Below are 72,089 nucleotides of genomic sequence, written 5' to 3' on the forward strand. Positions count from 1 at the left end.
TGGGATCGATGGAGACTCACAGTGACCCTAGAGGACAGAATAGAAGTGCCCTGTAAGATTCCCAAGCAGTCATCATGTCACCCAAAGCGGGCTGCAATCTTTATCTTCCTCAGAGCAGCTGGTGAGTTATATCAGAATGTCTGGGGTAGGTGCCAAGCGTCAGTGTCCTTTTCAAGACGACTACACAATTTCAAGGTGCAGCAACGTTTGGGAAACACTGCTCTAAAATAGGATTTAAAGCAAGACTGACGGCACAGTACTTCCGTTGATTACATTGCAAATGTTAATCGTGGTTGCTTAGCTGGCGCCAGTTTCCCTTACCTCTGCTAAGGAGAAAACAGTGTTCACACCTCTGAATGCCTAGAACTGGGCACTGTGGCCCAGGCTCTTTATAGTGAAGTTGCTACAAGGCCTCCAAGCAGAGAAGCCCACACCCTGCCTGCTGCATTGTGCTTCTCCTGTCCCCATTCACCCAGCCTTGAACTACTTCCATGAACTGATTGTTCTAAAGGAGAATGTCCACCCCCTCCCCGCCCCCCCCTTGTTCCTGGCCCCGCTGTTGGGGTCGGTTCTCTCTCTCGCAGTCCCTGCAAAAGGCATTGAAGTCGAGGGTCATGCTGGCTTCTCCACTTGCTCTCAGTCCATTAGGAAAAGGTTACCGACACAACTGCTTCCAGTCCCTGCAATTGGCTCACTGTTTCCGCCTCATCAAAGTCTCGCTTACATAGAACGATTTTGTGTACTGACGTCAGGCACAGGTCAACATGGCTTTCTGCACACATTAAGTGTCCTGAATCGGCAAAACGAGCTTGTTTCCTGCTGCAGGAATCTTACAACGTCTTGGAGAAGCTGTATGAGGCGGAATTGATTCAGTGGCAATGAGTTTTGTGCCAACCTGGCCGATAAACACATGTGAAGGTGGAAAGCTCGGTGAGCCTCGCCTTCCTAGTTCTCGGGTCTCTTGTTTTCTGATGGTTGGACCAGGGTGCAGATGCCTTAGCAGTTTCCACCCTCAGCTGGCAAGGCTCACTTCCTGCAAGACAACCCTGAAGAGAAGCTGCATGGACCCACCCTGATGCAGCCCTGGGTGCTGGAGCAGCCATGTGGAGACCCCTGCCAGCGCTGAGATGCTTACATGTTCCCTGACTCGGCTTTTCTCCTGCTGTCGGCATCACTGTATCTGTTTTATGAGATGGAGGAGGAGTTCATGGATTGGTGTCAGACATATAGGTCAATGGGTTAATGTTGGACTTGTGGGCTTGAGCAGCACTGGGTTGGGATGTTTTCTTGATGCGCACTTAATCTTTATGTAAAACTCTCTCTTATGCATGAGTTTCTGTGGATTTGTTTCTCTAAAATACCCAGACTTACACAGTGCTGGACTATGTATTCGTTTCAATCCATATCAACCGTGCATGTAATATCAAACACTCACTGCCATCCAGTCAAATTTGACTCATGGAGACCTCTAGGACAGGGTAGAACTGTCTCTCTGTGTTTCTTAGAGTGTAACTCTTTACAAGAGTACAAAGGCTTATCCTTCTCTTGGGAGCAGCTGGTGGTTTTGAGCTGCTGACCTTGAGGTTGTAACCACTCTACCACCAGGGTTCCTCATCTATGTAAAAGAGAACAGTGGAACAGCAAAGCAGCAATATTCATCCTGATTTTCTTCTTTGTGGGCTTTTTCCTGAAAGTTGTGGCCAGTTCTTGGCTGTATTCTGTAACGACCTTGAACCATGGTAGAAAATGCACCAAATAGGATCATATGAATTGCTGTCTAGCCTTTGTCAATAAACCTGTAGGACTTTTAAACTAAAGTACACCCGAATCCAGCATCGTTGAGCTGTTACCATCATTCTTGTGTCTTGTTTTGCTATTGTGACATTAGATAAATCTGCTAGTGAAGGCAAAACATAAAATTACCGTTGTGTCAATCTATCTTGCTGTCACTGTGTCAATCTATCTTGCTGATGGTCTTCCTTCTTTCCAATGACCCTCTACTGTATCAAGCATGACATCCTTTTCTAGGGACTGATCTCTCCTGGTAACATGTCCACATGAAGCCTTGCAGTCTCCTTTCTAAGAAGCATTCTGTCTGTACTTCTAAGACAGATTTATTTGTTCTTCTGACAGTTCATGGTATATTTAATATTCTTCACCAGCATAAAATACATCCAGTTAAACAGTAGTTTGATATAGATTTAAGTGTTAGTGGCACATCTGAATCTTCTCTTTTCCAGGCAGACTACTTATTATTTGTTTATTTCTTAGGGTCTATTGACTTCATAGGAGTCCTGGTCGTAACTGCAATGCCAGCAATTGGAAACCACCACCTGATCTGAGGGAAAAAGACAAGGCTTTCTATTTCTGTAAAGAGTTAGAGTCTCAGAAACCAACAGAGGTAGTTCTTCCCTGTCTTATAGGGTTGCTATGAGTCAGGATCAAATCGATGACAGTGAATGTGGATGTGATTTATGGGCTTCATAAAGCGCTGTGGTGGTGAAGTGGTTTAAGTGCTTGGCTGCTAACAGAGTTGTTGACAGTTCAACTATACATGGTTCTTTCAAGAAGACAAAATGGGTGTAGAAACAAATGTAGTGAAGAAAGCTGATGGTGCCTGGCTATCAAAAGATATAGCATCTGGGGTCTTACAGGCTTGAAGATAAACAAGCAGCCTTCTAGCTCAGAAGCAACAAAGCCCACATGGAAAAAGCACACCAGCCTGTGTGATCACGTGGTCCCGAAGGGATCAGGTATCAGGCATCTAAGACCCAGAATAAAACCATAACCAATGTGAATGGGTGGGAGGGGCATGGAGTGGAGGCCCAATGCCCATCTGTAGACAATTGGATATCCCCTCACAGAGGGATCAAAGGGAAGAGAAGAGTCAATCAGGGTGCAGTATAACTCTTTGGTGCTTCCTTATCCCCACTATCATGACTGCAATTCTATCTCACAAATTGCGTTAGACCAGAGCATGCACACCGCTACAGATAAGAGCCCACAACCCAGGGAATCTAGGATAGATAAACCTTTCAGTGCCAACAAGGAGAGTGGAGATACCAGGAGGATTAGAGGAGGGTAGGGGTAGAAAGGGGGAATCAATCACAATGATCAACTAGAACCCCCTCCCAGGGGGGTGAATAACAGAAAAGTGGGTGAGGGGTGACAGGATGATGTAAGATATGGAAAAATAATCTATAACTTATCAAGGGTTTGTGAGGGAGGGGGAAGAAACAGGGGGAGCTGATATCAGGGGCTCATGAGGGAAGAGAATGCTTTGAAAATGATGATGATGGCATATGTGCAAATGTGCTTGACACACTGGAGGAATGTACGGATTGTGATGAGAGATGTAAGCACCCCCAATCAAAGTATTTAAGCAAACAAACAATAAAAGGGAATTCGCTCTGGAGAATGTGAGGAGAAGCAACGGCAATTTGCATGGAAAGCAGATGCAAGGTGACTTTTTGTTAAGTTGTTTGTTTTTTTAGGATGGAAGGTTTGTAACCGTTTCAGTTGGAGTTTCAGAATGAGGAATTGCTGGAAGTAGTAAGATGAATGGGATAATGGGTATCAGAGTGTGTTTAAACATTCATAATCAGAACCACACTGAACTAACATTTTAAAATGTGATTAAAAATAATTTACAGATATGCTGAGTTCATCCTTCTGTCATGAGCAGATCCGTTTCCAGGCTTCTCTTCTGTGGTTCAAGCATAGAGACAGTTCACGCTGAAGTAAGACAACTTAGAAAATGATTGGATTTAAACTTAGCCCCTCAGATCTAATCTGGGTCATCACTTCCCTTTGGGGGTTTGCTACCATTATTTCTGTTTATAAGCAAGACAATAGCTTCTAGTAATTTACCTGCTGCTTTTCTTTGTCCATCTTTTTAAAGTCCTTAAAGAGTTTGATGCAGAAGGGAAAACAAATATTCATCTTTTGGGAGAACTGTATGCTTTTTGTACCTGTATCTTTTGCGGGGGACTAAAATTTATTGAATTGCTAATTACACTTGTGTATATATTTGTTTAACCCCCTGGTGGTGTCGTGGTTACGCAATGGGCAGCTAACTGCCAAGGTCAGCAGTTCAAAACCCCCCCTAAGTAGTTGAAACCACCAGGGAGTTGACTCAATGGCAGCGAGTTTTTTATGTATATCTGTGGGTATAGTATCATTGTCCACACAACACCTGTTCAGCTTCCCTATTTGTCCATCCGCGTATAGAATGCTGTTATTGAAGGGTTGAAGAGTGTGTATATCGTAGTTGTCTGGATGTTCCTTAAGTGTAAGTATGTCCTAGTATTGCAGTTTGGGAAAGGAGGAGAAGGCCAAAGAGATAAACATGCAAATAAAGAAGAAGAAGGCATGCACAGTCCACTTGCACACGACTCTCCCTCCCCAGAATCACGGAGCAGGCATGGTGTACATCCGTAGGAATCCCATTTGATTCATCAGATGCCAAATAGAGTTTGTTAGAAAAGACCTTAATTGACTGGGACTTACACTTCTTTCTAAAGTTGCATAGAAGACACATTTATTCTCTTTTTCTAGATCTTGAAACTTGGATGTCACCAAGTATATATGTAGCTGTACAAGAAGGACTCTTGGTTCATAACTGAGTCATTCTTTGTGTGATCACCTGAGACCATTTCTTGCCTTAACCATTTTTGTTTAAGCACACAGATTTTAGCAGAGAGGTGAAGTGCTATATATTTATATATAAAGTTTATATGTGTATGTATACATGTATATGCACACACACACGTGTACATATATATCAAAACCAAACTGTCTGCCATCAAGTCAATGATGACTCATAGAGACCCCCTGTGGCCATTTAAGACAGTAACTGTTTACAGGAGTAGAAAGCCCCATCTTTCCCCCCTAGGAGGTGTTGTCAGTTTCAAACTGCAAACCATCTGGATCACAGCCCAATGAGTAACCACTATACCATCAGGCCCCTTTATAAGTGATATAGGAGAGGATATACTTTCTTGAGGGGAAGCCACAAACTATCATGGTCAATAATTAGATGAAATACTTGTTTTCAAAATGTATTTGTTTCTCTCATACTATGTATATTTATTTTTAATCTGATAGGTTGGGATACAATGTTTTTACTTAACTGTAAAATATATATGTATCCACATTATATTCATCTTAATCAATGAATTTTGTTCATGGCTCGTTTTCTCTCTACCTCCCTTCCTTTCTTTCTGTGTCCATTTTCTTCTCTTTTGTTGATTTATTTATAAAGTATCCTAATTTTATCATTTAACATATGAATTGTTTCAAGCAGCATTGCTAGGTCATTAGCTTCAATAAGTTACTGTGTCCTCACGGTAAATATTGACAAGAGTGACAAGGAAATGTTTGGGAAAGTTGTCAGGGAGCCACTAATCAGCAACTGTAGCTCATGGCCATCCCATAAGTGATGAACCCAGGTAGCTCCACTTTCACTTACTGTCTATTTCTCCAGTTTGTCCTTAAGCTGATCATGACAGATGTGCACAAATGAAATATTAATAACTACCTTCATTTTCTCTGCAACCCATTCTCAGGCAAAGTGTAGCCCGAATATCAGGGTCACACTGGCACCCTGAGTTCCAAGTATTCATGCTCAGATACCAGACAAATCAGAGGATGTGCAAACATGAATAACAGAAATGAATGAAAGAGATAACGCTTGTTGGTGCTGTTGGATCATTTCTTTGCGTAGCAACCTTATGTACACAGAAGGGACCCTTGCCCGGTCCCACACTACCTTCACAAGCCTGGCTGCGTTTGAGTTCATTGCTGCAAGTACTGCGTCAAGTCATTTAATGGGCTCTACTTGACTAAGCGTGATGTTCTTCTTCAGGGATTGGTCCCTCCGGATAAGAAGTTCAAAGTACATGAGATAACATGTTGCCATCCTCTACCTGTCAAGAACACATACATGAAGTCAATGGATGTTGTGACGCATCAAACCCACTCAATTGTGGGTTTATTAAAGGAGTTAGCATGCTAAGTCTACTATAATTAGCAATGGTAGCAACAAACCAAATGTTCTTGCTAGAAATATTGAATATAAATCACAAACACTTACAAAAGTAAATGGAAATTTAAAAGACAGGCAAAGGTAGGTGGGGGGATAAGCACAGCCCAGAAGCTTGATTCAAGTTCTGAAGAAAAGCTTCCTACAAGGGGTGATGACAGATACATTGATCTCAGGCCTGAGGATGCAGCCTCAGTGCTTCTGGACAAGGTGACTGCGAGACAAGACAGTACGAGGCAGACAGACACTTGGATGAGTTGCCATTGTAGGCTGTTCTTCTCCTTTAAAGGTCTAATTTGCTCCAGAAAAACCAGTAAGTAGACAGAGACTCAAAAGTAAGCCCTGATAAGTGGTAAATGCCAAGCACTCTTCTTGTCTCAATGCCTAAACTTGCTTGTTGCTACAAGTGGCTAGACTTGGGGCACATGGTTTTAGGCCAGGTGGACTAGAGAAATCCAGTGTCATTCATATGTGTGTGTGTGTGTGTGTGTGTGTGTGTGTGTGTGTGTGTGTCAGACAGGGTTCTCTAGAGAAACAAAACCAGAACGCTAATACTTTTATATATATTTATACAGATAGATACATAGCATAAGAAATAAATAGTTAATTAAATTATAAAGCAGTACAAATGGCTCAGTGCAACTCACTCCTGTAAGACCATTGTGAGACACTGGCAGTCCTTCAATTCAGGCTATCCGGGCACAGGCAGCAAACAGCAAGGCAGGTCACCAATAGTCAGCCAGATGACAGGTTCCGACAGTCCCCAGCTCAAGAGATGTAAATTCCAATAGTGTGGCAAAGCAGATCTCAAAGGAACCTCAAATTACAGTGACACCATCCATGGGTTAGGTGTCCCACAAGTAGTGTAGCTTGCAAATTGAGGCACAGAACAAGCAAGGCACACTGGTCCAATGATCAAAGAGCAAGAGAGAAGATAGGCAAGGCTTGTCAAGTCATTTATCTCTCTGCCCTTCATTTAATCCCATATGTGCTCATTGGCCATCTTGGCACAATAAACGTTAACTATCTCAATGTATAAGAAAGAACTTTATATCAAGAAGCAATTACATACCAGGAAAAAAATCGAACTCAAGTCCATCGACCAGTCTGATACTAGTCTATAAGTTTCTCTTCAGACTCACAAGACCTCATGCAATAATGCGGAATGCAGGAAGATCACAGGCTGGTGGGTCCAAAGGCCCATGGATCCAATGGAGATGGACACATCTCCAGGGTTCTGGCAGCAACCAGGGTCCACCAGCAGGAAGGTGAAAGCACAGAGAGAGTGGGAGGTTCCCAGGACCCTCTGCATGAGAAGGCCACGCCCACAAGGAGTCCCCATCAGGCGGTGACCTCATCGGCAGGCTGAACTGCACCCCTACACTTTCATCTATCTTCAAGTGACATGAAATGATGTCACTACCACACAAGTACTCACCAATGTCCAGCTTTCTCCACAGCAATCAGGAAATAAGCAGAGCTAGCTAGATGATTTGCTTCTAATGACACTTTTCTCATCTCAATGCCCAGTGTGCATCTTTCTATTGGTGGCCAGACCTCCCAAGCCACATGGTGTACAGACAAGTGCTTGCGAACTCTAGGTGTGGGCCTGAGCACGGATTGCTCTGTCCTCTGAGTTTACCTAATTGGGTCTTAATTGTATCAGTTCCACCAGACACTGTCAGTAACCATAAAAGGTGGTGTCCATCTGGAGACATCAAAAAAGGGCATTCCTATTATGCCCTCAAGTTGTAAACATCACATATTTGCATGTTTTTCTCTTTATATGAGTTTTGGGTTTTTGTTGCTGGTGGGTTTTTTGTTGTTGTTGTTTCTTTTCATAAATAGGGTAAGAGTCTTACTCTTCACACATTCTAAGGAGCATTTTGGTTGCACTTTTTCGAAAACAGACATTTGTTCTGGCAACTCATGGTGTGAGTATATTCAATATTCTTTACCATCGCCATAATTCAAAGGTACCAGTTCTTATTCGCTGCCCAGTTTTCACATGTAGATGAGGTAATTGAAAACAGTTTTGTTCCTGAAGGCATGTAGAAAATGATGGGGCTGTAAATATCAATAGGGACCATTTTGTTATTATTGTTATTACAGCCCATAAAGTCAGTTCTGAATAATAGCAAACTTGAGTACGACAGAATGAAACACTATCTACTCCTTTTCCACTCTCACAATACTATTCGAGCCTATTGTTTCAGCCATTTTTCACTCCATCTTGTTGAAGGCCTTCTTCCTTTTGATTGATCCTATTTTACAGAGAATGATGTTCTTCATGGACAAATCCCTCCTGATAATATATTCAAAGTACATGAGACCAAGTCTTGTTTCCAAGGAGTATTTCAGTTTTATTTCCAAGACAGATTAGTTCCTTTTCCAGGAATTCCATGGTGTATTCAATATTCTTTTCCAGAGTGATACTTCGAAAGTGTCAGTTCTTTTCTTGTCTATCTTGTTCATTGGTCAGCTTTGGAATGCTTGAGGCCATTGAAACTCCATGGCTTTGGGATAAGGGTACTGTGGTCCTCAAAGTGACATATTTGCTTTTTAACACTTTAAAATGAGAGATCTTCTCTGCAGCTGACGTTCTCTATGCAATACTTGGTTTCATTTTTTGGACTGGTGTTTCCGTGGGTGTCAATTGTGGATCGACGTAAAAGAAATCCTTGAAAACTTCAATCTTTTCTCCATCTACCATGACCTTGCTTACCATCCACATACGGGGATTTTTGTTTTCTTTATGTGGAGGTGCCATCTTTACTGAACACTGTAGCTACCATCGTTACTGCTCTTGTTGATGTTCAACCCACCCCACTCCACTGTCATTGGGTCTATTTTGACCCCGTAGGATAGAGCGGAACTGCCTCTGTGGGTTTCTGAGATTGTAACTGTCGGGGAGTAGAAAGCCTCATCTTGCTGTTCGTAGTCCAATGCATTCACACTGTACCACCAGGGCCCTTAGGTGTCTGCTGTTGTTGTTAGGTGCCATTGAGTTGGATCTGACCCATAGCGACTGCACAATAGAACAAAAGCATGCCCGGTTCTGCGCCATCCTCACAATTGTCCCTGTGCTGGAGCCCACTGTTGCAGCCATGGCGTCAATTCATCCCCTTGAGACGCTTTCTCTTTTCGGCTGCCCCTCTACTTGATCAAGAATGACGTCCTTCTCCAGAGACTGGTCTCTCCTGATAGGTACAAAGTACGTAAGTCAAAGTATTGCCATCCTTGTGTCTTGAGAGCATTCTAACAGTACTTCTTCCGAGACAGATTTGTACGGCCTTACAGCAGTCCATGGGCATTTCCACAATCTTTGCCAGCCCCAAGGAAGGAATCGGAGGAAGTAAGTAACCACGGAAAATCCTATGCATAGGCTCCTGTTAGGGGCTGGCAAATCAGTTCTGACCCATGGCAACCCTATGTACAGCCGAACAAAATGCTAGCCAGCCCTGAGCCATCCTCACAACTGTTGTCATGTGTGAGCCCACTGCTATAGTTACCATGCCAACCCATCTCCTGGAGGGTGTCCCTCTTTCTTTCCCCCCTAAACCAAATACCAAACTTCGTATCATGGGTTGGACTCTCACTCACAGTGGTGCTGTATATGGCTACTGAGGCTAAATCTTGTCAGGCGATATGTTTGTGCTGAGGAATGGCTGCGGGACTTGAATCACAGCTTTTCTGGTTAGCAGTCAACCTCTACCGCACCGCACCGCACCACCAGGGTCCCTCCGCCCTTTTCCAAGTTCCTAGATACTCATTGCCATCAAGGCACTTCTAACTCACTCATAGAAACCCCAGTATGGCTGCGCCCTGAATGTATGTCTCTACTGAACATATCGGTGAAGTCAGTGCTCAGTTATCCATGGCTGCTACAACACAAGCAGCACAAGTGTGTGGTATTCACGGAAATTTGTTTTCTCACAGCTTCAGAGGAGAGCAGCAGTGTGTATTTAGGGCACCTCTCTAGGGTAGGGTGGCACTGGAAGAAGATCCACATCTCTTTTCAGTTCTTTTTCAACCAAGATGTTCATGAGGTTTGGCATTTATCTTTCCCTAGCTCTGCCCATTTCTCTATAGCTCATGCCTTTCGCATCTCAACAGAAATTAAGACGCTATCAACTAGTAGTGGCTAATTGTCATAACAGAGAAAATCCATCCCAAATGGGAGTACAAGCACTGGCATAAAGAGGAAACAAACCGTTGCCGTGGAGTTAATTCAGACACATTAGCAATCCTATAGGACTGAAGTAGAACTGCCCATTGGGTGTACATGACTGGGATGTTTATAGAAAACCCACCATCATTCTGTCCATTTTGACCCGTAGCAACCCTAGAGGGCAGGGAAGCATTGCCCCTATGGGTTGCTGAGACTGTAACTTAACTCTTTATGGGAGTTGAAAGTTTCATCTTTCTCCCTCGGAAGGGCTGGTAGTTTTGAACTGCCAACTTTGTGGTTAGCAGCTGTGTTAGGCTGGGTTGACTAGCTAAACAATTCCAGGGACACTCATATATGTGGAAGACAGAGTTTTATAATAAGCAATAGTTATATATCAGACAAACATCCCAGCCAAGCCTATATCAAGTCCATAATTCTGATAGGAGTACATAAATCCAATACTGGTCCATAAGGCCCTCTCCAGAGTCACATAATCACAAGCAATGATGCAGAGTGAAGGAAGATTAGAGACCAGTGGGTAAAAAGTCCTGTGGATCAAATGGCCAGAGTTCTCGCAGGTCTCCGCGTGGCTGGTGAAAGGAAGGTGAAGACAGAGAGAGAGAGTGAGAGTGGTCAGCCTTCAGCAAGCCATTTATCTTGGTCACACCTCCAAAGGAGGTTATCAAGCCGTGCCCTGATTGACAGGCTAAACTCCATTCATATCTTACCTATCATAGCGGCCCAGCATGTTACATCACTCCATCAGCAGGGCTCTGAAGGTTTATGGAAACAGATCGCCAAATCCTCGCCTAGGATGTGGTTGGGAGATTTGAAATTTCAACCTTTTGCTTAGCAGCTAAGCACTTAATCACTGTGTCAGCTGGAATTATAGCCACCAGGAGAGGTGGGAGGATCTAGTGCACTTATTTTGGTGTTTTGAAGGGACACAATTCTGTCCATAAGTTAGCTTTCTTTCTTTCTTCCTTCAGTTCATTTATTTAGTTCTTTCTCTCTCTCTCTTCCTTCCTTTCTGTTCTTCCTTCTCCCTTTCTTTGTTAAGCGTCTACTTTTATTCTCTAAGCCTATAGTCAGCGAGTTTATGCTGACTCATAGGAACCTGTAGGTCAGAGTAGAGTTGCCCTGGGTGAAATCTTTGTAGGAGTAAAAGGCCTTGTCTTTCTCCCTTAAGGCTGCTGGTGGTTTCAATGGCTGACCTTTAAGTTAGCTGCCACTGTATAACTCATTATGGCAGAATGTTATTTTGAGGACTAAGGTCTCCTCAAATACACCATGCCACAGTATTTTCAATGATCTCAGATGCATTTGAAATTTGGACATTGCATAAGGAAGACCAAGAAGAATGAATGCATTTGAACTGTGTGCTGGTGACGAATACTGAAAGTGCCACGGACTACCAAAAGAGCAAACACATCTTGGAAGAAGTACAGTCAGAATGCTCTTTAGAGGCGAGGATGGGGAGACTTTGTCTTCTGTGCTTTGACTATTTTGTCAGAAGAGGCAGGCCTGGAAAAAGGACATCATGCTTGATAGTGTGGAGGGGCAGCCAAAGAGAGGAAGACCTTTGAGAAGGTGGATCGACATAGTGGATGCATTGATGGGCTCAAACACAAGAACAATTTTGAGGATGGCCCAGGACTGGCAGTATTTTGTTGTGTTGTACATAGAGTTGCTATGAGTCAGAACCTAACACCACCATCTCTGTTCTCCAGAGATTTGTGCAGTTTTATCTTGTATTCAGCTTTCCAAATGCATGCATATCAGGTGATCTTGCAGAGACTGTTCATAATTGACTCCTTTAAATATGTGAGGGTCTCTAGGTAGACACAATGGTCTGTGCTTTACTACTGGCCTATAGTTGGTGGTTGGGACCCACCCAGCAGCATCCTAGAAAAGAAGCCTGATAATTCTCATCTGTAAAGATTTCAAGTCACAAACCAAACCATTACCTTCTAGTGGAATCCCACTGTAGAGAGCCAAAAGGGCAGAGAGGAACATTCCCAGAGTGGCTGGTGGGTTTGAACCACCAACCTGTTGGTAAGTAACTGATGGCTTAATTATGTTGCCGCTAGGACTTTTGAGGTTATTGCTCTTATTCTGCAAATCTAGGCCTTTTCAACTGAAACTTGCCAATTTTTGGTGCGGTGGAGAGCTTCAACCCAAATTTTATGCTTTGACTTATTTATCACGAGACTTTCAAATTTACAAGACCAGTCCCTAATCATTGTAGACACCTGTGAGTTCAGTAGGCTCTCATTGGTGATGGTTCAAGGATGTTTAGCTGAGCGGAAGGGGCCATTTTTCCCTCTGATGGATGGTTTTACAACACTGAAAATAAATTATTAAGATCAAAGTAAGGGTGTTGAAAAGTTAAGCCCAGATTGATCTGACTACCTTTTATATCGGAAGACTGTATTTAACTGTCATTGTTGTTGATATGATCCCTCTTCGCATCTATGTAAATGATTGTTATTGTAACTGTTTATGAATTGATAGTGCACCCAAGTGATAGGCATTACAATTTTTTCATGAGTAATTATAATTTAAATCAACTAAAACATTGAGAAATTCATATGTAGATGTAGCCTTCGAAATAACCTATTTCTTACCAACTTTTTGTTCTTTTTTCCACTCCGTCTTCTTCATTTTTTTAACTGTATTTCTTTGTTTTTAAATAAATCATTTATTGGGGGCTCTTACAGTTCTTATAACAATCCATACATCAATTTTATCAAGTACACTTGTATGTTGCCATCATCTTTTCAAAACATTTTCTTTCTACTTGAGCCTTTGGCATCAGCTCCTCTTTTTCCCCTCCCTTCCCTGCCCTCACCCATGAATCCTTGATAAATTATCAATTATTTTTTTCATATTGTGCACTGTCCTCTGTCTCCCTTCACCCACATTTTTGTTGTTTGTCCCCCTTGGGGGGGTGAGTGGGGTGGGGATGGGGGGTTTATATTTTGATCCTTATAATCAGCTATCCCTTTCTCCCCCTTTATCCCCCATCTTCCTCCTACCCTCATGATACCGCAATTCCCATTACCGTTCCTGCAGGTTTTATCTGTCCTGGATTCCATGCATAGAGAGAAGTTATCTATACCAGTATACATGCTCTGGTCCAGCTGGGTTTGTAAGGTAGAACTGGGGTCATGATAGTTGAGGTGGGGGGAGAGGGTGGAGGAAGCATGAAAGAATGAGAAGAATATTGTGTGTTTTGTTGGTGCTATACTGCACTCTGTTCGACTTGTCCCTTTCTTGTGACCCTTCTGTAAGGGAATACCCAATTGTTTACAGATGGGCTTAGGGTCTCCACTCCAACCCCACTCGTTCACATCAGTATGATTGCTTTGGGTCCTCTGATGTCTGATCTTGTTGGCACCTCATGATCACACAGGCTAGTGTTCTTCCATGTGGGCTTTGTTGCTTCCCTGCTAGATGGCCACTTGTTTAACTTCAAGCCTTTAAGACCTTGGACACTAGATCCTTTAGTAGTTGAGCACCATCAGCTTTCTTCACCACATTTGCTTAGGCACCCATTTTGTCTTCAGCAATAATGTCTGGAAGGTGAGCATCATATAATGCCAGGTTATTAGAACAATGTGCTCTTGTGCTGAGGGCAGACTTGAGTAGAGGCCCAATGTCCATCTGCTACCTTAATACTTAACATATAAATATATGTACATGGCCTATATACCTATTATTATATCTTATCATATTTACATGTACACGCTTATATTTATACCTCTATAAATGTCTTTTGACTTCTAGTTCTTTCCGCATTTTCCTTTTACTTTCCCCCTATCCCACTTTCATGCTTGACCTTCATTCGGCTCTCCTCTGGGCTACATTGCCCTTAACTGAATCCCACCGGGCATTCTACGCCCTCCTTGCCAGCGATTTTAGTTCTCTTGTTGTTCCTTTGTCCCTTGATTTGTTGGATGCCCCCTCCCTTCCCTCACCTTCCCCTCAACCCTGTCCCCCCAGAAGCAGAGGCCCCATTGTTTTCCTCTTGGGATTGTTTATCTTGCTTATCTTATATAGCCAGACATGAAAAAGAGAGAAGAGGAAACAAAGGGGGGAGCCTATAAATAGGTCCAGGTCTACTGACCTTTATGTATGTTTTCTGATCAAGTCTCATGAGGTGCCAAGCCTCTATTTTGGGGATTCCTCAGGGACATTGTTGCTTTGCTCTTCTTGCTCCTCTGTTATGCTCCCTTTGCGTTTCACTACGGTTGGGGGGTTGTCAGACTAGACACAATTCCTGCACTGTCTCCAGTGCTGTCCCCTGCAGTGCTGTGGGTCAGTGAGGGAATGTCCTGCCTCATGGTGGGGCCGACCTCATAGTCCTCTCTGTGCCTTGGCTGCTCTGGCAGGAGTGTCATCCTCAGGGTTTGGTGGACAAGGATGTCCTTCTCTCCCACTCTTTCTCCCTCCCTCCCTCTTAGTTTACTTCCCAGTGGTCTGAGCAGACCTGCCCCTCTCCCCAGGATGTATCTTCAGTGATGTCTTTCCTCTGTAATGCAATCTTCCTGGGAGGGAGTCCATATAGCTGGGATTAGGGCCAGCCCTGCAAACCTCTCTGTTAGTTCACTGCTTCATGCTGGTATAGATGTGTAAAACTGAGGCCCGTGGTAAAAAAGTGAATTAATGATAAAGGCAAAACTTATATTTTTGTTTCTGAACTTTTGACTGGTGATCTTTCCTTTGCTACATATTAATTCTGTATTTTTCAAGTGGAGATATTTCACAACCTCAAACTCTCCCATGTATTACTAACTTAGGAATAAAATAGCTTCACTTAATCATGCCATCACCTCCACTGTTGGTCAGATTGCCTTGACTCCTGACGATCCCTTGCAAGTCTATGAAATCTCAGCAAAACACATTTTCCTAACAGTCTTTCAACTTCAATTCTTTTTTTTAAAAAACAATTTATTAGGGGCTCATACAACTCTTATCACAGTCCATACATATACATACATCAATTGTATAAAGCACATCTGTACAGTCTTTTCCCTAATCATTTTTCTCCTCTTTTCTTTTTTTACATTTTATTAGGGACTCATAGAACTCTTATTACAATCCATACATATACATACATCAATTGTATAAAGCACATCCATACATTCCCTGCCCCAATCATTCTCAAAGCATTTGCTCTCCACTTAAGCCCTTTGCATCAGGTCCTCTTTTTTTTTCCCCTCCCTCCCCTCTCCCCTTCCCTCATGTGCCCTTGGTAATGTATACATCGTTATTTTGTCATATCTTGCCCTATCCGGAGTCTCCCCTCCCCCCCTTCTCTGCTGTCTCTCTCCCAGGGAAGAGGACACATGTGGATCCTTATAATCAGTTCCCCCTTTCCAACCCACTCACACTCCACTCTCCCAGCATCGCCCCTCACACCCTTGGTCCTGAAGGTATCATCCACCCTAGATTCCCTGTGTCTCCAGCCCTCATATGTACCAGTGTACAGCCTCTGCCCTATCCAGCCCTGCAAGGTAGAATTTGGATCATGGTAGTTGGGGGGAGGAAGCATCCAGGATTTGGGGGAAAGCTGTGTTCTTCATCAGTACTACCTCGCACCCTAATTAACCCATTTCCTCTCCTAAACCCCTCTATGAGGGGATCTCCATTGGCCGACACTTGGGCCTTGGGTCTCCACTCTGCACTTCCCCCTTCATTTAATATGGTATATATATACATATATATATATACATATACACATACATACACACACACATACCTTTTTATTTTTTTTGCATGATGCCTTATACCTGGTTCCTTGGCACCTTGTGATCGCACTGGCCGGTGTGCTTCTTCCATGTGGGCTTCTTTGCTTCTGAGTTAGATGTCCGCTTGTTCACCTTCAAGCCTTTAAGACCCCAGACACTATCTCTTTTGATAGCCGGGCACCATCAGCTTTCTTCACCACATTTGCTTATGCACCCATTTGTCTTCAGCGATCCTATCATGGAGGTGTGCAGTCAATGATATGATTTTTTGTTCTTTGATGCCTGGTAACTGATCCCTTCAGGACCACTCGATCACACAGGCTGGTGTGTTCTTCCATGTGGACTTTGTTGCCTCTGAGCTAGATGGCCGCTTGTTTATATTCAAGCCTTTAAGACCCCAGTCACTATCTCTTTTGATAGCTGGGCACCATCAGCTTTCTTCACCACATTTACTTGTTCACCCACTTTGGCTCCAGCAGTTGTGTCGGGAGAGTGAGCATCATAGAGTGCAAATTTAATAAAAGAAAGTATTCATGCATTGAGGGAGTGTTTGAGTAGAGGCCAAAGGTCCTTCCGCCACCTTAACGCTTAACCTATAAATATAGACACATCGATCTATTTCCCCATCCTCCTATATATATTTGCATGTACATGTCTTTATCTAGACCTTCATAAATGCCCTTTGACTCCTAGCTCTTTCCTCCATCTCCCTTGACTTTCCTCCTGCCCTACAACCATGCTTCATCGCCACCTGGGCTAGAGTATACCTCTTCTCTACGCAACCTTACCCTTGATCATTCCCCACCAGGCCTGCCACTCCCCACTCTCTACCATTTTGGGTCCCATGTTTTTCCCTTGTCCCTGTGTTTGTTAACACCACTTCCTTACCCCCCATACCCCCCCACCCCAAGTCCCTCCGGAACTGTCGTCCCATTGTTTTTCCTCCAGATAGTTCATCCAGCCTGTCCTATTCAGACAGACCTGTGGAGACACTAACATGCACGAAAACAAGACAGAGGAAAACAAAGCAACAGTATACAACCAGACAATAAAACAACAAAAACAAACCACTGACAAAGAACAGAACAAAACAGTTCACAAGAGAAAAGCTTGTAGTTAGTTCAGGGATTGTTTGCTAGCCCTTAGGAGCGTTTTCCAGTCCAGTCTGTTGGGGCATCACGCCCTGGCCCCAAAGTCCACTTTCAGCATTCCCTGGGGACCTTGCCACTCCATTCCCATGCTGTTCCGCTGCACTCCCCCAGTGATTTGCCTCGGTGTGGTGGGATCAGGTCAGGTGCAATTCCCACACTGTGTCTCCGGTGCAGTCCCCTGTATCGCCCTTAGTCACTGATTGGCATCATTTCTCATAGTGGGGCCAGCCATGTTGTTCTCTCTGTTGACTGGCTGCTCTACTCAGGAACATCATCCTCACGGCCTGGTGGGCCAGGCTGTGCTCCACTCTCTCCTCCTGCCCCTTCATCTTCTCCCGTGTGCTCTGATCAGATATGTTCATCTCCCGGAGCTGCAGAGTCAATGTCGTCCTTTGGAACAAATTCTTTTCGGGGGAGGGGCAGGAATCCACTTAATTTATGGTGCTGGGGCCAACCTCCCAGACCTCTCCACTGGTTCCCTACTCCACGCCGGGATATTGCATTCACACCTTGCGGCACTGGGTTGATCAACTTCAATTCTTAAATACATTCTCCATTATTTTTCAAATGGTGAAACAAAGGCATTTAGATAATATCTTATGCACATGCTTGACAATATCAGAAATTCCTTTAAGAAAGAACTGTTTATTTTACTGTCATGGATGTCATACTTTACAGAAGGATTGAATCTTAAGTTTAAGGAAAATATTAAATATCAGGAGCAGTGTTCATCACGCTGGCCAAAATAGAGAGTCAGAGCAAAAGAGGAAGACCCTTAATGAGATGGATCGACGTGGTGCTGAAACAACAAGCTCACACACAGCACCAACTGTGAGGATGCATTGAACCATGCCAGGTGTCTGTTGTTCATAGGGAAGCCATGCACCAGAACTGACTCTAGAGCACTCAATGACGTTATTCATTTCAAGAGATCTTATGCTGCAAATGTTCAATAGTCAAGAAAATGCATGAAGCAAAGAAGTTCAAAAGGGGGTTGCTTCTTTTTGTTGTTGTTGTTGTTGTTGGGTTGTTTCCTTTCACGTGTGGGGTGAAACATGAGATTTCCTGATTGTGTATTAAGCGATCTTGGAATCTCAAGTTTGTGTGACTTTAACGGCGCATGTCATTCCCATCATTGAGAGAACTTGGGGAGGTGTTTCCGCCTGTCTGAGACTGTTAACATTTTCACATAGTCTGCCAGCTGGAAGGAATTTTCCCTGGCGGCCATGACCTAATTTTAAGGTTCTGGCAGCAAACAGGGGCCACGGAACTGCCCAGGCTTTCCCACTGAGCATATTAATCACCTACATTTTTGGCAGGTGCAGTGATGGGAGGAAGCTTGAGAAAGAGTTCTCAATCTCCTGCCCCCAGTGTCCTAGAACATCCGCCATTGTCCTGTATCGCTCAGGGTCCTTGTGTCATTTTCCTTTGGCAAGCACCTCTGAACACCAGAGTGTCTGACTAGACGCGTGTTCAGACTCAACATGGGCGGTGTATAAGGGGATGTGGTTGAATTCGTGAAGATAAGAGTATTTTCTAAAGAGATGAGCATGCTGCCTCTGCAGGCCTTTCTATGTGTATATGACTTCGCCTCACAGCCCTTTAATTTCCCTCCATACCCGGGAGGAGCATGCCTTTGTCTGGCAGAGCAGAAGTGAAATGATTATGCATAGACAAACGAGTCGTGCGCTATTCTCTTTCTGGATGATGTGAGTTTTCAGTGAGCGAATAAGAGAAAAGTCTATTGATTTGGCATTCAAAGAGCTTATTGTCATGTTAGCTTATTGCCACTGAAATAAAAATTTCAATATTTGAAAATGTTATAGAACCCACTAAATGGGATACTCTTTGGATTTGCCTGGGATGTTTTTCTATTTTATTTCTTGCCAAGTATTGTTAAATGTTTACACTTTTGCATTTTCAGCCTTTAAGATGTGATAAAATCCGTTATTTCCAAATGGGTATGCAAGTGTGGTTTCTATGCTCATTTTATTCATTTGCTCCCATCATACTTTATTTATTTTAAGTTTTACTCCCTCCCCATCCTCATGTTTTTTTCTCTAAGTTGCTTGGAGTGCTCGCCGGAAAGGAAGTTAGTGATAAAAACACTGGTGTATTTGTTTTTAATGATCAGGCTCAAGGTGTCTTTTCTGTAGGAGACTTTTTAAAGGTCGGTGGTGAGGTTGCTGGAAAAGTACACACCATTCTGAAAAAATGACGTGTTTCCCCTTTGTTTTGTTAGTTTTTTATTTCTAGGATCCTCTTAGATTCAGTTTTTAGCTGTCGCGTTTTTTGCCCTAGAGGGTTTACAGAAGGAAGCAAATAGCAGGACTCACAAAAATGGGGGTTGCTTGCAGGCAAAGGCAGCCAGCTCTACTATAGAGGACAGAACAACGACCTGCTGGTAAGAAGATGCTGAACATGGTCTGAAATAAGGAGAGGGAATGGATTTCTTAAAGACCACTGACTTAAGTTTGTGATTTTTCATTTTCTTATTCCACAAGATAGCCGCATTTTACCCTTTTCTACATAAATACAAACGACTGCCAGGATTATTTGATTACAGACTAAATTACTCTGTCACTAGGGGACAAGCAATGACAAATAGGTTCCCCATTATAAAAGCCTGGTAGCCCCTGTATTCTTAGTAAAAGCAGGTAGGAAGAAGAAGAAGAAAAAATAGGAAAATATTTCATTCATTTATACTCTTTTACATGTGGGCTGCAGTCTGTCAATCTCTATTATATCATTAAGTCCCCTGGAAGTCTTCTTACATTTGGCAGGGCCATGGAAGCACCAGGGTTCTTTTTCTGACTAGCAACCCAAGACCAGTATAGTCAAAGCTGAAAGATCAATTAAATTACAGGAAAGACTTGAACAACACAAATGGGTTATTGCCTGCTTGTCAATGAGGGTAGTGACATTCATATTTTAACAAGGTCAATGGCAGAATTCCACTTAAAGAGCAGTCTCTAGGTGTCATAAGAGTAGCAAGAGCAAAGTGTTGGAATACTTAGTGTTTGTTTATTGGGATCTGTAACATGTGATAACCTTTCTATACATTGTGAATATTCAAAATACAATTCAGATGTTTTATATTAGCTGCATTTCCTGGACACTCATTCTAAACACAAGTCATTCCAAATGGGTGCATAAGCAAATGTGGTGAAGAAAGCCGATGGTCCCCAGTTATCAAAAGGTATAGTGTCTGGGGTCTTAAGGCTTGAAGGTAAACAAGCAGCCATCTAGCTCAGAATCAACAAAACCCACATGGAAAAAGTGCACCAGCCTGTGAGATCATGAAGTACCGCAGGGAGCAGGTATCAGGCATTAAAGAGCAAAAGATCATATCATTGTAAATGAAGGGGAGTGCGGAGTGGAGATCCAAAGCCCATCTGTAGGCAACTGGACCTCCCCTTACAGAAGGATCACAGGGAGGAGACAAGCCAGTCAGAGTGCAGTGTAGCAATGATGAAACATACAACTTTCCTCTAGTTCTTAAATGCTTCCCCCCTCCATTTTCATGATCCCAATTCTACCTTACAAATCTGGCTACACCAGAGGATGTACACTGGTACAGATAGGAACTGGAAACACAGGGGGAATCTAGGAAGGATGATCCTTTCAGGACCAGTGATGAGTGTGGTGATATCAGGAGGGTGGAGGGAGGATGTGGTGGAAAGGGGGAACCAATTACAAGGAGCTACATGTGACCTCCTCCCTGAGGGATGGACAGCAGAAAAGTGGGTGAAGGGAGGCATCGGAGAGGGCAAGATATGACAAAATAATAATTTATAAATCATCAAGGGTTTAGGAGGGAGGGGAGAGCAGGGAGGGAGGGGAAAATGAGGAGCTAATGCCAAGGGCTTAGGTGGAAAGCAAATGTTTTGAGAATGATGAGGGTAAGGAATGTTCAAAGGTGCTTTATACAATTGATGTATGCAAGGAGTGTGATAAGAGTTGTATGAGCCCCCAATAAAATGATTTTAAAAAAAGAAGAAAAAGAGCAAAATAAAAAATAATTAATTAAAAACAAAAATAAAGTCATTCCTGGATGTGGCAAAGACATGTGGAGAACTTAAGACCAACAGATATAGTTTTCAAGATAAAGGACAGCCTTACTGCTCATATTTGTAATTTCCTGTTTGTTACATAAAGGTGAATCAATCGCTGTTTGAATAAATGCAGATAGCTGTGAATTACTAAAGACAATTCCATAAAGGGTAAATTGAAAGTCCTGAATTTTCTTATGTACCTCAAGTAATAGTGTTAAGTAGTTCAACTTGAGCAGCTTGTAAGTAGGGGGAATGAGAATCAGGAAAAAGATGTTTGTACTTTATTTATAGAGGAGAAGTCATGGTATGATGTCATATTTCAGCTTGAACTCAAAAAAGAAAGTGAAATTTTCTGCCAAATGAGAAAGTGTAAAGCTTTCTCCTTCACCATATGCCACAAGAGGGAAGAAGTATGTATATCTGTATGAATACTATATATCATGGAGAATACAGGCTGACCAGAACAGATCCTTCCTGGGTCAACGATAAAACAAAATCCAATACTTAATATTAAGGAAGAAGTGATTTGGTGCAAGAGATGAATTTGAAGTAGCAATTCCCTAATCACATGTGTCTCCAGACCTTCATATTTGCCCTCATCCTGGATCATTGAAGGTGCTTTTTAGTTTATCTGGAAGTTCTATTACCTGTGTGCCCTTATCTTCTTGTACTACAAATTATCCTTTAGGACCAATGTGTTTATAGATAGATAGATAGATGACAGATAGAGATGAAAAAGATCAAAAATTGATTTAAACTAAAATAGATTAGCATTTATCTTAATTCTAGACATCCTAAATGTAAATAAATTAAATAACTATTAGAAAGACAAGAAAAGTAGGCGCTCTTTACCAGAGGTGCACCATTAATATCATGACATAGAAGTAAAGGCAAAATAACAGATAAATTATATGCCATGAAAATACCAACTATACGAGAAAACAACACCAATCTTCTGGAGCAGCTGTACTGGCATCAGACAAAGTGGATATCAAAGAAAGAAGCATTATTAAAAACAATGGAAATATTTCATAATGATGATTGATCATCAACCACCAAGAAGTTGTGCAGCATACTAGATTACTTTCCCTGGCTCTCCAACACATGACCTTTGTAAGTCCAATCAAATGATTGGGTAGAAACATGCAAAATAGGTTATGTGAAATTCTAATACGGAGAATTGGTCAGTCTTGCCATCCCGCCAGGTAGAACATGAACCACCATAGAAATAGGACGTGAGATCTCATGACCATCCAGAAAGAAGAGCCAGGAGTGGAGTGTGTCCTTTGAACATAATATTGCTGCACAAAGAAGCCATAGTGGGTTCATTGACAGCAAACAAAGTGACGATGAGAGCACAAGACATGGCATCAGACTATTTGGTCCATGAAATGAGTGAAGCTGAGTGCCTCCAGGCAAGAGGCTGGCTTACAGAGTGGTGGTTTTTGTTATTGTTTTTGGGGTTTTTTTTTAAGCACTAAAAGACCCATGTAAGTTGCCCAAGTAGAACAAAAACTCAGGGGCTGTGTGGCTTAGGGATTGAGGACAGAGAAGTATACCTATAGGTGCACCTATGAAAAGGCACTGGTGACTGAAGAACTGCTCTTAATAATGGTGAGCATTCTCTGTAAACTCTCTGTCATTGCTGCAACAAGTTAATGAACCCTGCAGAGAAGCACAGTGCCTTTGAGGGATGGCAGTGAATGGATTGGTAAAGGAGATTAGAAGGTAGCAGCATAGGAATCGGCCTTGGGCTAGTAGTGATTCTCCTTCCCAATCATGTCATCAGAGATCAGATGCCTCTCCCACACGATTCCTGCAAATTGTAACCAGATCCAAATATATTAAAATTTGAAAGAAAGGCTTAAGCCAAGAGACAGACAAATTCATAATCCTAAAGAAAAAGATAACAGACTTTTCTCAGTAATTGAAAATATAGACAAAAATAAAGATGACTATAGATTAATATTAGAGAAATTTGATGTTATACTAAACCTATGTACCGAAATAATGTGTACTATACAATCTTTTCAAGAATACCTAGAAGAAAACTATATATTAAGAAAAAGCTATTGACAAATTACTCTAAATGAAATAAAAATGTACATTTTCTGACCAAAGTGAAATCCAGTTCAAAATCACCATCAATAATAGAAGTAGGAAAGTCAATAGTTTAGAATGTCAAACGCAACAAACTCATGGCCATCATGTTCATTTTAACTTGTAGCGACCCTATGGGACCCTTTGGATTTCTGATCTTTTAAATCTTTATGGGAATGGCCAGCTTTGTATTTCTCCTGTGAAAAAGTCAAATACGCATCTAAGTGTACATGCATAATAAATACACTAACAAATAGAAATTCGATTTTTAAAAGTATCCATCAAAAATGGTAGATGCAGTAAAGCTGGACTAAGAAGAAATGTAATAGCTTGAAAACAACATGTGTATATTAATATATTCATATATGTATAATTACACACAATAGCAATTTGAAGTCCACAGAAACAAAGAAGAATGATAACTATAGTTGATTAATTAGAATAAAATGGATTTGATTTTTTGAAAGACTTGTAAATGTACATACTCTTGATGAAACTAAAAAATAAACTATAAGCAAATAATTAGGGATGAATGGTTCAGATCATTAAAACTAACAAACTATAACAAGAAAACTCTCCTATACATAATTCTTTTTTTATACATAATGCTTTTATATCCTATCAGATTCCACCAAACATAACTAGATATCCAGAGGTTAAAAATAAAAATCAGCAATGATAACTCTGTGGAAGTTCATAGACATACAATTGAATTAAGTGGGAGAAAGAATCAGTAAAATAGATGACAAATCCCTTGGCACTAATCGAGGTATGAGCAGTAAATAGAATAAAGAAAAATGAAGACAGCTTAAGAATTAGTAAGATTTTAGTGTCCTAAAATGTCTCTAAAATATATAGAAACCTGTACTCTAATTCAATAACAAAAGAGACTTCTAACAAATAAATGGGCACAGGACATAAAGGGATACCTACACCAAAGACTTTCAGGTGGGAAAGAAACCATGAAAAGATGTTCATGATCAGTATCCTTTAGAGAGATTCAAAACAAAGCAATGAGATTACATCTCATCCTTCAAAAATAGATACTAATCCAAATGAATAAACAGATAAGCAAACAAATAGAAAACAACAGATGCTTGTGAGGCTGGGGAGAGATTGGAACTCTTAAAGACTACTGGTGGGATTGTAAAATGGTGAAACCCATACAGAAAACGGTACAGTGCTCACTCAAAAAGGTGCACATGATCCAGCACCCCCAGCTGGAGAAAGAGGAGCAGTGACATGAATTCATGCTGCTCTTAGATGCTGTTGAGTTGGTCCCAACTCATAGCAACCCTTTTGCAACAGAACAAAATTGTGGCATCTTCACAATTGTTCTTATGTTTGAGACCATCTTGTCTAAAATCGTCCTCTTTTTCACTTCCCGTCTGCTTTACCAAGCACGATGTTCTTCTCCAGGGACTGGTCTCTCCCGACAACATGCTCAAAGTCTTTAAGTTGAAGTATCACTGTCCTTGCCTCTAAGGAGTATTCGGGCTATACTTCTACCAAAACAGATCTGTTTGTTCTTTTGGCAGCCCGTGGTACTTGAAATATCCTTCAGCAGCACAATAATTCAAATGCATCCATTTTCCTTCAGGCTTCAGTATTCAACGGCTAACGTACGCATGTTACAGGGCAATCGAACATAACGTGGCTTAGGTCAGAATGAAACACTGCACAGTCCTGTGCCATCTTCACAAGGGCTCCCTTGCCGAAGCCCACTCGTGCAGCTACTGTACTATGTCAATCCATCTCATAGAGGCCCTTCCTCTTTTGTATCCCTCCACTTTAGCAAACATGACGTCCCTCTCCAGTTCCTGACAATATGTCCAAAGTATGCAAGACAGTCTTTCCCTGCGTGTGTCAAAGGATCACTCTGGCCTTACTCCTTCCGATACGGACATGGTCAATTACACTACAGAGCAATTTCAATACAGATCAGTTCCTGGACCCTTGGCTACTGCTTTCAGTTCAGCTTGGACCTCTTTTGGTGTCATTGGGTTTTGCTCCTATGCTACCTTTGGAAATGGTTGAATGCTGACTTTTTCTACTTGGCATAGTGACTGTATATTCTTTCAATTTCCTTCTAATGCTTCCTGAATCATTTGATATTTTCCAATAGTCTTTCAATATTGATACATGAGGCTTGACTTTTTCTTTATTTCTTTCATTTTAAGATATGCTGAGCTTAATGCACATATACATTAAAGTCTATAAGAGGCACAGCTATGGAAAAGTCTTAGATCTATTTAAAATGGTGGAGGACTGACTTACTTTCTGTGCTAAGGACCGTCCACTTGGAGGACATTAGGTCAATTGACATAATAGTGCCTGGACATAATCGTCTTTATCCTAGTTAACGAGCAACATCTGCATCTTCAAACCTTTGAGGGCTCTCTATGGTTCAACAATTGGTCTGTTTTCATCTGAAGCAAAGGAGAGTGAAAGAAATCAAAGATTAAGGATGAAATTAGTCCATAGCACTAATGATCCACAGGAACCATGATATCCTCTTGCTTAGGACCAGAGGAACTAGAGAGCACCCAGTTTCCACTGCTGTCCTCTCTTACTAAGGAGGCAACAGGTAGTCACTGTTGGAATGTGATGAAAATGGAGGCCCAAACTCAACTTCATAAAAAAGAACTGACTTGTGAGATTGATAGAGACTAGAGGAACCCCTGACACTATAGTTCATTATGATATGTTTTAAATCTGTAACTGAAGACAACCCTAGGACTTACATTGCAATCAAATAATAGGCTGGCATAAAGCATAAAAAATAACTCCCGTGAGCTGTGTGCTCTTTAGAGCAATGAACTACAGAAGACCAAGTGGACATTTGTCCCAAAGCGAAGAGGAGAAAGTAGGGTGGGGCCATGGAGATGTACGGTAAAGACCAGGGAGCTGCCAACACACTGTGTGATGAGCAACTGGTGTCATGGGGAAATTTGTGTATAAAGTGTTGAATGGGAAGCTAATTTGCTGTTTACATGTTTACATAAAACAAAATGTTTTAAAACAAAAAAAATTGTACTTAATTCTAAAACCAATTGTCTGTCCTCATTTCTCATTTGTTTGAACTATCAGTTAAGCCTTTTTATAATTAATTGCTATCATTTACCACCTCGTAGGGAAACATTTCAGAGTACAATGTGAACACTTGTCACAATTGTAACTCCATCCTGGTCATTTTGCCTCCTCAAGTCTTTTCTTTCTTCAGGGTATAAATTGAGCCCTGTAATAACCTTTTGATCCAGGTGTTAGGATCCCACTGAGCCACATCAGAGCAGATGCAGAACAATGCAAGGCTGCCTCTTGTCTCATCTCCTCTACTTTCTGCCTTGCTACCTCTAGCTTGCTGTTAACCACCTTCTCAGTTACCAGGAAGCCCAGATAAAGCTGGTGGAATGTAAGCAAGCAACAAATCATTTGATTTGGAGCTTCTTTATTACACATATAATTCATTTTTTGATCAAGAGGCAATTTATTTTTACTGAATCCAAGCCTGGCAGGATTTCAATAATTATATAGCAAACAAATTTCATCATTTTAAGTCATATTTTAAATGATTTATTTTTTCCTCCACAAACATTTTATTTTAACCTTTAAGCAGTCCGATCAGGTCATCATCATTTTAGTCTTGCTGCAGAGGAGGAGACAGAGGCTCAGGGAAATATCTGATCAGCTGTATAGTTCAACTGCACATATATCACTTTCTGATACAACATTCCTACAAAAATAATAATGAGAAGGCAGTATTGATTTTATGATTATGGCTGACAGAATGAACTGCATCGTTCTGTTTTTGTTTGAAATGAATTTTAAAGGGGAAGCACAGGTTCGACCTTTGCTTCAGAAGTAACATAAATGAAAAACTGAAATTACTTCTTTTTGATAACTATGCAACTGCTTTCTTCACTTAATTTTATATTTGAAGTAAAAAGTAGATTTTCTCTTTGCCAGCTGGTGAACAAAAATTTGTTAATATTTTTCTTTGTTTAACCAAGATAATTTCTCAGTTGGGTGTAATATTATATAACTATTATTATGTCTTCATAGATCATACATAAGAAGGTTTGGGGATAATACTTAAAATTAACCCCATATGCATTATATTAACATGAATAATCTTGCCAGTCATACATTATATGGTGATTAACTTTTCCTTCTCAAGAAACCATGTTTATTTCTCTAAAAAAAAAACAACCTGAAAGAAGACACGCATCTTAGCAAAAGATATAAGCAATTCTTTAAATAAGAGAAACTAACTGTTATCTTTCTGCTGGATATTTTATTACATACCAATTAAATATATGTATGGCAGGAGCACTGGTGTTTTAGTAGATTGTACATTGGGCTGCTAACTTTAAGGTCAGCAGTTCAAAACCACCAGCCTTTCTGTGGGAGAAATAGGAGTTCTACTCCTGTAAAGGGAAAAGTGCACAAATTCCTGGGCGAGGTCCATACCTAGTTTGTTGTTGTTGTTGAGTTCAGCAACTTGTAATCAAGGTTATTTTTCTTTAAAGTGGGTGGCTGGACAGCCCTCCAATGTAGAAATCACAAATTTACATTCCTCACTCTGTTTAAACATTCATCTGTGCAATAATGTATTCTCAGCACCATAGTAATGAAAATTACATCCATAGGTATGAAAAATTAGATGGAACTATGCTTGTACTATGTTTAGTTCTTTTCATGAAACGAACTTGACTTTTGATGAAATACTACATTTGTATTCCCTGGTGTTTGTTATTTCAGTAAACAAACATATAGCATAAAGAGGAAGAATGCCAAACAACCAGAGGGTGACATGTTGTCAGCCGTTTCAGCTTTGTGCTACACCCCAAAATGCCATGAGATATTATGTGTGAATTATGCATTTCCTGAAAGTGTTCAAAAAGCTATAAATATTGTCAGAAAATTGCTGTAAGTTCAGCAGAATCAGAAAGAGGTGTTTCTTTTTTATTTTTTTTAAAAAATAAATCATTTCATTGGGGGCTCTTAAAACTCATCACAATCCACACAGCCATTGTATCAAGTACATTTGTACATATGTTTCCATCATCATTTGAAAACATTTTCTTTCTACATGAGTCCTTGGTATCAGCTTCTCTTTCTTCCCTCCCACCCTTGTGAACCCTTGATACATTATAAATAATTTATCACTATTTTTATATATCTTACAGTGTCCAAGAAAGCGGTTTTTGAAAGATGAACATAACATGTTCAGAAAAGAAAACCTGCAGGATTCTAATATATCAAACAAATGACTATTATCTCATTGACCTGCCTCTTACAGAACTGGATCCCACTTCTACAGTGGAAAGATGGCTCAGGTTAAATAAAAGAGCTGATGGTGCTTAGATAAAAGCAAAGAATATTGTAAGTGAGGACATCAATCATGAAACAATATGGTTGTATCTTAAATAACAATTTTATTGTTTTTATCAGTTCTTATTTATTTTTCATTAAAATTTTTAAAATATTTCTTATAACAATCTAGTTTTATGTACCTCTTTCATTGTTCTTATTTAAGTTGTTAAACATATGAAATAATAAACTACCTTTTGGGATATCATATTTTTATATTAAATAGCCATTAGGGCAGCAAATTGGTTATTAAATTATTTTAATCTCACCACTGGATAGGAGACACATTCCAAGTAATGTGTTTGTCACTTTACCACGGTCTCAAATTTTTGGAATATTTTAGGGAATTGGGAGGTGGTGTGATTGAAATAAGATCCCCTGGTGGCTCAGTGGTTAAGTGCTTGGCTAACAACCAGATTGGTGAATTTGAACCCTCCAGCCTCTCTATGGGAAAAAGACGTGACAGTGTGCCCTTGTACTACGTTTTAACCAGGGAAACCTGATGGGGGACCAGTTCTACTCTATCTTATAAGGTCCCTGTGAGTCATATTTGACTTGTTGGCAATGCTTATTATTGTTGTTGAGAAATATGGTTGAGGAATAAACAGTTAGATGTTGAAATACTGGCTGAATTAAAAACAGTAAAGAATGATACATCAATGTGTGTGGTAGTTATATAATCTGTTGTCAATTTGAGACTTAAGAGTGAAGGGGGTAGAGCTTAGCTTGCCAATCAGGTCGCAGCTTAATGACCTCATTTGGAGGTGCTAAAGAGATAATAGCTCACTGGAGGCAAAATATATGGTCACTGTCAGTGAGGCTTGCTAGCTGTCAAGACACAAGGAGCTATGCTAGAGCCCTGGAGCTGAAGGAGCCATATGGAGACCCCTGCCAGGGGTGAGATACCTCTACCACCACTGGATTCACAAAGACTTTCTAACCAATGGCCTGTGATAGACCTGCATCTGGCATCATTACATGTGCTTTGTGAGTCTGAAGAGGAATTTATAGATTGATATTGGACATATGGGTTAATATTGGACTTATGGACTTGATCTAGACTTGGGTGGGATGTTTTCTCAATATTCAATTACTCTTGTATAAAAAGCTTTCTTATACACATATGAGTGTCTATGAATTTGTTTCTCTAGTCTACCCAGACTAACACATTATGGTACCAGAGAAACAAAACCAGGACATATATGATTATATATATACACATACATATATATACATATATATACACATACATATATATTGGTGTGTGTCTGTATATATATATATATATATATAAAATGAAGGATATAACAGTTAATTAGTCCACACAGATGTACAGAAAGCTCAGTTCAACTCACTTCCATGGAACAGTTAATATACTGGAAGTCCTTCAACTCACAGGGCCTGCTGGGTTCAAGGTCAAGGAAGCAGGCAGCTGAGTCTTCCTTAAGCCAAGGCAGACAGTCCGGCCACAGGCAGCGAACAGCAGGGTGGGTCACCAACAGTCAGCAGCTCAGGAGCTTAGCAAAGCAGGCCTGGATGGGATATTGAACTCAAACAGTGCAAGATGACAGGGTCTGCCAGCCTCAAGCTCAAGCGCTGACTACACCAGCAGTGTGACGAAGCTCAGTACTGAAGTACAGTCCTTTCAGTGATAGGATAATATCTGTATACCTACATGGAAGACCAGTTAACACTATATAAACATACATGTTAAATTTCAGGGCATCGAGGTCCTACTTGATCTTGTTTTTTCTGACCGAATATCTTAAAATTCTCAATGACCCCCAAACATTTCAACGTTGTTCCTGCCTTTAAAACTTTCCTTTTAGTTTCATCTGCCAGGAAAAATCTGGTCTCATGGAATCTAATCCCTGAGGATTGGATTCTCTCTTTCACTTAGCATATCACTTGATTCATGTCTTTGCACAGAGAACAATTTCCTGACCATATAAAGAAACTTCTAATCCTAGCCTTAATCTAAGAACAATTAGTTCTTCTGATGAGGCCCACTCTCGTGCTTGCCTTGATGAAGAGAGCACTGAAGTTACAGGTCCTGTAGCAAAGTGTGAGGAAGAAACCAGATGGTGCCCAGTCATCAGAAAGAATCATGACTGGTGTCTTAAAGGGTTATCTCAAAACAAGCGGCCATCTAACTGAGGCATCAATTGAGTCCACGCGGAAGAAGCACACCAGCCTGTGTGATCCATGACTTATAAATAATAAAATCCAAATCTAGAGGAGGGAGCAGTATTAGACCTTAAATTGGGAACATCTAACTTTCAGAGTGTTATGGATACCAAGGGAAGCCCAAAATCTATTTTCAGAGTCCATGTGAGGATTAAGTCTTTGCAATAAACAGCCTTGCAGGCTGGGAGGACTGTACAGGGGATGAGGGCAGAGCAGTTCAGTTAAAATGTATAAGGATCTACATGCGACCTCCTCCCTGGTGGACGGACAACAGAAAAGGGGGTGAAGGGAGACGCCAGATGATAGGGCAAGATATGACAAAATAATAATTTATAAATTATTAAGGACTCATGAGGGAGGGGGGAGCGGGGAGGGAGGGGAAAAAAGAGGACCTGATACAAAGGGCTGAAGTGGAGAACAAATGCTTTGAAAATGATGAGGGCAAAGAATATACATATATGCTTTACACAATTGATGTATATATATGTATGGATTGTGATAAGAGTTGTACGAGCCCCTAATAAAATGTTAAAAAAAGTAACACTTTATTATTTGATCTCCTTTTGACCCATTTTAAATTTGTCCCAGGTTTTAAGATTTCATGATTTCTCTTCTATTGAAATTTTTCTGTTCCACGTTGTCATTATTGCTATTTTTGTTGTTGTTTGTTTATTGTGTTTCATATGTTTCTTCAGTATATAAAATATTGGATGGTTAAATCTATATTATTAATCTATGGATTAATAATCATCTAGGGACATGGCAGGGGAGGTTGATGTGAAATGGTGTTAACAATAATGAGTACAAGGAAGTAGATGTTCTAAAATTGATTTTACAGCTCTTAATATGATTGAAATACTGAGTTGTGTGACAAGTGAATTATCTGCCAATGAAAATTAATTACTGAAACTATAAAAAAAGAAGAATCTTCCCTTCTCCATGTCCAAGTTTACTTTCTTTACAGCTATCACTACTTCTAGAGCATATGTATTTACTTGCTCGATTGCTAACCTGTTTCTCTGAACAGAATTCAAGTTTCATATGGCCAGTTTACTTTATTGCCTTTGGTATGTCTTGTGTACAGAAGATATTAATATGTATTTGCTGAATGGATCCATACTTAATTAACATTAAAAAAGAATCTTGTACTTTAGGGAACATTTCACTTGTTTTCTTTCAGGTTAAAACTGTTGATTCCATGTGACTGCTATGAACTCTTTAAAACTTTTGGAATCAGAGTAAATACTTTAAAATAATTGCAATTTAAAAATGTCATTCTTAAAATGTCACATAAAACACACTTTGAAAAATGTTGAATTTCAACAAAAGAACTTGTTTTATTTACTGAAAGAAATTGTATTTCCTAATTATTCCTTGCCTGGAGGACATCATGCTTGGTAAAGTGGGGGTGAGGAGGACAGAAACAGAGGAAGGACGTCAGGAAACGGAGTGACACAGTGGCTCCAACAGTGGGTGGAAACAACAAACCTCTTGTGAGGATGGGGCAGGACCAAGCGGAGCTTCCGTGTGTTGTTCACGGACCATTATGAGTAGGACTGGAACTCATGGCAGCTGACAAAAGCTCTTTTGAAAAAAAAAATACACGAACATTTTGAGTGTCTCAAAGTGGAAAAAAACTAAAAACAGATTTTAAATGGGTTATCGTAAGTTTATACTATATTTATTTCAAGAGGACTGAGTCACTGAGTGATAAGTGGTAAAGCTACAAATATTTTTGGTTTAGAATTCTGGAAAGCAAAGCTTTGGGAAATGAATAAAGAAGAGGGTGTCAAGGTTTTGGGTTACTAACTTCAAGCAGTACTTTCTTGATTTTTTTTTTCTTGATTGTTTCTAAGTATCTCTGGAGTTCCTTCATGGACATTTGTGAATTTCTACAATGGGTTGTAGCATGCCCAGCGTGAAAGGAATGGGGAAGGAAGTGCTGTTTCTTGAAATGGCTAGCTCAAGTTGAGCATGAAAGTATGAACTAACCAGGCACCATTCTGTCAATTTTCCTCTCATTTCCTGTGTTTCTAAGGATGCGTACAACCCAAGAGGATGGATGGATGCTATTAGTAATCTGTCATGGAAAGAAATTGATTTTTTTTTTGAAATTTAAAAAATTCATCTCACCCAAGTGCACTTTGGTACGTTATAGAAATGGAATAGCTCAATAATTTATAAACACTAAGTTCAAAGCTGGGTAAAGGCAATCAAATAAATTTCTTAGATGGTCCAGGTGTGATTAGAAAATAGGAAAATAAGAGAATGTTAGAAATAGTCATCCCATGTAAATTCTTGTTTGTTATTATTAATGTGTCTTATAACTAACTTCATAGTGGCTGATTGTCCAGATACCTGAAACAGTCACTTTAGTAAAAGTATCAGGCAGCAGATATTTTTCATTATGAATCATATAGATCAAAAATCAAAACTATGTTGTCAAGTATGGGGGCCATTTAAGATTTTGATTACTCTGGTGTTTTGACTGTTTAAAGGTGCTTTGTCTTTGAAATGTAATTTCTGAAAGGTAGATTTAGTCTTGAAATCCTAATTTTTAAACTAGAAGCCTACACAATAAATATATCGACTGAGCTTCCTCCCTGACTACATTTTTTTCTTTCATAATTCATCTTCCTTCTTTTCTCCTTTCTGAATAATTTACCTTAAAAGCTAGAGGGTAGAGCCAAGGAAGACCTGCTTCTAGGTGGAGGGACCCGTGAATGATCCTTCTGGTTGTGGCTAGATCTTCAATTAGGAAACTGACCATGGATTGATGCTTAAGATACAAAAGTGGCCCTAAGGGGTGGTGGCCTGGTAGGATCAAATCATATGAATTGCATAAGGGATAGTGATCAAATAAACCTTGGACTATATCTAACAAATATTTTACTGAAAGTTTATATCTATCCGTACTGTATTCAGAACCATGGGAGTTAGATATCTTATTGCCACAGAAGTACAATCATGAAAAGGTGAAAAGCTCAAACAAACATTATTGTACATCGCAATAGGATGTATCAGGAGGAACACCTGATTTTCAGTATGTAAGGATCCCTGGTGTTGCAGCAGATGAGTATGTGGCTGCTAATCAGGTTGGCAGTTCAAACTTACCAGCCACTCCACGGAAGAAATATGTGGCAGTCTATTTCTGTAAAAATTTGCAATGTGGGGAATGCTATAGAGCAGTTCTAGTCTAGCTAATAAAATCCCTGTGACTGCCTATTCTTGACAGCATTTATCAAAGATAGTGCAGTACTGAGGAGTGTTTTATTCTGTAGCTCCTTGAGTCTCTATGAGTCGGATCTGACTTGTATACACGATGTATTTTCTTAGTTTGATCCACTGTAATATGATCCCATTAGCAGTGGGCCTGGTCACAGTGACCATTGGATCATAAGAGCAGACAAGAGTTAAGATATTGGTTTCTAAAGTATCATTCTTCATTAAGAAAATGAAAAAAAAAACCAGCAACCAAGAAAAAACAGCAATGACAACAACCACAAAAACAGTTCCGAACTTCAAAATAATTCTCCAAGGACAGCAGCATGCATCACAAACAATGACCTAGAATCTTATTGCTCTGGAGATTACGAGAGTTCTCTAAGAATTATGGAGATGTATTAAAAGTGTAAAATACAATTGAAGGGCTCCAAGTGGACAAAACGGATACAAATGTTAACTGTTGTTAGGTGTCATAGAGCTGGTTCCAATTCACAGCACAACAAAACAAAATACCTACTGATCCCGCACCATCTTCACAGGTACGTTTGCTCCCGGTTGTTGCAGCCATGGTGTCAATCGACCTCGTTGCAGACTTTCCTCTCTTTTGCCGCCTCTCCACTTTACCAAGAACGATGTCTTTCTCCAGAACTAGTCTCTGCTTATAACATGGTCAACGTGCATGAGATGAAATCTTGCCATCCTTCCTTCTAAGGAGGACTCTGGATGTACCTCTTCTGAGATAAATCTGTTCTTTTGGCAGCCCGTGGCACTTTTAATCTTCTTCACTATTGGATATTTCACCAATGATTATTTTCATTTGTGGTTCTTAATCTTCCTGTCTCAATGTCTAATGTTCCCATGTGTATTAGGCAGTTCCCTGTCAACGTACTGAGGAAGCTGCTGTTGGATGATCTTCAGAAAAATTTTACTCATATGAGATACAAATTATATTGGTCTCTATTTTTGATCATTTTCTTGGGTCACCTTTCTTTGAAATGGACACAAACCTGGATATCTGCCAGTCAACTGGCCAAGTCCATTGGACTCCCAAGTTTCCTGGCATAGACGAGTATTTCCAGTGCTTCATTGATCTGTTGAAACATTCAAATGGCAAGCCCTCGATTGTTGGAGCCTTGTTTGGGGCCACTGCTTTTAGTTCAGCTTGGACTTCTTCCTTCAGTACCATTGGTTCTTGCTTTTGTGACCTCTTGAAATGATTGAATGTTGACTAGTTTTGGTACAATGTGTCTTCTTTCCAGCTTCTTTGGATGTTTTCTGGATCATGCAATATTTTGTGTACAGAATCTTTTAATATTGTCATTCAAGGATTGAATTTCTCTTAGTTCTTTAAGACATTCTGAATGTGTCTTTCCCTTTGCGTTTTCAAACTCTAGATCTTTTAGTCATTTTATTTTTAAATTTTATATTTTCTTTTTCAGATGATGTTTGGAGTTTTCTGTTCAGTTCTTTGACTTCATCATTTCTTTCATTTGCCTTAGCTGGTCTATGCTAAAGAGCAAGTTCCAGAGTCTCTTCTGACATCCACTTTGATCTTTTCGTTCAGTCCTGTATTTTAATGCCCATTTGTTTCCTTCGGATATGATGTCCTTAATGTTCTCCCCAGCTCATCAAGTCTTCTGTCACTAGTGTTCATTGAGTCAAATCTGTTCTTGGGATGTTTTCAAAATTCACATGGGATAGACTTAAAGTTGTATTCTGGCTCTTATGTGCTTGCTTTAGTTTTTTGTTTATTTTTCAGCTTTAACCTGAACTTACGTATGAGCAATTGGTGATCTGTTCCACAGTCAGCCTCTGCCCTGGTCTAAGATTCTCTATTATCTCTTCCCACAGATGTGGTCAATTTGATTTCCATTTTAAGAAGTCCACACGTAGAGTCACATTTTATGTTCTTGAAAATAGATCATTCCTATGAACAAAATTGTTGGTGCTACAAAATTCTATCATGTGATTTCTAGCTTCATACTTTCCAAATAGATTTCTGATTGAAGTCATTAAAAGAATTCCTCAATTTCTTCATTACTAGCTTTAGTGATTGGTGAATAATTTAGAATGATAGTTGTATGATTGTATTTCCTTGTATAAAGCAATTAATTTAATAGAAGAAAATATTTATACATTGAGGGAGTGCTTGAGTACAGGCCCAAGGTCCTTCCGCCACCTTAATACTAAACCTATAAATATAGGCACATAGATCTATTTCCCCATCCTCATATATATTTGCATATGTACATGTCTTTGTCTAGACCTGTATAAATGCCCTTTGCCTCCTAACTCTTTCCTCTACTTCCCTTGACTTTCCTCCTGTCTCACTATCGTGCTCCGTCCCCACCTGGGTTTCAGCTATATCTCTTCGTTATCTTACCCTTGATCATTCTCTACCAGCCCTGCCACACCCACCTCACCACCAATTTGGATCCCTTGTTGTTCCCTCCACCCTTCTGGTACCACCACTCTCACCACACCTGGTCCTGAGGATACTTGCAGCTGTTTCTTCGCACTTTGAGTCCTGCCCCATGAGCAATTAAGATCCCAAAGGCGTTACTCCCTATGGCTTTCACTTCTTTTACATCATTATGAACAATTCTATTTTGTGGAGGCATCTCTCCCTGTCATATTTTGAGTGCCTTCTGACCTGGGGGACTTATCTTCTGGCGCTATCTCTGGCCATGTTCTCTTTTGGTTCATTAGGTTTTTGAAAACTACATATGTTTAGTTCTATCCATGGGGTTTTCAATGCCTACTTCCTCTGATGGACAGCCTACTCCTTCCTCTTAATCTGGAAGCTCTGCTGAAACCTGTTTACTGGCAGACGCTGCTGGTATTTGAAAAACCAGTACCATAGCTTTCAGCCTCACCGCAACACACATGCCACTACAGTAAGACGAACTGACAGACAAGTGGTGAGCACTGACAGCAACATTTGATGATGACATTTGATGGTTTAGTGATAGTGGGGCATCATGTTGAAAAACTATTCTAAAAGCTTACAGGGAGAAAAAGTGTATTACTCTTATAACTTACTATTTCTTATGAATTTGAATTTATTTCCAAAGAAAAATGTTAAGATAATCTAGTGACTACATTTTCTGGAAGATAAGGGAAATATTTCCAAGTATAAGCAACCTTAGTAGTGCAATGACTAGGCTTCTCCCAGAAGGGCTGGAGCTTCTAACTCACCCAGGAAATCCACAGGCCACAGGCCTGGTGATTGTGTCGGCAACGATTACAGTCCAGCAAACCCACTGAGGCAGTTTGATTCTTTCACGAGGTGTTTCTATGAATTAAAAATCGACCTGCTGGCATGGAACATTTATGGGTCTCAATATTTATACTGGGAAAATAAAAGAGAATGTGTCTTTCCCTTGTTTGCTTTCCAGGTATAAGCATGTTCAAGTTATTTGGAAGCTAAGCTATTGTGATTCGTAAGGAAGGTTTAATTTAGTCAGTCATAGGGAAGAATTCGCTTCCATTTCTGATATGTTAGAAAGACGTACAGAAATGTTCGGCCCTGTAAAACACTTCAAGCACCTCAGACCTTCAAATGCAGCTGTTAGCACTTTCACTTTTCACTGCAGCCTGGAGACAGGCCTCTGCAGAAGAGAAATGTGGCTTAAGGCGTGGACAGGGGAAGCAGTATTGGCAAGGGAGAGAGGCTGGCGTATTCACAGCACAATTCAGTCATGATTTGGAACTGTAAAGCATAACAGTTAAAAATTGTGGATCTATTTTGTCAGTATTATATCAACTCTTATCTATTTTTAGACCACAAATAGATTTGTGATTTCTTCAGGTATTTAATATTTTTTTCTTGTCTGACTTGAAATTTAAATGTTTAAAAGGTGGAATTTCCTAAGACTCTGATGGGAATCTGTAGTTTTTGACTCTTTGCTAGGTCATTCGCAAAGCTTTCCTCAGAGTCTAAATCTTGTGAACAGGATTTTTATAAAGATAAAGGATGGCTTTAATAATTAAATTGTATACTTATGACATATTTAATAGAGAAAATGAATATACAAAATGGCTTTTTCTTGAAACAAATTCTTTAAAAAATATTGATATGCTGTAATTGTCATATATTATCAGGATCTTGGACTATGTTTAATAGTTATTTGCACATGAGCTAGCCATGGCTCAGGTCGCCGGACCTGGTGGCACAATCTTAGGAAAGATCATCCACACAAAAAATGCCAGCCGAAATAGTTTTTGAGGATGACTGATGTCTTGCTTTTCATGGTATTTCCCCGCCATCACCAATACATTTTCTGGTGATATCTAAGAAATCTATTTCCCAGATTTCTGTTGCAGAAGATGATGATGAATGGCTCCTTGGACATTTAATGATTGTTGGCAAGAGATGTGCTGCTGATCTTGGCCTGAACAGGGGTTTTCGAATGGGGGTGAATGAAGTTTCAGATGTAGGACAGTCTGTCTATCATGTCCATTTTCATGTTCTTAGCGGTCGGCAGGTGAATAATCCTCCTGGTTAAGCATGATTTCAGGGATACATATACCTTTACTAGGCAATGATCAGATTAGCAAGTTCAAATGTATTAAACAGTACCCTTAAATTTGCCTGTGTATGGAGAGATGATGGAAATAATGGGGGGGGTGTAGCCCATATGTATTAAAAGACATTTTTGAATGGTTTAAAAAAATGGAAAAAAAGATTTAACTGCACACAAATTCAGTGTGTGATTTATTGGTATTAAATAAGGTTTATCATATGAGATTGACAGTAAGTGAAATTATTAAATAAGAGCATTAATCATTCAACATAACCATCTTTGCAAATTGATGAGTAGATCTGGCTTTTGCCTTAATTTGCAAATGCTTCATTCCTACTCATTTTGGTTTTTCCTTCCACGTATTTACTGGCTGTTTACATTTATTCTGTTGTCAGTTGTTTATTTATAGCTATTTTAGCTAGATTCCCTGATAGTCACTTTTATGATTTCATTTAAAAATGAGATTCTTCAAGCCATTTGAAAGCAATTTTATTGTTGGGTATAAAGTGATATATAACTTCATACTTTAAAAAATTAGCTTCTATATTAAAGGGTTGTTATGGATTGAGCCTTGCTGGTGTGGGCTATGTGTAGACTGGTGACCGCAAGGTCAGCTGATCGAACCCATCAGCTGCTCGGTGAAAGACAGGACATCTGTGACAGTGAAGATTGACCTACCTGCCTCCTGCCTTTGAGTGGCTCCCAACTCACCATGACCCTGGATGACTACCTTTTTGAAAAGTCCAAGGGCAGTTGGGTCCTGTTGAGATGTTTTGCATCTGAATCAACTCAATGGCAGTGGGTGTGGTAGTTTCATCTTTACTTGCTTTACTCCCCCCTGTTTTCCTCAGGGTTCTTATTGTGGTTGCTGTTCTTCTGCATGAAAAGCTGAATAGCACAGGGGCCACATCTGAACTCCTCAGATAGCACAAGGGGGAAGGAGAATCCAACTCTCTATCTACCCAAAGGCAGAGGTCAGATAAGCCTCCACCCTCCAATTCACTTTGCCTTATTCTTACACTGACTCTACAGCCTGTAACACTCTGCTCTGCTCAGCCAGATAATCCATTGCAATGGCCACACAGAACTCACAGATCCTACTCACCATTACAGGGGGCTTTTAGGGAAGTTGGAGCTCTGGTGGCTTGGTGGTTATGTGTTGGGTTTGATCCACAAGATCAGCAGTTCGAAACCACTGGCTGCTCTGCAGGAGAACGATGGGCTTTCCGCGCCCTTAAGAAGTTAAAGTCTCAGAAACCCACAGGGGCAGTTCTCTCCTGTCCTATAGGGTCACTTTGAGTTAGCATTGACTGGATAGCAGTGAGTTTGGCTTATTAGAGAAGTTAACAGGTTATGATAATTCAGAAACAAAAGATATTAAGGACACAACCCTTTGTTTACAGAAGTGCCTCTTCTCAGTCATGCCAGCAGCCATATCAGTTTGGGCCCCAACTTCTCAGTCATATGTACCTTTTTTAAAAAAAAAACATTTAATTGAGGGCTCATACAGTTCTAATCACAATATATACATCCATCCACTGTCAGTGTTTACATTTTTTTCTTTTTTTACATTTTATTAGGGACTCATACAACTCTTATCACAATCCATACATATACATACATCAATTGTATAAAGCACATCCATACATTCATACCTTTAACATCTGTTTTTTTTCCATGGACCAGGAAACCTACTGCTCTGTCTCATGGTTTTCCTTGGCTCCTCAGCTCTCTCACAGTCTCAGTACAGTGACTTTTGCTGCCTTTGCCATTTTTTTCACTGTAGTCAGAGATTTTAACTGTGCTCTGCTGGCAGCTCTTCTTTCTTGCCATAGAGTTCCTTTGTTCTTGCGTCTGAGATGGCTCATTCTGCTACCCCACAATGGAGACATTGACCAATCCCCATGATAGCTCTCTACACCTTATTTTGCATGTCCTCTGCTAGTTACTAGGAGCCCTGGTGACACAGTGAGCTACATGTTGGCCTGCTAAGGCAAACAGTTCAAAACCACCAGCTGTTCCTGCAGAACAATATGAGGCTTTCTGGGCCTGAAAGGATTGTCAGACTTGGAAACCCATAGGAACAGCTCTACTTTACCCTACAGCATTGCTACGAGTCAGTATTGACTCAACAGCACAGAATGTTTGCAATCCAGTCCTCGGGTGTGTGTTACAAAGACGGTCGATAGAAGAGGCTTACCAGGAATTTTTATGTCATTTTTCATTTCATATTTAACAAAGCAAGCATTTGTCCGTTAGTTGGCCTTGAGGATAATTTAGTGACATTTATACACTTTAAAATGCCATGTTCTCATGGTAAATTTTCTTAAAGTACAACTATAATTATAGTCCTAACAGAATTGATCATTTTATATAGGATTCCTTTTAAATCTTTCAAATATTTGTCACATTTAATATTTCTCAAAATATGTCTTTGTCATTTCTTGATAAAAAATATGGCTGGTTGACATTTACCACTTTGAGATTCATCTGGAATTTCTATGCAAAATAACATTCAAATGATTTTGTGACGTTTTATGAATATCTAAAAGACAGACTTTTATTTATACAATTATTAATACTTTTTCTTAATTATACTTTGCATCTTTGTGCCATCTTTTGTTTCTTTATTTATTTGTGTATTTTTGTCAATGTCTAATAGAGTGAGGATAAATTTGCTGCGAAAATGCTTTGCCATATATTTTAATATATCTAAAAGTTTTCTCATGAACTTCTTAATATTTAGCACATATAATGATGGCTGTTTTACATTCATCACCTCTTATAATTTTCTTAATTTTGAAGCAATCTTGAATTTACACAGAATTTTTAAGTGCAGTACAAAGGACTTTTTATGAACCATTTGACACTATGCTGCTGATCTCGTGTGCTGTTTCCCCCTGAACACTTTAGTGTGTACTATTCTATAACATAGCTACAGGAAAGCTATTAATTATGAAATTAGCATGGAAACATTATTGTCATCTAATCTTCATATTCCTTTAAAATCCATTGTATGTTCCACAGGAGATAGAATATCAAAATATCAAATCCAGTTGAGAATAACACACTTCCTTTTTTATCATTTTAATCTTCTTAAAATATGAAGTATTTTTTTAGTTTTTCCTTGATTTCATGACTTGACATTTTATGAGATTATTGTTGTGCGCCGTCAAGTCAGCTCTGATTCATAATGACCCTGGAAGACAGAGTAGAATTGGCTCCCAGGGGGTTTAATGCTGTAAATCTTTATGGAAGTAGACGTTTGTATCTCACTCCATGGCTGATGGGTGTGCACTGGTAATATTTTGCTTAGTAGCCAAAGCCTCATCTACCATACCATTAGGGCTGCTTTCAATGTTGTTCTACAGTTATTTGGAGATTTTCTGACGTTCTTTCATGATTGTATTCAGCTTTTCATCTTTTCATAGAAGCAATATTAAAAACTTGTGATTTCATTGTACTTGAGTGTCACATGATTTTAGCTTACCTTATCTTATTTTTGATGAATTGATTAAGGTGGCATCTGTCAGACTGCTTTACCATAAAGTTATTTTTAATGGTGGATTAGTGTTTTGTGGAGAGATCTTTTGAAAGATTGTAAATACCTCGTTCATCAAGTTTAAATTTTATTCATTTATTAATTTATATCATGATGGACTTGTGGTTTGTGGATTTATAACAACTTTATGACTTATCATCCATTACTACTCCTATTTATATAAATGCTCAATGTGTCCCCAGTTTGGCTGCTGGTGTCTCCTTTTGAATTTACTCATATGTCTTCTTAACTTCCTCCATGATAATTTGAATAGTATCTTGCTTCTGGCACAGATAATCCAGATTCATCTTGTGCTTTCCCCACAGTCCTAGAACCATCCCTTTCCACAAGACTTTCTCAAAGAGATAGGTATGTGCTTTCATTTCTGTTTAATTGAAAGCTGGAGGGGGCTTGACCTGGTCACATGAAGTAATGGCATCAAAGCTGCCCTATCGTTTTGCAAAATCACCATGCCACCAAACACAACTTCTTTTTGTTGTCAATTCCACAGCCATGATGAGTCTCACTATTTGGAGTCTCTGGTGGCGTAAATGGCTGACGCCCTTGGCTGTTACCTGAAAAGGTGGCAGAGACCCGATGGAAGAATGATCTTTTAATGTATCAGAATTATCTGGGTAGTAACTGGTGTGGGTTATCTTATTGGAATCACTGTCCATCCTTTTATTTTCAGCATCTACAAGATGTTTCTTGAAAACATTAAATAAGCTTTGTCCTAGTGGGTCTTTCTTAACAGAGGGACTTATTCTGGCCATCAACATTTATTCATAGATTCATCCATCATAGTCCTGGGCAATGAAGATCGGCAGTGAGTACAATAGAAAAAGATGCTACTGTTTTAATTCTACTTGGGGACAAAAAAGAGTATGTAAAAATATAAATTTAAAATCCCAAGAAATAGTAAGGACTTCTGAATGTTTATTTTAGAGGGGTCCTGGTGGTGTGCAGTTGCTTGTTGCACTGCTGATAACAAGGTCAGAAGTTTGAAATGACCAGCTGTTCCATGAATGAGAGGTTTTGACTATAAGAACAATGTGATTCCACTCATAGTTTACTACCCTGGATGCTATTGGACAGGTAGGTGGGGGCAGGGTATCATTGGAAATGAAGGCATCAATAAAGTTTAGAAATACAGGCAGTTCCGGATTACTATGAGATAATTCCTTAGTGGATTTTTAAATTGAATCTGCAGGTAAGTCAAAACTAGTGGCAAATATTTCTTATTTAACATTTCTTTAGTGAAAGAAGGGAGCCATGGTGGCATAGTGGTTAATAGTTGGGTTGCTAACGACAAGATCTGCAGTTCAAAACCACCAGCTGCTCAGGGCAAGAGAAATGGGGCTTTCCACTCCAGCAAAGTCTTGGAAACCCACACGTGCAATTTTACCGTGCCTTATACGGTCTCTATGAGATCAAATCCACCGATGGCAGTGCGATTTTTCTTGGTTTGTTCGTTTTTGTTTTAGTTTTATTTAAAAAGGCACCATATTGTTGCTGTTGAGTAAGCATTGGACTGCTAACTGCAAGGTAGTGGCTGAGACCCAGCAGTTGTTGCTCAGGAGAGAACTGAGGCTATCTTCCCCTTAAAGATTGACAGACTCAGAAATAATAGCTACAGGGTCGCTTGAACAAACTCCTTAGCTGTGGATTTGTTTGGATTTCGGGTTTTTAGTCAAAGAAAAGTCTCCAAGACATTTCAACAATCTAACAACTGTGCAGCAAGTGAAGGTAATGATGATGGAGAATGTGTTGCCTTAGAGATTGGTTCAATCATATCAGAAGGAGAACGTACTCACATAATATCAAAGGGAAACAATAAGTCAATCTTTTATAATTACTTACTGTGGTGTAAGCCTAACATGTTAGTGACCCGGTGAAGTGAAATGGTCAATTTTATGTTACAGTTAAAGCAAATTCCAATGGAATGTACTGATGGATTGGTTGTAAAGCGTGTGATAATCATTCTTGCACCACTGTCTGGCTCCTAAATGCAACATAGCAATAAAATTAAATTAAATTAAAAGAACTGTTCCAAATACGAATTGGCAGTCCATTTTCTTTTTTTTTTAAAGTAATTTTATTAGGGGCTCATACAACTCTTTTTACAATCGTATATACATCACCGGTGTCCAGCACACTTGTAAATATGTTGCCATCTTCATTCTCAAAATACCCACTCTCTACCTGAGCCCCTGGCATCAGCTCCTCATTTTCTCCTCCCTCCTCGCTCCCCTCTCCCCCTCCCCCTGAACCCTTGATAATTTATAAATAATTATTATTTTATCATATCTTACACCATCCGATGTCTTCCCCACCCAGTTCTCCACTCCCCGTCCTCCAGTGAGGAGGTTACATGTAGACCTTGTCATCTGTTTCCCATTTCTCCCTCACCCTCCCTCCACCTTCCCAATATTGTCACTCTTGCCCTCCCCTGAGGGGCTCACCTGTCCTGGAATCCCCATATTTCCAGTTCCTATCCATGCCAGTGTACATCTCCCTCCCCAGCCGGTTATGTAAGGTAGAATTGGGATCATGATAGTTGGGGGGGGAGGAAGCATTCAAGAACTAGAGGAAAATTGTATGTTTCATCATTGCTACAGTACACACTGACTGGTTCATTACCTTCCCACAGCCCCTCTGCAAGGGGATGTCCAATTTCCCCCAGATGTATTCTGGGTCCCCACTCTGCACTCCCCTTCTTTTACAATGCTATGATTTTTTTTTGTTTTTTCATCTTTGATGCCTGATACCTGATCCCCCTCGATGCCTTGTCATCTCACAGGCTGGTGTGCATTTTCCATGTGGACTTTGTTGTTTTTCAGTTAGATGGCCCCTTGTTTATCTTCCAGCCTATGGGACCCCAGATTCTATATATTTTGATAACTGGACACCATCAGCTTTCTTCACCGCACTTGAGCATGCACCTGCTTTGTCTTCAGCATTCGCGTCAGGGTAGGCTGGTGTGCGTCTTCCTTGTGGGCTTTGTTGTTTCTTAGTTAGATGGCTGCCTGATTGTCTTCAAGCCTTTAAGAACCCTGATGTTATATCATTTGATAGTCGGGCACTGTCAGCTTTGTTCGCAACTTTTGCTTATGCACCCATTTTGTCTTCAGTGATCTAGTTGGGACAGGCCGGTGTGCTTCTTTCATGTGGGTTTTCTTGTCTCTCAGCTAGATGGCTGCTTGTTTATCTTCAAGTCCTTAAGATATCAGGTGCTATATCTTTTGGTAGCTGGGCACTATCAGCTATCTTTACCACATTTGCTTGTGCACCCATTGTCTTCAGTGACTTCAGGTGCTATATCTTTTGGTAGCCGGGCCCCATCAGCTTTTTTCACCAAATTTGCCTATGCACCCATTGTCATCAGCGATCGTGCCAGGCAGGTGAGCATCTCAAAGTGCTGAATTGTTAGAACAAAGTGTTCTTGTGTTGAGGGAGTACTTGAGCAGGGGCCCATTGTCCATCTGTTTCCTTAATACTATACCTATAAATATATGTACATAGATCTATTCCCCCTCATCGTATTTAAATATATTTACATCTTTATATGTCTGTATTTAAATCTCTATGACTACCCTTTGCCTCCTAGTTCTTTCCTTTGTTTCTTTGTACCTTCCTCTTGTCCCGCTATCACGTTCTACCTTCATTTGGGTTTTAAGAATTCCTCTCGGTTACATTGCCCTTGATCTAGCCCTGCCATACCTCCCACACCCTCCTTGAGAATGATTTTTGGATCACTTTTTATTCCCTTGTCCCTAGGCTTGTTAACACCCTCTTCCTTTCCCCCGCCACCCCTACCCCCATGTACCCCAGAACTGTCATCCCGCTGTTCTCTCTTCTGACTTGTTTATTCTGCCTATCCCTTCCAGGTAGACATGCTATGTACCATCACATGATTGAGTACCGTGAAGCACCAACAGAAAGTAAAACAATAGCGACATCAACAACACACACACGCATACACACATAAACATATGAATATTCAGGGTCTGTTTGTTTTCCTTTACAGGTGCTTTTCAGTCAAGTCTGATGGGGTGCCATGCCCTGGCACCTCCTCTATCCCTGGGGACTTCATTGCTCTGCTTCCCCTGCCACGCTGCTGCATGGCCCCAGAGACTGGCTTGGGCGTGGTGAGCTCATGGCTGGCACAATTCCCACTCTGTGTCTCTAGTGTTGTCCCCAATGGTGCTATGGGTCAATGAGGAATGTTGTGTCTCATGGTGGGGCCGGCCCTGTGGTCATCTCTGTGCATTGCTTTTCTGGGCAGGAACATTGTCCTCAGGGCTTGGTGAGCCAGGAAGTGTGTCACTCTTCTTTTTCCCCCATATGCCCCCTCGTTGGCTCCTGTGTGCTCTGAACAGACCAGTCCTCTTCCCCTCTTCTTGAGCTGTAGCGTCACTGCTGTCCTCTGTAGTGAATTCTTCTTGGGGGTAGGGGGTTGCTGTCCACTTAGTTGGTAATGTGGCCGGCCCCTCAGGGCAGCCAGTTTTCTAATGCACCACGATAATGTTCATGGGCTGTCTATAACTCGGTGCCTCTTCCTCTTTCTAGACAACAGCTGGGCAGAGCGTGTGGTCAGTGAAGGGATTCTGCTGCCCAGCAGGCCACTCTTGGGGATACATACCCAGGAGATCAGCTGTCCTCATGTTGAGCCTTTCCCAGGATAAGAGTCTTGAGCAACTGGCTTATAAATGATCTCAGATATAAATTACAAACATTTAGACCCTGGGAACGGTGGCAGAAGCTTACTCACATTTATGGAGTTGTTTCTCCAGGAAGCATTGCTTTAGGCTCAACAGAGAAGAGGGCAGAAAACTGCAAGGAATATCAGAAAAGGAGAATGAGCAAATGAAAACAAATGGCCCCAAACGAGGGAGGGAAAGGGTTATCAATCATCAGGGAAAGAGAAATTCCCAGATATATCATCACCCTGGGTTTCAAACTATAAAGCATTTACTAACTGTCATCAATGAAGACAAGATGAAAGTTTCTATCAAACAAGAGCCAAAATCTGCCAGGAGAAGGCTGAGGTGAAAGGGCAAAGGGATGAGAAGTAAGGGTAGGGACATAAGACATATCAGGAAGGGTTAGAAGGTTAGAAGGAAAAGCATGCCTTAGCAGCAACAGGTTGAAACCTATAACAGAGGCAAACATTTTGGACTCCACCGGTAGAGGTAAAGTTCAAAGATGAAATTAATAAGAGAAAACAAAACTGATGTGTCAGTCTGAGTTGACTACAGAAAGAAATTCATAGACACTCAGATGTGTTTAAGAAAGAGCTTTACATAAAAGAGCAATTGCATATTGAGAAAACATCCCAGCCCAGTCCAGTCCCGATCAAGTCCATAAGTCTGATATTAGCCCATATGTCCAAAAACAAATCTATAAATTCCTCCTCAGATTCATACAACACATGCAATGATAACGAATGCAGGAAGATCACAGACCAGTGGGTAGAAAGTCTTGTGGATCCGGTGGAGGTGGAAGCATCTCAGTGCTGGGGTGGGTCTCCATGTGGCTTGTCAACAGGAATGTCTAGCAAGGAGAGTTTGTGTTCCGCTTCTAGGGAGGAGGACAGGAGTTCCCAGAATCCACAGGAGAAGGGCATGCCCACACAGAGGCACCATTGATATGACCCGATTGACAGGCTAGACTCCACCCCTTCCCTCAAGTTGACAGATTTTGTAACAGCCACAACTGGTGAGAAAATGGAAAATGAAAGTGCCACGTAGGCAGGCTATCCAAACCTAATCCCTTGTTTGTAAGTCAATTTTGACTCTTGGAGACTTGAAGTGTTTCAGAGTAGAACTGCATTTCATTGAGCTTTGCTTCAGTCTTTGCATTTTCAGCAGGAGATCAGTAGGTCTTCCCAGGTGCCTCTGGATGGATTCAAACCTTCAATCTCTTAGTAATGGAACATCTTCGTAATGGAACAGGAATTACCATACACTATACCAAAAAAACAAACCAAACGCACTATCATCAAGTCAATTCTGACCCATCTCGACCCCACAGGCCAGGGTAGAACTGCTGGTGTGAGTTTAAGAGACTAACTTTTTTTTTTTTTTCTTTCTGAGACTAACTCTTTACAAGAGTAGAAAGCCTGGTTATTCTCCCTCTGAGCTTGCTGAGGGTTTCAAACTGCTTACTTTGTGGTATCAGCCTATGCCAACAGGGCTCCTCTAAGAACTATAGATAGATTTACAGAGTAATTTTAGAGTCATATGGAAGGAACAAAATCAATAATAAAAATACAATTAAAAACATTTTTCTCATGTGAAAATATAAACTTAGGCACATTCTGAACAGTCTTTCACAAATGATCCTACCATGTTGAATTCAAAGGTTAAAATTCTTGGTTCATTTAACCAATAAAACCACACATGCACTTTATCAATCATATATATTCTATGACAATGGAAAAATCTATGCATAATGTATAATGTTTGTATCTAGAATTGTGTACCTTCCCAGATGTCTTTTATGAGTTAAAAAATAATTTAAAAATAAGTGGGGAAATATTTTCGATACAGATATTGCAAAAATATACCGCTCACATAACTTTTAAAAGCATTCTTCAAGACGTGTCCCAGTCAAATTATCTTAGCAATATTCTAGTAATATCAAGATGAAGATTTTAAGGTGTGGATAGAAGTCAGAAAATAACTAGGAAAGATAAAGATGCAAATATCTTGCAAGTAGCTAACCACACACAGGCAGAGCAAAAGAGAGGGTGACAGCAAATCCTTTAAGAATACAAAGCATCCATGGGATGAGCAAATCGATTCTTTGTTAAAAGGACCAGAGAACTCCTTGGGCTGATATCCCATAATCTCTCTTCACTACAAGTTTATTAAAATGTCAGCTCCGAAAAGGAGGCTAATTTAAACATACACACCAGTCCTTCCATAGAAGCCCAAGGATTAACCACTTCATACCTCACATACTTATTCACTTTATCGCCACATCAAATCTGAACCTCTCCCATCTTTCCTTTTTTAGAAAAAGAATGCCTGAGAGGGAAAAATGCTTCCCTTGTGAGCGTTTGTTTAAAAGCCCACAGTACATTCCGCCATGCCATTTCCCCTTGTATTTGGTAGTCCTCCACCCTAGGAGAACGAATGTCCTGCTGAAATAACACATACACTGTAGCGCTTGCTTTACTCTCTTCAAGTGGTATTTATAGGCACTAGAGCCTACATGCGCACATAATTAAACAAACACACGGTTGTAATTGTGCAGGACACTCGTTATGGATTGAATTGTGCCTTCTAAAAAGATCAGTTAAAGCCCTAAGCCCTGTGAGAGTGATCGTATTCGGAAATAGTCTTTGAAGATGCTACCAGGTAAGTAAGCACACTGCAGCGAGGAGGTCCCTAATCTGCTGTGCGTGGGGTCTTTTTAAAGAGTGGAAGAGACCCAGAAACACACTGAGAGAAGATGGCCTATGAGAGCAGAGCCCTGCTGCAGCTCCGAGACAAGGATCTCCTAAGGCTGAGGGACATCGATGGCCCTTACTCCACAGCCTCAGAGACAAAATGTTCTTGTCAACACCCTGAATTCAGACTGCTTGCTTCCAGAACTGTGAGACAACATTTCTGTTTTAAACACTCCCTGACCTGCGTTCCCTTTTATGGAAGTTGTTGTTAAAGAATACAGTCAAATATTTAAATAAAACAACAACCTCACTACCATTGAGTCGATTAATACAGACTCGAAGCACTCCCTATGGGTTTCTGATATTGTAACTGTTTATGGGACTAGAAAGTCCGTTCCTTCTCCCATGGAGCTGCTGGTGGTTGTGAATTGCTGAGAATGTGGATCCCAGCCCATACCTCTACACCATCTGAGGCTTCTTAAAAGAAAATAGAAGAGCAATTATTTACAATAAAATGATGTATGCCTCAGTATGTAAGTGGGTGGCAGTGGAGCAGCCAGATGCTGACCCCAACACTTGGAGTCAGCAGAACCTGTGAGCTCTCAGTGAGAATTTGTACAGGCAGGTTTGATTGGCCTCTCACAGAGAGAGCGATGTTTAGTGTTGAGAGTGGGATTGTCTAACTGTTGAATAACTCCTGGACAAGTTCCAAATGAAATAAAGTACAATCTTTCTTCAAGTCAATGGTAGTTCCAGTCCTAGAAATTTTAATACAAAAATTGCGTAGAACATCTTTGGTGATTATACATATGACAAATGTACATATATGTACATATACATAGATGCAGGTTTTAGATGAGCACAATTATGAACAAGTTTTCAGCTACATTAATCCCAAGTTCACAACAAAGACCTTTTTTCCAGGAAGGCATCATGCATCATTGTAAGACAGCTAGCAACTTCCGCCCCTCTCCTGGTAAGTCTAAATGGCTGTGGTTGTTAGGTTGCCAACAAGCCCAATTTGACTCAGTGATTCCAGGTACAGAAAGAGTCACTGCACGGTCCTGCACCATCCTCACAGTCTTTGCCACGTTCGAGCCCATTGCCACCGTTACCAGGCCCATCCACTTCCTTGGGGGCCTCCCTCGCTTGTCCTGCCCTTCCACTTTGCCAAGGATTGGTCTTTCCTGAACAAGCCCAAAGTCTGTGAGGCAACATCCAGCTGGTCTCATTTCCCATGAGTGTTCTGATGGCCTTCTTCCAAGGCAGATCTGGTTGTTCTTCCAGCCTTAATCACCAGCACCATCATTCAAGGGCATTGATGCTCTATTGTCTTCCTTATTCCTTTCTCATGCATATGACGTGAGCGAAGCTTACAAAATGACATTCTTGCTCTCAGACACTTTAAAGAGATCTTGTGAATCATATTTGCCCAATGAGACACATCATTTTATTTAAAGTAGTTCTCTAATCATTATAACAGCTCAAAAATAAATATATAAACCCTCACCAATTTAAAAAATAACCCCTAGGGGGCGGTACTACTCTTGTTGAAAAACTTGGGTCTAAAATTAGTCTTTGAACTGTATTACAAACGGGACCGTGGTAAATTCAAATTTCCATGTAAACAGAGAGTAGATTTTCCAATTAAATAAAAGATACCCATTGTATATTTTAAGATATTTCACCTTTAGAATTTTTAAAACCTAAATCACTTTTGAAAATTGGTTCTGAAGTAGAAGAAATACATCTGCATAAAAATGACTATTTTACCTAGTCTAAAATTCGACAAAAATTTGTAAATATGGTAAATTTATTCCAATATATCTACTATGAAGAGAATTGTCTTGCCTATAAATGTAATACTTATGTAATATTAAATCATTATCATTTGATATATGGGTAAAGTGGTATTATATAATCATATGACTCTTTTATGATTCAAAGGATTCACTAATTTGTTTAAGAATAAATGTAAACTAATGTGGGATGCAAATGATGAGTAAGGTGAATTTTTCTGTGTAGGGCATTCTCAAACTAAAATAAATAAATAAATAGAATAAACTTGGAATGCCAGAAAATATAAAAAAAGATAGTTGGAGAGGAACATGAAGTAGTTTCCTGAAACATGAAAAGCATCAATATGGTAAAGAAGTAATAAAGTTAAACAAGATTCAAAATGAAAGGATGCTTTGATCACTAGTCTAGGCGGAATTCAATCTTTGTTCTCCTGTTAGAAAGGCCGACTCTCTTCACTTTGATATTTTTCACTGATCTTCCAGCAGGGCTCCAAAAAGAGGGGCCTTGTTCACATCGGCGAGATCTATCTCTCTGGTGCGATTCGCTCGATCCTTAAAATTTCACATGTGACACTGCCCTTGCCTTCTCCACCCTATTTTCCTGTTTCATGGCAACATTTGGACACCTATCTCCTCTTCTGGAACATTTTTGACAAACTATGTATTTTTGACTATTGAAGCATAAGTACAGGAACTATTCTAGACCAAGGAAAGCTGTGTTTATTCCCAGAAACTCAATCGGAAGACTTCTTGCCCAGTAAAACTGTCACTGTGAACTTCCACAGCCGATCTTTGTGTTTCTAATTCATCTTTTGTGCCATTTTTGTACATCTATTTGAATTTCCAATTTAAATGGAAGGATATATATATATATGTTTTATATATCTTTGTGATTCTGCTAATTCATTTTTATGCCAACTTACACCTATTTCAATTCCCAAGTTAAATGGAAGGGTATATATATTTACATATTATATATATTTCTATATGTGACACATATATACATGGTATATTTTTGTATGTAAGAATATGTGATTTGAGTTCAACTCAGTAAAGAAAATAAATATATCTACATATTATGCCAACAAAATACCTGCTACTACAATTGTAAAATTTCCTTTAAAATATTAAAGTTGATGCTAACTTTGGATAATAAGAACCAAAGGAAGGACCACATTATCAATCCATGACTAATGCCACAATTTTGAACCATATATATCTGTCTGTGAGTTCACAGACATGCCTAAGGAAAAATATGTCCAAAAGAAAAGCAACAAAATATTCTAAATTAATAACCACCTTGTCAATTCAAGAACAAGATTAATTATCTAAACCATCCCAGCAGGTTGGGTGGTCTTCCCTTTGTATGGCCCTCCTGCTTTCCCCAATCTTGTCATCCTGGCTTCTCATAGTCAGACTTTAACCCTGTCATTCGCCATGCTATTGTTTAAGAACGCTGAGCTTTTAAAAGGATGTGTGTGGGGGTCCTGTTAAAGCCATTGTCAGTGGCTATTATAATAACAGTGTTAGCTAGTGAAAGCTTTGTTGGCAGGTTTCCACCAGAAAATAAAAATGACATCCAAGTTTACTTTCATTAAGCTATGGGGGTTTGTCATTTCATTTCAAATGGGATTTAAATACGTTTTTGAAAAATGTTAGCTTTACTGAATTTCATTACTATCAAAGCAAAATTTCAAATTCACTTAAAAAAATCCCAAGCTATTAAATAATCGTCTTAAAAGCTATCAAAACAAATAACAGGACATTTAACCATATATGATACATGCTTGTTGATACTATTTTAAAGAATAGGTATGTATAAAACACCTAACAAGAACAGTGCTTTAAACAAAATGAAAATATATATTATATCCTATTAACTAAAAAAATATTATGCCTGGATTTATGCTTGTGTAAATAATTTAGGTCAGAGAAATGAGAATAATGTGGTTTATAGATAAAGAAGTACTGCTGTAATTATACAAATATTAAAAAGAAACTACCAGCATCTTCATCTTGAAATTAATCAAATCTGCAATTATGATGCATTGATAATTATTGGCAATTGAATTTCAAACATTGGAAACGAAGAGGAAGGAGCAGTAGTTGAAAAATATGGTCTTGCTGATGGAATTGAAGATGGAGATCCCATGATAGATTTTTGCAAGACCAATGACTTTGTCATCACAAACACCTTTTATCTACAACACAAAAAACATGTGCAGACTGCTCCAGATGCAATGCATAGGGGAGCCCCGGTGACAAAGTGGTTACTGCTGGACTGCTAGACCAGAAGCCGCTTTACAGAAAAAGGATGAGGCTTTCTACTCCAACAAGACTAATAGTCTTGAAAACCAACAGAGAGAGTCAGAATTAACTCAATTGCAGGTGATTTGGCTCGCATCCTTAGTCTTATTCTGACCTTAATCTTGTCCATTAGCATCGCAGAGAACTCCATCCAGTATGGGATTATAGCCACAGGCATAGAAGCCAGACTTTTTAATACATCTCACAGGGGATTATAGCTTGAAGTGCCGCATTAATTAATTACATCTCAGCGATTTTCTTCTAATTGAAGCAAATCTGGACATGCCAATATAAACCTACACATATTTATTTAAGATGTCTGTAAAAGTCCAAAAAGTCAGAATATTTTCTTACTGTTCTAGTACAATGCGTCAAAGAAGACACACAGAGAGAATCAGCTCATTTTCCAATAGGCCACTGCTTCTTAACAAGAATAACAATAGAACACTGACAACAAATGGCTTCATCTCGGGGCACAGCTTCCATTGTCACACCAGATTCAAACTAGCATCCCCCCACCGCCACCCCCCAAAGATGAACACATTCATTGTGGTTATTGTTGGGTGGGAGAATTCAGGATGATTTCTTTTCCTGTTTATTTTTTTTAATATCTGTAAAACTTACTTGAATATAGTCCCCCAAAAATGGAACATGTTTTGCCTTTTAAAAAGCCAGAGTCGTTTATTTAAGAATCAGCATGTGAAACTCTTACTGATATTAGTAAGATTTGAAACGGGTTTCAAAGAGTACCGTGCTGCATGAAAGAAGGCCATGAGGGAACGGTGCAGATTAGACTACTTTAGTACATGCGTTGCTACTTGGATCTCTCAGTTGAAATTCAATGAGAAATGCAGTGCCGTCGGGCTCCGGACACGGCGTTTCATGTGTTCCATGGGTCAGTATTAGAGCGCTCAGGTGGACATTTCCATCATCACAGAAAGTTTGCTATGGTTCAGAAGAAAGAACATAGAAGCTGGAGAAGAAGGCTCAGACTCAAGACTTAATGCAAGCCGATAGTTATTGTGTGGACCATTAATTTAATCTCTCTGGGTCTATCTCCCCCCTGAGCAAGTTGGGAATCGTAATACTATTTACAATGTACAGAGGTTAAGGAGATCTAGTAAGGTAAACACAGGCTACAGTCCTCTGAAACCGCTATAGGTTTGGCCATGGAGTTGGTTACTTCTCCACTCTCAAAATTTGAAAGCAATCTTCCTCTTTCAAATCTGTGATTATCTCAGTGTTGGTACCGATATTTGTACCTGAAGGATATTATAAAAACGAGATCACCAACTCTCTTAGCAAAATGCCTAGGCTAAGTCCTTGACAAGAGGGCGCCTCATATCTTCTTTGTTGCTCCGTGTATGGTTTGTATTGTTCTTACTGCATCACTAAGAGAAGAGTGCAATCTTCTATTTCTTTTACTAAATGAGATTGTCTTAAAACAGAAAGGCAAGAAAAAGACGGTTTATTTCCTGAGAAATAAACGGGCTAAAGTGCTCTAACTAAAAGGTAATGAATCTGAGTTTAAGCAAAAGTTGCTTCCCGTTGCTGAAAGTACCTAAGATTTCCAAGCCCCCTTGCAGCTCTGTGCTGCAGAACTGTTGAGGGGACCGGCAAAGTGGTACCTGCACACGCTTCTCTCTTCTTCCCGAACTACTTCTGGATGGCCCTGAAAGGCATCATGATTCTTCTAGAGCTTCTGCAGGTCCAGATCCAATCTCTATTTCAACCACCTGATGGCCAAGCATAAGTATGTCACAGGGGACTTCCAAAAACCCAGCTGTCAAGTTGCAGCAGACCTTGACACAGGTCACTCACTAACCTCTGATTGCAATGAATGATATTCATCTCTCAGCCATCCACTGGTAAGTCTGGAGCTAAATATTCTGCTATAGTTACAAACCACAGGGAAAGTAAATTTTCAGAGAATTAAACACCGGTTTTAGAATGAAGTTTTAAGTGTGCTGGATCATCTGCCATTTATGCTGAAATTTTCTTCCTAATACAATGCTAATGATATACTGCGTTTTATGTTAGAAGAATACTTCCAATTGCAGAAAGAGAGACTCATACCAACCAACGGTAAATGAAAAAATTGAATTATTAAAAATATACAACCTAAGCAGTGGATACATGGCGCTAGCATCACATTCATGGATTTTTCTTTAATAAAATATCGAATTATTCCTATTTTATATTTCTGCTTCACTTTATGATAAACCTCTAGACAACCCATTGAAATGCACACTGTCTGTATATTTGAGTTGATTGAGTAAAATCAATTATTGTTGAGACTAGAGAAGAACAACAACTTGGATCTTTGTCAATGGAAGACAAAGAAAGACGTCTAAATTAGGAGGGATAGAGGCAATAATAGGTTTATCACATTTTGTGTTTCTACAACACAAGATGGCCATCAAGCTAATTATCTTGAAACCATGAATTGAGAACGAGAAGATGGTAACATGGACAGTTCTTCAATGAAGAAACAATTAAGTTTGCTGTATAGATAGATAGATAGATAGATAGATAGATAGATAGATAGATAGATATAGTGTGTGTGTGCCTGTGTGCGTGTGCAGTGTGTTTGTGTCAGAGAGAGGGAGAATGTGAATCACAGTTAAAAAATAAAAAGTTTCCACTGGTGCTAACATTGAATGAAGACAGGCCAAAATAATGTCAAGTAAGATATTTCTTGGGTACTTAATAGCTCTAACTTTAAAACATGTAATTTAATATAGTATATTGTAGACAGAGGATATCAACGTTGTTGCTATTAACAGTAATGAGAAAATGAATTTTCAGTACTGAGAAGATGTACCTCATAAATAAGTTTGCTGACTGGTAACCACATAATAAAAGGCTATTTCAATGAATGTCTTTCACTGAACAGATCTTCATTCAAATATATATACAAGTTCACTGTTATCAACCACGTGCTGACTCATAGTGACTTCTATAGATCCTGTGGAGCAGCCGTATATATATATGTATGCACACATATACAATTATATACATATATAATATATAACATTATATATCACATTGTATAATATATTGTGTGACACATGTAAATATATAAATTATATATATAGTTTTAATTATGAAGTTCTAGATGCTGATAAATAATAAACTATTTTAAGTAAGTACAATTAAGGCTCCTACATACATTTTGCATGTATTGTCTCATCCTCTTCTCGAAGCAAGTGCTATCTATCTATGAGGAGGTACCCCCCAAAACTAGAAAAAAATCTCCACTGGGCAGAGCTTTCATAGTACACATTTTTCACACTAAGTGAGCCTCCAGCAAACACTCTGATTTAGTGAAACCAGTTGGGTTGCCTGGGAAGTTTCTCTCTGGTCACAGTGAACTTTTTCATAAAAATGAACGCTGTTTTTTGTGATGGCCAATTGAAGAGAACAGTGAGCAGCTATGAAATGTTGTTTCCTGCTCGGGAAAAGTGCTGCAGAAACTGTTGTGATATTGAACACAGCTTACAAGGACAGCACTGTGAGAAACGCTCAAGTGTGTGAGTGCTTTTCTCATTTCAGAAAAGGTAATGTCGATTGATGACAAATCTAGTTCTGCACGTCAGTCAACTACCCAGGCAGAAGAAAACCATGCACTTGTGCTAGAAGACCAACGATGGATGGGGACGTCGTCTGGACTATCTTGGAGCTTGATCTTGGAGCTCGGTTCAGCAAATTGCAATGGAAGATTTGTTCCTTGGGTTCTGACAGACCAGGAGAAAGTGTCGAGTGGCAGCCCAGACTTTTATCCAAAGTCATTATGGGTGAAGAAATATGGTGCTATTTTTAAAAGTAAACCTCAATCAAGCCAGGGGAAGACACCATTGTCATCTTGCCCACAAATAGCTGCTGCACATGAAATAAAAAATAAATATGATGCTAATTTGTTTTCTGTGTTTGCTTGCTTTTTGTATGATGGGGTAGTCCATTTGGAGTTCATTCCACCAGGTAAGACTTAACCAAGCTTTCTATTTAGATGTTCTGAAAAGATTGTGTAATAGTGTGTAACAAAAAAGGCCTGATTTGTGCCAGAGAGGGACTGGTTTTGCCACAACAATGCACCTGCTCACAAAACCATCTCAGTGCACCAGTTTTTGGCAAAAAAACAGCATGCCCCTCTTGCCCCATGCACCTTACTCAACTGACTTCACTCATGCAACTTCTTTTTGTTTCCTTGAATGCAGAGGGACATGAAAGGATGGCAATTTGATGACATAGGAGAAGTGAAGGAAAAAACAAGGGCAGAACTGTCAGTCAGATGAGTTTTAAAAATGTTTCCAATAATGGAATCGCAGGTTTGACGAATGTACTATGTGTAACGGAGGGTACTTTGAAGGTGATAAGCTTGTTTTGTAAACAAAAAAATTAAATACCTAGCTTTGAAATAAAATCTATTTGGGGGATCACTCCCTTGTATATTGATTAAGTACACTTTATTTATTCTTAATATTTATGATTTTCATACATGTGGACATAAGTATATATGCTTAGGTACATGGTTTAAAATCAAGAAAGGTGAACCTCAAGGTTCTATCCATTTATTTAATCTGTATGTTGAGCAAGTCATCACAGAAGCTGGATTGTATGAAGAAGGATGTGACCCCAGAAGTCTTATAAATATGTGATATGCAGATGATACTACCTTACTTTCTGAAAGTGAGGAAGGCTTGACGCATTGCTGATGAAGATCACGGATTGTGGCCTTCAGTATATATTACAGCTCAATGTAAAGAAGCTCCGGTTCCTCATACCTGGACCACTAGGGGACGTCCTGATGAATGGAGAAAAGACCACCAAGGATTCATCTTGCTTGGATCCACAATCGGTGCTCATGGAAGAAATGGTCAAGAAATCAAAGCATGCACTGCATTAGGCAAATCTGCAGCACATATGAGGCAATTGAAAATACCATGGTTTGGGTTAGGTCCATTTTAGCTCTCAAAGTAATCTCCTTGATTTTCAACACTTCCATAGCTCCATATACATGTGAAAGCTGGACATTGAATAATTAAGAGCAAAGGAGAAGTTATGCATTTGGATTGTGGCGCTGGAGAAGACTATTGAAAATATTATGGATATCCAAAAGAGCAAACAACCCTGTCTGGCAGAAGTACAGTCAGAACGCTCCTTAGAAGAGAGGATGGTGAGATTTACTCTCGTGTATTTGGGCCAGGCTCTCAGGATAGACCAGTCCCTACCAAAAGAAATTGTGATTTGTAAAATACAAGGGTAGTTAAAACAGGGAAGATTCCCTAACAAGATGGACTGCTCTGTGGACTTCAATAATGGGCTCCAACATGGCGAAGATTGTGAGCATGGCGCACGATCAGACAGTTTTGTTCTACAGTACCTATAATTACTCTCCTCTGGAACTGGCTCAATGTCACCTAACAACAACAACACACATATTTAAATGTTTTTTTTAAACTCAGTTTTGTGTTACCTGCTGATGGCCTTATTTGGATGATTTTCAATGTGATACAACTGAATCTATCAAAATTTACTATTTGATGTCTTTGTCTTTTTGGTCTGATTTAGTATAAAGCCTTTGGTAAAATATTCCAATTCTTAACTTAATCCATTGAAATAAAAAGAGCCAAACTCACTGCCATCAAGTCAATTCTGAAACAAAATTATTTCATTGCTAGAGCTAGCTCTGCAATAGATAGGATAATCAGATTTGGATGACCAAATGCAGAATGATTCCTTTCCAGGTAGACTACTATCAATCACTTTTGATATTGTTCTATAGTTACTGAATACAAAATACTGCTATGCAGGCAAGGCTATAAATGCTGTGAAGAGTAAGAATTTCCCATTCTCTTTACCTTGTACATGTTTTATGTATAGGGTACATGTGATTGATGAGCCCTAAAGTTGTTACAGGAAATATTTGGAGCAGATACAGACAACAAAATCAATAGTGTCTAGGTAGCCTGGGTTCATAGGAGTAGATTTATTATCTTGACCTTTCCCTCCAAATGCCTTGTCTTGTTTTCATATAACAAGTTACATGTGCTTATTTATAAAGTAACCAGGAAAGACCACTTTGATGGGGAAAACACTAAATTTCAATATCTCATGATTTACATATAATTTGTGGAGACTGAATTATTTGATGTCCCTTTCAGAGAGGATTGTGTTCCCAAATTGTGATCATATCATCATTTCCTTTGTCCCATTGCAATCTGTGCCCATTATAAGCAAACACTACTCTGTTTTTGTTATATCAGCCAAATTACTTACAGTTCCAAAAATGTTAAAAAGCAGCTTAAGTTAAATTTGAATATGTCAGGGTGAGTTGAGCTTATGTACTCTATGAGTGCAGTTTTCTCTATTAGAAAAAATGTATTTTAAAGTTGACTTCTTTTCAATAAACATAAAAATGGCATCTATGTATATATTTAATGCTACTCTACATTTAACCTTTTCCATCTAGAGAGCCTTGGTGGTGTCTGGAGTTGAGCGTCTGTCTGTCTGCTAACAGCAATGTCGATGGCTCAAATTCACCAGTTGTTCTACTGGAGAAAGATGAGGCTGTCGACTCCCAGAATACTTATAATAACAGGGACTCGGTGTAGGGTCACTATGCGTGGTAATCCTCTCTATGTCAATGGATTTGCATTTTTCATTTACTACCTTAATCAGTTTTGTGACTTAAAAGTATTACGCATCTGTGAGAATTGACTCAATATTGCTTTGTTCAGCCTTACCAACATTATTTCTCCAGCATCAATGTCTTCAGAACATCCCACGTGTAAATATTAACATCTTCATCTATTTACTGAATAAAAAACCCATTGCTGTTCTGGGGATTCTGACACCTATTGACCCCATACAACAGAATAGAGCTGCTCCTTAGGATTTCCAAGACTGTCAATATTTATGAGAGAAAATATTATTTTCATCTTTCTCCCTAGAACAGCTGGTGAATTTGAACTGCCATCTCTGTCTGGGAGTCTAATGTTTAACCCATTGCACCATTAGGGATATTTGCATATTGAATAGATACCTTAGAATTAATATTTATAAATGGACTTTCTGATCACTTCTTAAGACACCATCAAACCTATTGCTCCCATGATTTTCCCTGCTTCATCAATAATAGCTCTTAGTTCTCAGGCTAATAACATGACATTAACCCTCACCTTACTCTCTCATACTCTATCTCCAATATATTAGAAAATAATATTACTTTGTGGTGGATTAAAATCTCTTAGCTGGTCTGATCCCCCACAAATATAGCTCTTCAATCCATGTATCTAATTCCCACCAAATAATTGGGCGAGACTATGCAAAATTGGCATGTGTAATATTAATAAAAATGACCTAATCTATATTCTACTATTTCAGGATCCAGCATATGAGTGTAAGGAAGAAGTTCAAGCTGCATTGAAACGATTAACCAAAAAAAAAAAAAAGGCTCCAAGAATTGATGGAACACCAATAGAAACATTTCAACAAGTTGATGAAGCACTGGAAAAACTCACATGTTTATGCCAGGAAATTTGGAAGACAGCTACTTGGCCAACTAACAGTAAGAGGTCTATGTTTGTACCCATTCCAAAGAAAAATTATACAACAAAATGCTCCAACTATAGAACAATATCATTGATATCATATGCAAATAAGATTTTGCTAAAGATCTTCCAACAATGGTTGAGCAGTCCATTGACGGGGAGTGACCAGAGGTTCAGGCTGGATTCAGAAGAAGACATGGAACAAGGAATACCATTGATGATGTCAGATGGATCTTGACTCAAAGAATACCAGAAAGATGTTTACTTGTGTATTATCAGCCATGTGAAGGCATTTGGCTGTGTGAATCATAACAATGATTGAGAAGAATTCCAGAACATATCGTTGTACTCCTGAAGAACTTGTATATAGATCTGCGATTAGAACAAGGAAATCCTGAAGATGAGTTGAAGTAGGTAAATCTGCTGCACAAGAACTCTTTAGAGTACTGAAAATCAAAGATGTGACTTTGAGGAGGAAAGTGAGACTGGCCCAAATTTTGGCATTTTCAACAGTATCTTACAAATGTCAAAGTTGGATATTGAATAAAGAAGATGGAGGAGACTCGAGGCATTTGAATTGTGGTGCTGGCGAAGAATATTGAAAGTACCATGAACTGCTAAAAGGACAAACTGACCTATTTTGAATGAAGTAAGGCCAGCGTGCTCCTTGGAGGCAAGGATGGCAAGACTTCATCTTACATACATTGGACATGCTATCAGGAGAAACCAATCCCTAGAGAAGGACATCGTGTTTGGTAAAGGAATGGGGTAGTGAAAAAAAGGAAAGCCCTCCAGGAGATGACTGCAAAAATGGCTGCAAAAATGGGCTCAAGCAGGACCAGGCAGCATTTCATTCTCATGTGCACAAAGTCGCTACGGGTCAGAACAGACTCGATGCTAACTAACAATATTAATAGAGGGGATGGGTCGGTTTTGGTTACCACCCTGCCCCTTCTTGGCTATAAGGATGCGCCACTTCCAAAGAAGAAGCAGAGAGAGAAACCCAAGGACTCTTGGAAGTGGATCACATTTGAGATTCCTTTCTGAAGAGTTAGATGCTAAGCCAGGAGAGATCAGCAGATGAGATATGGAGACACTGAGCTAGAACAGAGGAGCATCACTGAGACTCAGACTGTATGGAAAAGCAACAAGTCGGATTCCTGCTCCATGGAGGTTGAGGTCACAGGACCATGTGATTGAGAAGATGAGGCTGCTGGCTACTGGCTGGGAAGAGGTGCCGCCATGGATCATAGACTGTATCTTAATATGCTCTGTCCCTGGTTTATGTAACCCATTAATTTCCCTAATAAGTTTTCTTAATTGGGAGTGTTTTCTGTGAGTTCTGTGAGGCCATGGCAATGAATTACTGAATCCAGCATAGCGGCAGAGGGCTGTGAGAGGAACTGTTGGTATCCGAATAAAGAAGGATTGAGCCTGGAGGCATGTCTGACTTCTGCCTCGTGGCAATAGTAATGTGAGAGAAGGTGATATGGACTACCCCCTTGCTGTTTCTAAACACCTCTTCCATTAAATACCTAAAACAATGCCCAGAAACAAACACTTCTCAACTCTTCTGTTGATACCACTAGGGTCTCAATAACCATCATTTTATATCTGAATCACTGCTGTAATGTTCTCACTACATAAGAGCAATGTAGTCATTTTGGAGGGAAAGACCTATAGTAGTCCTGTGTAGAGATGTTAAATTAGCTGGAAATTACATCTAATATCCAGAAGAATAAGCTGGTCAAGAGAACAACATATGTCCTTTAGAGATATGAATGAGCTGATATATTTTAGTAAAGTAAATGTAATCTCTGTGGTTCTATATTTTAATAAGTTAAATGTCATTTCTAAAGTTGTCTTCCTTATTCAAGAGAAAAACCATGAGGTAACATTAGGGAGTGAGGAAGAGGGAGGGCATATCTCTGTCCAATGTGATGAAATAATTCTGTATAATTAGAATATACCCATATAAAGGGGGGAGGGTATATTTAATGAGATATGGGGCAACTGGCAACAGAACATTTTCATGTTAAAACTGAGTGTTCCTTTGGTTCAATATTCAAATATATATTAAATGGAAACCTATGCATGTTTAATTGGCAGATGAAGAAATAGAAGCATTAAATTATACCCTTTCTATCTTAGGAATATATATTGAGTAAAATACCCAAGGATACAAGCAAACAGATCCATCATAGATTTGAGTATAGTCAATAAGCCTATGTGGAATGAATAGATTAACAGAAGTGATAGACATATATCACAATTCTCAAAGGATCATGAACACATTAGTTTCTGCATTATCTGTGAAGGACTTACTGGTCCAAACTTACACTATTCTTTTTGTGGAGATTATTTATAAACCAATATGACTTTGGAATTAAATTATTGAAAATTTGTCCTACATATTTCATGAAAACAATAGCCCGACAAGCCCCCAAACTCTAGCATTCTGTTTACCACTCAGGTGTATAATCTGTCAAGTAGACGTTTATACACTTCCACAAAAATAGAATAGAATCTTGCTTTCTCTTGTCCAGAAAAATATTACAAGGAATTTACTACTTGGATTTTTATATCTTTGTAGAGAAAGGAATTTCAAAAACAGCTGGTTAAATCTAATGATCTGGATACATTAGGGATTTTCTGTATTTTCTTGACAATAGCTATAGTGTAAATAATGATTATAGCTTTATAATTTCTGCTTATGAAGTGTTTAATGGTATTAAAATGAAGAAAATGGGTACTTTAATTTCTAAGCACTCCAGTAAAGAAATGAAGAAAACTCAAGATTATGTACTAAACAGAATATACCAAATTCATTGCCAATGAGTTGAAGCCAACTGTTGGTCCAGGTAGACTAGAGAAACAAATCCAGGGAGACTCCTGTGTATAAGAAAGAGCTTTATATACAAGAGCAATTAAATATTGAGAATATTGAAAAACATCCCAGCCCAGTCTAGAACAAGTCTATAAATCCAATATTACTCCCTATATACAATACCAGTATGCTAAGCATCCAATGCAGGATGATCACAGGCCAGTGAGTGGGAAGTCTTCTGAATCCAGTGGTGTGTTAAGCATCTCGGTGCTGGCAGGGGTCTCCACGTGGTTTCTCCAGCTCCTAGGGCTGCATCAGGGTAGGGCCACGTGGCTTCTCCTCAGGAATGTCTCAGAGGAAGTGAGCAGAGAGAGGGTGTGTCTCCTGCCTCCAGGGAGAAATTCCCAGAATCCTCAGGGGATGGTCTTACCCACACAGAAGCCTCATTGGTTGTACAATGATTGACAGGCTAGGTGCCATCCCTTCACTCATAATCCTTTCAAGCTAACAACAGATTACATAACTAGCACACCAATTTATCAGAAAGCTATAGGGCAGGGTAGAACTGCCCCTGTGAGTTTCCATGACTATGACTATTTACAGGAGTGGAAAACTCCATCTTTCTCTCCCCTGAGCAACTGATGGGTTTGGACTGCTGACCATGTGCATCACAGACCAATGCCTAACCACTATGCCACCTGGGCTCAACAATCCAATCCATACCAGATTTAATATTAAAAAGTATTAAAATTATATGAGTAAAATTACTTGTGAAATTTATTATCTAATCAATCTTTCTTACATTGACACTTATAACAAATGACTATTTTGAATAAGAATTAGCTCATATTATTTTCTACAAACCAGCCTCACAGTTAAATACTTGATGCTTCCCAAACCCTGTTCAATGAAATTCCCTATTAACAGTCGCTGGTCAATTTGTTTCTACCAGAATTATTGCTGACATCTTTCTGTGAGTCATCTTCTATAGTAGATAGTGGTACAACTTCCTTTTAGGATTGCACCCCCTTTATGTTATTTTATGTTCTTCCATCATCTATCTTTACCTGTCCTCATAGCTTCTGATTCCATCAGTTTCCACTTTCAGCCAAAACAAGTGAATTCTATCTTCATATGGGAGTGATTTACAGCAAGTGTTGAAGTTGTCAAATGGGGTTGAGAATCGACAGGGGACATGCAGCAATGGGGTCAAAGCGGTCTGATCGTTCTCTCACACCTGTCCTTGTCAAGTGCATCCATTTCAACTCAGCAAACCCCTGAAACAAAGTCATTCCTGTGTTCCTCCTTAGAGAAATGTGACTGAGAGTATCAGAAACTTCCCTGGACATGAGGAGATTGCAAAAAACCCTCTTCGGTTCTAGAGGTTGACAATCTTAAAGTCCATGGGAACACATGGAAGTAGAATAATGATTTAGGGCAAGCTCATCATCCCTGGACTTATGGACAGCAAATGAAAGACTGTCCTGAATCATTCCAGTTATCATTCATCGTTGTTAGAGAAGCAACCCACTCAGAGCTGAACATGTGTAAACAAAATACAAAGGAAGCTCCCCGTTACTTTTGTCTTGATTACCATGTACTATATTCCACAAGAAATGGGGGTGGGGGGCATCCAAAATTTGGTGAGATGGCTCAGACACACAGCCATACTGTGTCAATGTTTATTTAAGAGTGGCCAAGAAGAAAGAAAAAACTGGAGAGTTTTATCAGCAGTACTTGCAAAAGATTCCATGGTGAGGTGGTACATCTCACTTGTCAACCTGGAAATAGAGACAGTGTAATCTATATCTGTGATGATCTGCTTGGCTACACCATCTATCTTCCTGGGTCCCACATTAATCATTTTAGTTCTACTTCCTAGAGATGACATTCCAACTTCAGGATAGAAACAGTTGTTATTTATCTATTTTATTTCATGATTTCTACAGACCTTACTCACTTTTATAGGTAATATCATTTGAAATATATTAAGCTCTACCTATGACTGAAATGTAAAGGTCATGGGATTACTCACTTATTTGGAATTTGGAATGAAATTGCCCATAAGGACAAATGGTATGAATACCCTTTAGATTTTATGACTAATGATAAAGTCATACATACATCAAAATGTGCCAAAATTGTAGATCTAGAGGTAACATTGTCAATTAAAATATTTCCCCATGGTTATAAGACTTTCCCAAGCATTTGTGCAACATCTTTTTATTACTTAATTCAAAAACGTATTCAACTAGTGCATAATAATTACCATAGGCTAAGTATTGAATAGTGTTAAAAGTTATTCTTCAAACCATGCCGTTCAGAACAGGTGACAAAATGTTAGGCAAAATACTAGATAAAACTAATGCAATGTTATAACTTCTCATTCTTCTTCATTGCATGCGTAATCAAGGGCAAAACACACAACAGAGACATAACTATGGGGGCTTTCATATCCATTTCTGAGAGTTGTAATATGGTAGGAATCAAACAAAATAACTATGGTTGTAAGAGAGAGTAGATATCCCGGTAGCCGAAAGTTTGGATGGGTATCTGAGATGATGCCCACAATTTTGACTTGGGAACCTGAATTAGGGTGAATTGGGAAAAGAGTGAATTTATATCCCAGCTACATTTTAAAAGAAAGGACATGTTATGAGCAGGTAACTCAGCCCAAGACAGACAATCCTGTGGTCAGAAGAGCCATTTAAGGACAACCTTTCTTCAGTGTGATACAGTTTTTCTTAAAGCTCCATTAGCAGTTCAATTAACCCATGTGGTCAAGTATTAAAGGATGGCAGAATTTATTCTGATGGAACTCACAGCTATTGCCAGATTGAGATCTCTGCATTAGTTTTAATGCATTATCTTCTCTGTAGCATAAGACTAAGCAGGCACTTAGCAGGCTCTTCCTCTGTCTCAGGTATTTAAGCATCGCCGAGAGCTGTTGCCTGGCCAAGCAGTCAGTTGCCTCAGTCCTAGCTCTCAAAGCTAGATACAGCTGTTGTTCCTTACAGTAATAACCAATGGAAGAATTGATTTCACTGATCTTTCCCCTGTAATAATAGCCAATGAAATAAATATTTCACAGTCATATGCATTTTTTCCTTATAATTCATTGCAAGTAGCCAACCTGAACATGTGGCATTTCATACTAAATCATAATAATGTATGACTTCATAAGTTTCCAAACAAATGGCTCACAGTTCTCTTCAGGTGCAGACTTGCATTTATCTCTTTAGCGTTTTTGGCAAGAGTGGCTGTCTGAGAAATAAACAGCAATTCAGTTCATCACGCTCATTTGTACACTGGCTCCCCTCTAGGTAAAGCCCTTTCTTTGGAAGGACATTTTCCAACTTCCTGTGTTTTAAAGCTGGCACTCGGTTGAAATTCCACTACTTCGGTTAGTTTAATAATCCATATGCCTTTCTCAGTTTCATTTTGCATGTTATTCCTTTGGCGATATGCTTCTATCTTTACCTTTCAGAGTCTGAATGACACTCAGCCCTTGGCAGATTTGACATATGACTAGCTCAAACACACAATTCCTTCATTTCCGGGTACATTTCACCTACCCACCTGTCATTCCTATCCTTGTAGCTCCTTGGAATATAATTATTCTGCTCATTTTCACATTTTCTCCCTTTGGTTAACTATTTTGTCAGTTAGAAAATCTACCCACTGAATTTGTTTATTTGATGTGGTGTCATTTGTCACAGCATTTGTGCTCTCACTCTTATCTTTTTATTAATATTGTTCGCCATTACCTCATTGATCAATTCATATTTATTTCCTTGACAGTTCTCTAAAACAAAACCATTTTCCTGCATTTATTATCACTATTTCTATTCTTGTCCGTGTAGATTAGTACATAGACTTTCAAAGAGAAAAGTATTTTGAGTAATAATAATAATAATAAAAAAATAATGAGATGATTTTCTGGAATTTTTCTATAAGGGAACCAGAAAGAACTTACAGAAACGTCAAATAAATAATTCATGTACTTTTAAAGAAAAGATTGCATCTGAACAACAGTGAGACTGTCCATGTTTTGAGTCCATTTAAAGCACTTATTGTTATTTTTCAACAGAAACGATAGAAACTATAACAGAAACATATATATTTTTAGCCGCCTGAGATTGCTTCGCTTCGGAGTAGGAATGTTTTCAACCTGGTTAGGCATCCGTGACAAGTGAGGAATGAGCCATCGGTGTTAATAGAAATGTCCCCTCAATTCTCAGTGCTGGGTACTGTCTGCATTGAAATACGCAAGCCCATCTATTTTGATCTCATATATTTCAGAGGGGGAAAGTTTAATTAAATATCTCATTTGTGTGTGGTTATATTTGTCAGCTCACGTTTACCATATCTTAGATCACAGATAGTGTCTTGCTATTACTCGGGTCAGGTTGTTGAGTGTATGGATCATGGTGATAAGTCAGGACACATCACTCTTTTTTTTTTTAACATTTTATTAGGGACTCATACAACTCTTATCACAATCCATACATATACATACGTCAATTGTGTAAAGCACATCCGTACATTATTTGCCATCATCATTTTCAAAGCATTTGTTCTCCACTTAAGCCCTTTGCATCAAGTCCTCCTTTTTCCCCTCCCTCCCTGCCCCCCTCACTCATGAGCCCTTGATAATTTATAAATTATTATTTTGTCATATCTGGCCCTATCCGGAGTCTCCCTTCACACCCTTTCTGTTGTCTGTCCCCCAGGGAGGAGATTACATGTAGATCCTTGTAATCGGTTCCCCCTTTCCAACCCACTCACCCTCTACCCTCCCAGTATCGCCCCTCACCCCCCTGGTCCTGAAGGTATCATCCACCCTGGATTCCCTGTGCCTCCAGCTCCTATCTGCACCAGTGTACAACCTCTGCTTTATCCAGACTTGCAAGGTAGAATTCGGATCATGGTAGTGGATGTGTGTGAGGGGGGGGCAGTGGGCGGAAGCATTTAGGAACTGGAGGAAAGCTGCATTCTTCATCGGTGCTACATCGCAACCTGACTGACTCATGTCCTGCTCTCATCACTCTTTTCATGATCCGCCAAGCTCATGAGTGCATTCCATCGCTGCGATGTCAGACAAGCAAAGACCAACCGTCATATACTAAGGGTTCCTTTGCCTTCCTGAAGGCATGGCACAATACAATGGCAGCGACCTTCTCCTGTGTCCACAATGGTATTGCAGTTCTCAATGAAATAAAGACAATAGAGTGACCTTGGAATGAGAAGTTTGAGTGTGAATCTCTGCCTCGAAATGTATTAACTATTCCATTTGGGACAATATATGTGTTTTTAGAATGATTATTTGCCCTAATCAATAAAGAATACTTGTTCTTTATACCACAAGGATTTTTTTTAAATATAACCTAAGACATGTGAAATGTATGAGAAAAGCCTACAGATGACTATGTGGATATTTATTCTATTAAACACCTTTTCAAAATCTAAATTCTCAGAGTAATTAGGCAAAACTCAGAGATGAAGAGAGCATGTGATGTAAGCAGGTTATGTAGGTAGTCAGGTAGTTGTTTACCTAGGTAGTCAAGTAACTGGGAACTGGCAGACACAAAGGATCATTGTTAATTCCTCACAGGAAGTCAATAAAGTCAAAATTCCTCACCTACAGTCAAGAGTCTCCGTTCAATTATATATATATATTAACTTTTGTTTTGACTTGAAGATGACTTTAGATGCACAATTCCTTAAAGGCTCAAAATTCAGAAGGACATCCAAGATCAACTGGGCTGGGTAGGTTACCCCCAACTTCATGGATTCAGAATTCCAGATTCCAACACAGTGAAAATGGTATTCATACCTCACTAATTCCCTACACAAGTTTGATAGGTAGCAAATTATTCTTACTATGCTTACTTAATCCATTTCAAGCACAAGTCTTGGTTTTCCTAAATGCTTTAGAACCAGGAATCATTGGTAAAATAGAAAGGAAAAACTTGCTAACACCTTTTCTATACTTACAAAATGTATGTGCTTACTCAGTATTCATATTTTCTATTTTAAAATAGACAATTACCAGTCCATCCACTTACCTACACCTTGCCCTCCCTCCTGCTTTAATTCATATTGAACAATATAGTTGAATTCCGGAATAGTATATTCTTTTATGATTACCTAAACATGATGTTCCTGACATATTTTTTTGAAAGAACATCTATTTTTGATGTGTTCCAAACCTTGAGGTGAGAGAAAACTTCTGTTAGCTGAAGAAAGATCTTGGCTTTGGGTAAATATGTTCTTAGGTGCTGTGGAGTCCAATCTGACAAATATGAGCCTGTATCCCTGTCTACATGACAGAACAAACCATTGCCCATCGTGCCTGTTGTTGCAGCCATAGTGTCAAGGCATCTCGTTGAGAGTTGTCTCACACACACACGCACACATGGGGAGGGGGCGATTGAGTGATTGATTGATATCAAGAAAATGGTTCACACACTATTAGAAGCATATTCAATTTCTTTGGTCAGATGTTAAGTTGGCCCGTGGGTCAGTGGGGGGTAGATGAACTAGGAAACAGAAAAAAACAATCAGGAATCAGGAAGATGATCCAGGAAGCAGGAAGACCACAGGCTGGTGGAGGCAGAGGCAGATGAATGCAAGGCAGCAGATGAGACTTGTATCTGTGATATGACCTTTGATTTTCTGATGGCTCCTTCCATGGACCATTAGTTATGGATCCAAGCAAGATGAACACTTGAAAGCTTCAGTGTTTTCATTTATCCTATTTTCTATTGATCCAATTTGAGGGTTTAATTCTCTTTACAGGAAATTATGGGAAGGTTTAAACTATGGTCTAGGGTTTTAAACTTCTCTCTTCACGTTCCTTTTGCTGATCACTGCAAGGTTGGAAGTTTATACCCAATAGCCACCCAGCCCCAGAAAGAGGAGGCTGTCCTCTCCTGTCCAGATTTACACTTTCTGAAGCCATAGACTCTTCTAGGGCCTCACGGAGTGGAAAGGGTCTTGATGTCAATGGGTTTGGTCTTTGCTTTTGTGGTTGCTTTAGAGCTTAAGTTATGCAATTAATGAAATCACTCTGTACCTAGTACTAATGGTTATATTAAAATTTTCAGCAACTAATGTAGTGGGCACACTACCCAATCAGAGAGAACATGGTAACACATCCACATGCTGTTGTAAGCAATATAAATGAATGTAAGCAATGCTCCCCAATAACTTTGGTGAAAAGGAGATGTAAGCTATATATATTATTATAAAGACAGCTATAGTTTTGCCTATAGGCATGTCACTTAAAGTTTTATAACACAGTGAGTCTGAATGGGAATCCAAAGAAAAACATATTGCAGATTACGCTCTCAAATATTTCCAATCTAGGTCTTACAATAGATAACACAGAGAGCAGCTAAGTAGCTCTGGTTAAAACTGAAGTTCTCTGGTTCCTTCCTTCTCCATTAATTCTCTACCCACCAGGAATATGTAATCATGAGAAAATCCTTTTTTTTATTTTTACTTACTTTTCAGAGAAATCTTCAACTCCCCCAAACCCAAATCTTTTGAATTTCTCACAGTAGGAAAAAATAATGAACAACTTTATAAAATATATTAACTTTTATTTTTCCCCAACAGCTTTTTGATATATAATTTACAAATCATACAATAGAATAGTTCAATCATTCAATCATATCAAGGGGGAATTGTACAAACACCACCACATTCATTCTAGAGCATGCCCTCTCCCCAGTGGTTGAATCACCCCCAAATGATCTGAGCAATCACAATCAGTTCTGGTGCTCCCTCCTCTCTTGCCCTCATTTTTACTCCAGAGCTCCCCTTCCCATCCCTGTCACCCATCCTGCACGGAACACCTGTATCAGTTATTATCATTACACAGCCACTCCTGTGCTTCACAGCTGGGAAACCTCACAGAAAATAATAGAAAACAAACGGCACTAAGGTGGAGAAAATAAGATCCCATTTCCTATAAAGACAAAAATAGAAATAATGCCTCAGTGGGAGAAGGCTCCCACCAACATTCAAAAAGCCAGAAAAGAAATTTCTGTCATGGAACAACTAAGAGATGCTTGC

At 39.6% G+C, this 72,089-nt stretch overlaps 1 pseudogene; it reads left to right on the top strand.

Annotated features, from left to right (window-relative positions):
- The first annotated feature begins 22,522 nt into the window (after positions 1-22,522).
- On the top strand, positions 22,523-38,566 carry LOC142456180 (adenosine 5'-monophosphoramidase HINT1 pseudogene; annotated as a pseudogene).
- Positions 38,567-72,089: the final 33,523 nt, after the last annotated feature.

This window comes from Tenrec ecaudatus, chromosome 9 (assembly GCF_050624435.1).
Source record: "Tenrec ecaudatus isolate mTenEca1 chromosome 9, mTenEca1.hap1, whole genome shotgun sequence".
In the NCBI taxonomy this organism is placed as follows: Eukaryota; Metazoa; Chordata; class Mammalia; order Afrosoricida; family Tenrecidae; genus Tenrec; species Tenrec ecaudatus.